The sequence below is a fragment of the Pipistrellus kuhlii genome, unplaced genomic scaffold, assembly GCF_014108245.1.
Source record: "Pipistrellus kuhlii isolate mPipKuh1 unplaced genomic scaffold, mPipKuh1.p scaffold_m20_p_15, whole genome shotgun sequence".
Taxonomy (NCBI): domain Eukaryota; kingdom Metazoa; phylum Chordata; class Mammalia; order Chiroptera; family Vespertilionidae; genus Pipistrellus; species Pipistrellus kuhlii.
The window spans coordinates 980,776-1,052,864 of record NW_023425460.1 but is presented as its reverse complement, the minus strand read 5'-3'; the positions used below and the strand labels follow the sequence as shown (position 1 = coordinate 1,052,864).

At 38.6% G+C, this 72,089-nt stretch overlaps 1 pseudogene; it reads left to right on the top strand.

Moving 5' to 3' along the window:
* The first annotated feature begins 33,765 nt into the window (after positions 1-33,765).
* LOC118718996 lies at positions 33,766-36,952 on the top strand (annotated as a pseudogene).
* The last annotated feature ends 35,137 nt before the right edge of the window (positions 36,953-72,089 follow it).

Here is a 72,089-nt window from a genome sequence, read left to right as displayed (position 1 = left end):
TCAAGGTAATTAACCTTATTAAGGTTTAAGGAAAATAAATATAATAATAAGAGAAGAGAATAGAATGCTAAGAATTGTTTTATAGATGCCCACATACTGGTACAGATCATCCTAGTACAAAAGATTAATTTGGTCCCCTGTCTCACATCTCACATAAAAATTCAAAGTCCATCATAAATGTAAATGTAAAGGTAAATCTGTAAAAGTTTTAGAAAAAAATATAGGAGTAAATCATTATCTTGCACTAGAGAATAATACCTTATTTATGACATCAAAAGCAAAAGTTACAAGATTGGTAAATTTGACTTAATAAAAATTGAAAACATTTTTGCTTCAAAGAATACTATCAAGAAAATAAAAAGACAACTCACAGAATGGTAAAATTATTTGCAAATTATATATCTGATAAGATAATTGTATTCAGAATATTCAAAATCTTATACTTCAATAATAAAAATAATTTAATTTTAAAATAGGAAAACTATTTGAATAAACATTTCTCAAAAAAAGATTAAATATGATAAACTAGAGGCCCATTGCACAGAGATTCATTCAATAAGCCTTCCTTCCCTTGGCTTCCAGCACTGGTTTTTCTCTGGCACCCGGGACCCAAGTCTTCGCTCTGGCCAGAGTCTGCCCTCTTTGTCTTTGCTGCAGACTCTGGAGTCTGTAGTCTTCTCTTCCTTGTGGCACTCCGCTCCTGTAGAACCCTTCACCCCTCGCTCTGCTCTCATGGCAGGCGTCCTGCCCCGCCTGGCCACTCCATGCCTGGAATAGCTGGGCAGCCGCCATCTTTGGCCTTCTAATTTGCATACTCACTCTGATTGGCTGTGGGCGTAGTGGAGATACAGTCAATTTACATGTTTATCTATTATTAGGTAAGATAAGCACATGAAAAGATGCTCAATCTCATCAGTCATTAGAGAAAAATAAAATGAGATGCCACTTCATAAGCACTAGGATGGTTATAATAAGGGTTTTGACCAGGATGGGGAGAAATTGGAACTTTCTCATACATTGCTGGTGGGAATGTAACACGATGCAGCCATTTAAGCATGGCGTTACCATATGGCCCACCAATTTCACTACTGTCTCCCTTCAAGATAAATGAAGATGCATGTGACATAAAAACTTATACACAAATGTTCATAGCAACCTGTACTACAATAGACAAAAGTGAAAATAATCCAAGTATCTATCAATGAAGAAATGAATATATAATGTGTAGAATGTATAATCATGAAATGTACTTGGTAATAGCAGAGGATGAAGTACTGATACATTCGACACCATGAGTGAATCTAACAAACATAAAATATTCTGCTTGGTGAAAGCAGTCAGCCACAAATATAGCATATTATGTGATCTTATTGATATGAAATGTCCAGAATAAACAAATCTATAGAAAGAAAAAGTATATTAGTGGTTGCTTAGGGCTAGCAGGAAATTTTATGGGTGGAAGAGAAAGTATTTGCTTAATTTTAACAAATTAAAGCATTAATGGGTACATGTTATTTTGGGGGTAATACAAATGATCTAACATAACTGTGGTGGTGGTTACACTACTCTGTAAATATATTAAAAAGCATCAAAACACTTTAAAGTGAGTAAAGCTTATACAATAGTATGTAATTAATATCCCTATAAAGGTGTTTATTATTTTTTAAAATAAGATCTATTTTTGGAAATTTGTTATAGAATCTAATATTTATTAAAGTTTTCTGCTATATGACACTGAAAATGATCAGTAATGGTATTTTTTTTAACTAACTGCTGGTTCTGTTGGTTGCATAAATTAAAGAAGCCCAAGGTTAAATATACATAATATCATTTAAGGGATAGTTATCATTCAAAAACATTCTCAGAAAACAAAGAAATAGAACAATTCTTTAACCTGATAATGTATATCTCATAAAACATATTTATAAATATCTTTCTAATTGACAAAAGAAACATCAATAAAGGAATAGATAAATGTGCTATATTCATAAAGTGAATAGACTTAATTTAAATAATTATAATATAACTGTTTTATGAATTTAAATTTATCTCAAAAATATGTTATGCCCGAGACCGGTTTGTCTCAGTGGATAGAGTGTCGGCCTGTGGACTGAAAGGTCCCAGGTTCTATTCCGGTCAAGGGCATGTACCTTGGTTGCAGGCACATTCCCAGTAGGGGGTGTGCAAGAGGCAGTTGATGCATGAATCTCTCTCATCGGTGTTTCTAACTCTCTAATCCTCTCTCTTCCTCTCTGTAAAAAATCAATAAAATATATTTAAAAAAAATGTTATGAGAAAGGGAAACTAAAAATTCCACACAGAAAAAAAATTCACAATTTTTTTTCACACACACACACAGAGGTATTATCTATGGGTTGAATATATATAGTAACAGTTTTAAAACATGGACCAAAATTATGCAAAACATGGACACATCAGTATTTGCTTTTGAGTTAAAAAAAAAAAAGGAAGGTAGAGTGGCTTCAGATCCATCTGTACAAATCTGTTTATTTAACTTAAAAGTTTAAGGTATAAAAATAAAAAAGCCAACATCTACCAATTTTTGCAGTTATACATGAGTATATGTCATCACCTGTAATTTACTGTGGTTTCAATTTTAGAAATTAATTCTGGATGGTTTTAATATTACCAAAATATTTTAGATTGGTAAATTGTATATTTAAATAATTGTGCTATTTAAAATTATTAAATTTCTACGTTAAAGGTTTATTAATGAGTATTATTAATCTAAATACCTGTGTGTATATATTTCCTCATATAAGCATAACATATATTTTATTTTGGCTCTATCACATTAAATCACAAAAATATTCAGATAGTATAGTATTTTACCACCAGGCACATTGATGACACAACTTTGATAAATCATGTGTAACTAAGTGCATCATGTTCAACCAAATGAGCCAAATCGGCCAAAAGCAATTTCATTCTTGGTATTTGCATTTAGTTATTAGACAGCAAAATTCAGACATTTAGTGTTTCCCCTTCCCTCCCCTCGCCCAGCTGCTGCATTCAAGAATTCAAGGCCTGCTTGTCTTTGTGTCTTATCCTTAAGTCAGGCATTGTGTTCTAATATTGTTCTTTTCTTCCCCCCCCATTTTTTAAATTTTATTTATTGATTAAGATATTACATATGTGTTCTTATTCCCCCATAACTCCTCAACTCCACTCATGCCCCCACCCCCCTGTTGTCTGTGTCCATTGATTAGGCTTATATGCATGCATGCATGTAAGTCCTTTGGTAGATCTCTCCCCCTTACCACCACCGTCCCCTAACCTTCCCTGAGATTTGATGTTCTGACAAAGGTTTCTGTCTCTCGATCTGTTTTTGTTCATCAGTTTATGTTGTTCATTATATTCTATAAATGAGTGAGATCATGTAATATTCTCTGCCTGGCTTATTTCACTTAGCATAATGCACTTCTAATATAGTTCTTTTAGGATGTTCTTCACCTACTCCCCCAATCTCTGCTGCTTCGTACGGAAGCAAATGTGCATGAGCCTGACTGTCCTATTAGATCACATTGCCTCAGAAGGACTACTTCAGGCAAAACATTTTGATGCTTGTGGCATAGGCAGGTTTTTTTAAAAAATAATATAATGCAAGAAAGTATTTTCATAGCACCTCGCATATATTAATCAACACAAGCATTTTGCTATTGCTTTACTAGTTGCTTGAAAGATCAGAGAGAGAGAAAGATATTCCATGTAATTTAGGCTCCTTACTTTCAAAATGTAGATAACGAAATATCTATTGTATGTACTTGATCGAAGATGAAATACATGCAGGAACAGATTCAACACAACTTTCCACAACACTGGGCGGGAAACCTATACCCTATTGTTATGTTTAATATGTGCAGGCTGGAACTGGTCCCTAAATGTCTTAGGATTTAGGAATAACATAAGTAGTTATATTTAAACAGAAATCTAGTGTTTTATTAATGCCTACATGTATTAGAGACTGCATATATACAATGTAGCTCAGCACCTTCCATTATATCTCATTGGATTCAAATACAGTTTTCTCTCTTTCATTCTCTAAAAGAACCTAAAAGGATCCTCTAGAGCACATGTGTCAAACACAAGGCCCGCGGGCCAAATCCGTCCCGCCAGGCCTTGCAATGTGGCCCGCACCGCGCTATCATCACTGCACTCCGCTGCGTTTCCATCACAATGACAGTTTATGACTGTTCAGTAAACCATTCGGCCCGCGATTTAGGCTGGATTTTAGATTTTGGCCCCTTCTCTGATTGAGTTCGACACCCCTACTCTAGAGATTCTGGAAAGACTCAAGCTCTATTGTGTCTACTGTTCTGTAGTGGCCTCCAAAAGTAGTGTATTGTGGATATCTTTTAAATAAAATAATGACAAAATAAAATTTTGCAAAGGTTGTTAAGTTTAAGATTTAAGTCCTTTTACAATTGCAACTCTGTGGAGAATAGCTTTGCTGAAAATTCAGCATTTCAGCCAGAACTTTCTAGGGAAGAAGTTTTATAAGTCACACTCAGATGTGTGCAACTACACCTAATTTAATTGCCACGCAACTGCTGTGTGTTGAATATCAAATTTCAGTATGTTATTAACATATCTTCAAAATAAAAATATTTTGCATGGGTTGGGTATACTGACTTCTAAACTCAAGTCATATAAAAGAAGTTTCAGTAATTGCTGAGTTTTGTTGTTGAGGCCCTTTGAAAATCCTTATGTAAAAGTATCTAAATGTCTGAAGTAAAGTTGCCTACAAATGGAATGAAATTAGATGTCAAGAAAGGAAAGAGGTTTGATTATTCTTACATCTCACCTACCAAATGCCTACCTAGCTTTTCTTACATTACTTCCCATGTTCCATTAAATCCAAGGTATATATTTAGAGAAGGTTTGTGATGCAGTACAAAGCAAAGATGATGGAAGTTAAAACCCTCTTCCTGCTTTCTCTTCATTAAATCCTAGTTCCTGCAGGAGGTTACAGAAAGGCGGTGGTGGGGGGGGAGAGAGCTATGAAGGGAGGCGAAATTCCTGGGTTCACTCACCTTTCTTCTCAATTACTTAAGCACAGCCTTTTCCTTATTTTAATTGTTGACGTTATTCTAGATGTCCCCATTTCCTCCCCCTGTGCTCCTTTCCCTCCGGCCATCACCGCACTATTGTCTGTGGCCATGGTTATGCATACATGTTCTTTGGCTAATCCTTTCATCTTCGTTCACCCAGGACCTGCCTCTCCCCTCCTCTCTGACAGCTGTCACTCTGTCCCAAGCATCCATGCACTGGTTCTATTTTGTTCATCAGTTCATTTGTTCACTAGATTCCACATACAAGTGAGAGCATATGGTACTTATCTTTCTCCGACTGATCTGTTTCACTTACTAGCAGCATAATACTCTCCAGGCCTGTTCACACTATCCCAAAAGGTAAACGTTTCTTTTTCGTTATGGCCATCTAGTATGCCGCTGTGTAAATGTACCACGGCTTTTTTATCCATGCATCTACCGATGGGCATTCTGGATGTTTCTAGACCATGGCTATGGTAAACTTTGCTGCATAGAATCTTTATGTGTCTCAAAGAGGGTAAAACAATCAATCAGTGTTATGCTAAACTTAACAACCATTGAGAATAATTACGTGAGAAGTGCATTAAGGATGGATTGTGTGTGGGAAAAGAGAAATGGAAAGCGGAAAAGGAATAGAGATCATGCATTGATCTGAAAAAGATGCAGAACTATGGCCCAAGGGCCAGCCAGACACTGGAGACGTGTGCTCAGGTGAGGGTCAGAGGACCGACTGAGCCAGGTCAGCATGTCTTGCTGAGGTCTAATGGGTCATGATGCAGTGTTCATGGCAGAACATGTTCATGGTGGAGTCCCTGTGTGTATGGAGAAGCTCCAGTTGTGGGCTGTGGGAATACGGCTAAATTAAGTTTCCCCAAACTAACCTCTTTTTTCATGTCAAGTATTCAATGTACTTTGTATTTTGAACTATAAAGTGCCTGGGTGGCAGGTCCAAAAAACAAAATTACTCTAACAAAATACTAAAACCTGAGGAAAAACAAACAAACAAACAAACAAAAAAACTCCTAAAGAATCATTTTACCCATACCCCTACCTAAACTTCCTTGTCAAATCATCTGACACTCTCAACTCTCAGGAAGTCTGGGTGGGTTGTTTTCTTCTCTTACCTCCTCCGGCCATATTTGATAAGGAAGGTGGTTGTGGAATCATTAAGAGAAGCATAAAAGAAGCTCTAAAGACATTTTTCTTTTGGATCTAAAAATACTCTCCTTTAAATCTGTACATTTCCCCAGATCATAATACTTCCCTCCCCTCTTCCCTGTCAAAGCCACCCTTTATCAACAGATCCACTTGCTTGGGAACTGGCAGCTGAAACTATCAATAGAAATGCATGAGATTCTAAGCCCCATTAGCTGGAGCAGCCAGACATTTAATAATATCTGTCGTTTTAACTTTGTTCTATGGCTAGCAGCATGTCTGACATAAGAAAAAAAAAAACAGTGGAATGGAATTTTAAAATAGACAAGCATGATGTATTGTACAGACATACTGTGTTATTGGACCTGGTTTGATATCTCCTGTAAAATTTCAGTTAACTTTGGAAAGTCCTACCTAAAATATATCTCAGGAATGTGCCATTTAGTATACAATTTGAAAGCAGAAAGACTTTAATTGATTTTTCAGTTTGGTTTGCAATACTTAATCATCTACACTAATAAAAGAGAAAAATGCTAATTGACAGTGCCTTCACTACACACACAGCCAACCAGGAGTGATATGCAAATTAACCCAGCAAAGATGGGGGTGGATTTGCATATGCAGGCGGTGGAGGCAGAGGCCCTATGTGGCGGATGGAGTTGGGGACATGGGCAGGCAGAGGGGGCAGTGCCTGAAGCCACCAGTGGATCCAAGCTGAGATGGGGACCTGGGCAGGCGGTGTCAGGCGGCTTGGACCAAGCTGCCTCGTGATCACAAAGTGAAAAGTCTGAGTCCAAGCCACCCTATGATCATGGGGCGAACAGGCCAAGTTGAGCTGCCCCACGATTACAGGGTGAAGAGCCTGATCCAAGCCCCCCCCCCCCAATCACAGGGCAAAGAACCAGGGTCCAAGCCACCCACAATCATGGGGAGAAGAGTCCAGGTGAAGCTGAACTGCAATCATGGGGTGAACAAGAGTCCAGGTGAAGCTGCTCTGCAATCCCAGGCGAAAAAGTCGCTCTGCTGACCAACCTGTGCTATGGGCCTGTTTCCCTCTAGCCTGTAGCCATGGGAAGTCTCCCTCACCCCAGAGTTAAGAGCACTATCCCAGGTCTACCCAGTAGCCTGGTCCTGACTGTGGGGGTGAGTTCCTGCAGGCTGGGGTTTGATCCCCACACATTAGCCGTAGGAGACCAGTGCCTTTGTTTTTGCTGTGTGTCCGAGTTTTAATTGGACAAATGCCTGGTGGTCCCAGTGGCCAGCTTAGAAAAATTTTTTACGAGGAGAATTCTGTCTGGGTTTCCTCAAATTCCCTCAGCCCCTACTCACCCCCCTGTAAAGGTGCAGAACAAGTGAGGCCCTTAAATAAAAATAAGCTGCTTCATGAGTATGTCATCCCTTCCTATTTTAAAGGAAACTGAGTTCCATGTGTACTATGATATGATATCTGAGGCACAGGACAAGCGAGGCCCTAAGTGTACTATTCTTTGATATTCTTTGTTGTTCTATGTAATTTATTTCTGTACTCCTCAATTTTGTAATAGTTAAGTAACTAGAATAATACATCTTGCTATAAAATATTACTAGAAGATCAAATGATCAATTTGTCTATTATCTAAGAAAGTAGTGTGAATATTTCAAATTCATGTTTTTAAAATCATGTAATATATGAATTATGAACACTTAAATTTTATGTAAGATTAGTATACAATGAATTGCAAAATATATCATTTTTTAATGTAAGTTGGTTTCACTATTCTTAAAAGCTATTTATGAATATTTAAAAAAAATGTTTGTACCCATATCCATTATTTTCACCACTAAAAATCATTTATAAGAAAATAGTCAAAGATGTTCAGAGATTTAATATTTAATAAAGCATTTATAATAGAAAATAATTTATAAATATTTTTAAAATCTCAAGTTAAAATAGCATGATTTTGTTTTATAAATATATAAGTAAAACATTTATATGCACCAACTTTAATGATAAACTTTTATAAATATTTTAAAAATCCCAAGGTAAAATAGTATGATTATATTTTGCAAACACATAAATATATGCACATATACTAAAACATTGGAAATGTACAAAAGGTTAAGAGTTCTCACGACTAGGTGGTAAGATTACAGGTTTCTCATATTCTTTTATATTTTTAGTATTTTAATAAGTATAAACAAAATCTATAATTAAAAAATGTAAAATAAAAAAGAACCACATAGGTGATGAGAAGGCATTTGAAATGGTTTTAAAGATAATATATTCTTTAATTAGATGGTTGATAGTTGAGTATTTGTTTTTATGATTACATGTATTACATAAAGTGCTTGAAGCAATTTATAATATTTTTGGAAAAAGTCATTTCATGAGGAACTTATCACTCTTCTTATTTAAAATTAAGCCATCTGCAAAATTAGTAGAAAATGTGTATGACCTTAAAATAATATTATAATTAATATACCAAGTGTTATTTTTGAAATATTAAGTATTGTTTAAAAATATCCTATATAATAAAGGCTAATACGCAAATCGACCAAAGGGCAGAACAACCAGTGTCTATGATGTTCACTGACCACCAGCGGGTAGACACTCAATGTAGAAGCTGCTCTCTGGTGTTCAGTATGCTACCATAGGGGGAGCACTGATTAGCCAGAAGCCAAGATCATGGCTCGCAGGGAACAGGCCTAAGCCAGCAGTCGGACATCCCCCAAGAGCTCCTGGATTGAAAGAGGACACAGGCTAGGCTGAGGGACACCCCCCTCCCCAGTGTACAAATTTCTTGCACTGGACCTCTCATAGTTAATAATACTGTATAGCATATTTGAAAGTTTCTAAGAGAGTAAACATTGAAAGTCCTCATCACATGAAAAATATTTGTTTTGTAACTATGTCTGATGTCTCAGATGTTAACTAGACTTATTGTGGTGATCATTTTGCAACATATACAAATATTGAATCATGTTGTACACATGAAACTAATATACTGTTATATCTCATTTATATCTCAATAAATGTTTTAAAATTATTTTTTAAATTATAAATGATATAGTCTCTGAAACCAAAATCTACGTAGTTATAAAGAACAAACAAAAATGGCTATTGTCTTCACTAATATTTATCAACACTTCAAGCAGACAAATGTAAAAATTAAAAAGTAAATATACATTATAAAAAGATGTTTTTAGTACTGCTGATGCTATTAATATGGACCTTAGAAATTCAAGAGAATTAGTTGAAATTTTTTATAAAAGAAAATCAGTAAAGTGCATGTTGATTGGCTCAGTTGGTTCCCTACATAAAAAATGTTGCCCTTGGGTTCCAGGTCAGGGCACATACCTAGGTCTTAGGTTCATCCCTAGGTGGGGCACATATGGGAGGCAACTGATCTACATGTCTTTCTCAAATCTCTCTCTCTTTCTCTTTCTCTCTCTTTAAAGTTAGTAAACATATCAGGTGAGGATAAAAATTTAAAAAAGAAAGAACATCAATAAGAAAATGTGTTGATTTGGTGGGCTAATATTTTAATTATATCTCTGGCCAGTGTGACTCAGTTGGTTGGGTGTCATCCCAGGCACAGAATGGACTAGGACTTGATCCCCTGGTAGGAAACACACAGGAGGCAATCAATCAATGCTTTGCTCTCAGATCAATGTTTCTCTCTTTCTCTCCCTCTCCCTCTCCCTTCATCTCTAAAAATCAATAAAATATTTTTTAAAAATTTTAATACCATAATATTGGTGGTCTTCCTAGTGTCAACACTAATTAGTTGCTAGAAATTATGGTGCAAGGCAGAAAACTATGATATTTGACATTGGTAATGATAAGTACTATAATAATTTTTCTGAATTTTTTGGTTTGCCTAGACTTTTGGTAGAGGAATTGCTCTATAACAAATGCCAGTGAAGTTTTGGCTGTTGAAAATTTAAGAGTCACAAAATTTTTATAAACATGTAGATTACAAAAAAGCAACTTTTGTGGACTTTGAGGAAAATCAGAGGTGTTTTTCATTAGTTTTCTTGCTCTACTTAATTACTATCTAAATTATATTCACTTTGTACACTTGTCATTCATTTGCTTTATGTTTTTATTATAGAAAATTTCCATTGTATACAAAATTAACCATACTAGTTTAATTAACCTCCAACTACCCAACATCCAGTTTTACAATTACCAACTTATGGCTAGTTTTGTCTTTCCAATACCCCCAACTACTTATCCTCTTATGAAATTATTTTAAAACAAATTACAGATATATTTTATCTGTACTTATTTCAATAAAAAATAAGAATTCTGTTTCTAGCATACCATTAAACCATTATTCAATTAAAAATAAAAGAGTATATTTTTATACCACCAGATATCTAGTCAATTTGTCCAATGGATTGATGTCTTATATTTTAATAGTTTGAATCAAAATCTAAATAATCTATATGTGCTTCTCCCCAGTACTTCTCATTCTCTTGCAATTTTAAAAACATTTCTGTAAAGATTGTAAAGTGATTGTATTATCAAAGTGTGAATTGATATGCTCCTCTGCCTTCTAAATAACATTTGGGTCAAAAGGTTTGACTGGAGGCAGTTTCAATATTTTTGATAGAGTAAAAATACTTAAAAGATGTATTTCTCCATCAAAGCATGCATAATGTCTTGTTCTCACTTACTTTGTGATACTAGCAGCCATTGAGAAACAACACTTCGATCCTCTAATAATTTATTAAGTGTGGCAAAATGGGGATAACCTAGTTTTATTACTTTTCTTCATGCATTGCCTGGTATGCTTCTATAAAGAACCTCCCCGCCAAAACTGGTTTGGCTCAGTGGATAGAGCATAGGTCTGCAGACTGAAAGGTCCCAAGTTTGATTCCAGTCAAGGGCATGTACATTGGTTGCAGGCACATCCCTGATGGTTGGGTGTCCAGGAGGCAGCTGGTTGATATTTCTCTCTCATCAATATTTCTAGCTCTCTATCTCTCTCCCTTCCTCTCTGTAAAAAATCAATAAAATATATTTAAAAAATAAAAAAATAAAGAACCTCCCCACTTCCATTTGGTTATTTACTGGTATATTTGAATTAAAAAGTGTAGACAAATTTTCATTCTTTCCCATTAATTTCCTATGTTTCAAAATAATAATTTGATTAATTAAAATTCTCTCAAAATGACCAGTTTATTTTTAGCTTACATTTTATAACATTACTTTTTAAACTCGAATGGATTTGGGTCCATAACTCTTAATATAAGTCAATATATAAATTTCTCATTTTATGACCTGCTTTTTAAAAATGTGTTGTAATTAATTCTTCACCATTATTTATTGGCCCAAGGTATAACTTTATAAAAGCTTCATCAAAATAGATTTAGTCAATCTATCAATATTAAATATTTCACAAAGATTTAATTATTAAACATATGATGGAATACAAATTATTTAATGCAAACCTCTTGTCATTTCTTATTTATTTATTTTTTAAAGGATAATCAGAGAACAGTTTGTTTCTAAATCAAATGTTATAAGCAATTTATGTCAAATGAGGTGAAAAATAGTCAAATTTCCCCTAAGAAACTTTGTACCACTTTAAATTCTCAGGTGTAGGGGTGAGAAATTTCTTGTTTTCCAATATATAATCAATATATTATTTTTAAATCAATGCAAAATGAAATATGTGAAAAATAAGGTCACATGATTAATACAAACTTTGGTTACTCAAATAGCTAATTTTTCTGAGCTTTAGCATTTCAGCTCTAATTGTGATTTCTTCCATAAATGTTTGTGAACACTCATGATGGTAAAGGTATATGTTCAAGTTAATATTAGATAAAATTTAGGTCTTCCAGATACAATTCTGCACCCAATTTCAAAGTGTTTTGTTGTTGTTTTTTCCCCACAACACCAAGCAGTTCAACATCAGTGAGGTATCTGCAATTCAACCTAGTGCTGAGATTATCTGCTTGGTGATAACATCAGATTTTAGGGTAAGGGCTCAATTCTATAAGACCGCCCTTCACTTCAGCTGCTAATTGCAAATCTAGGTGTTACCTGTGCTGACCAAGTGGCTATAAATCAGAAGTTTTCACACCCACTTCTTAGATGCAATTAGTTTGCTAGAGCAGATCAGAGAATTCAGGAAATAGGTTTACTCACCAGATTACCACTTCATTACCAAGGATATTAAAGGATACAAATCAACAGCCAGGTGAAAGGATACATAGGGTAAGGTGTGGAAAAAATGTGGAGTTTGACACACCCTTCAATGCCTCTCTCCCTGTATCTCCAAGTGTTCATCAACCTTGAAGCTTTCAGAACTCTTTGGGGTTTTAATGGATATTTTATAATCTATGCATGATTGATTACGTCATTGGTCATAAGTGACTGAACTCAATCTTCAGCCCCTTTCCTCTCCTAAGAGGTGAGTGTAGAAAGAGAATGGGACTGAAAGTCCTACTGACAACAAGATACTTTTATTGGTCTCATCACAGGACATTTCAAAGGACTTAGAAACCATGTGACTGTCATAGGCATGGAGACCAAACATATATTTCTTATTATAAGTCACAATATGAACCAGCCAAAAGTATGTTTATGCCATATCATGACATGGATTCTTGCAGAAATGTTCTTATAAGTCTTGCCAATGAGAGGTAGCTATGAAAGAATTGTCATGTAACCCCTGAACCGGGTATAAGTGGAGAAGCAAAAATGATAGAATGTTATTAATTAGAGTGACTATAACTAGCTAGTTTAAACCATTATGGACTTATTTCTCTAATGTGTATAAATGGTGTATGACTTTCCCTAGATCTCTGTCTACATACATTTCATAATGTGAGACTCTTACATGGTTCACTACAGGTATGTCCGTGATTAAGTCAGAAGCTGGATAAGTCCATTGGTGCTGACATAGGGCTCAAAGCCTTCAGGGAGATAAGAACTTGGGTAGGTTGACTCTTGCTACATATTCTAAAGCCATGGGAGGCAGTCACTCTACCACATTTTATTAGTTATTGACCCAGTGGAGGGGGAGAGGGCAAGATCCAATTGGATATTTAAAGAGTGTTTAATAAAAATCCTGTTAGCAAACCTGTCACAGAGTTGTAGGGAAGCCAATAAGAAATGATACAATATCCCAGGGTCAGTGACAGCAGGAATGTACCATCATTCCCTAAACCTGAGTAGGTTTCCTTTCTCAGTAATATTAGTTATTAATTCCGAAACTAATTTCTATATATTCTAGGACTGTGCAAATGATTATATACTAAGAATAATGGCAGTCAGGTGGTAGAAGGGAATTAAACATCTAGAAAGGGGAAAACTAAAATGAATGCTATGGTCTTAGGTTAGGTATGGAGTTGTCAGTATACTTTCCTTGAGTGTATTTGCTGATAGTGCCTAGATGCATCACTATAGTAATAAGCACCCTGAATCACTAAGAGGAACTAGATCTCCATAGAGAAATGACCAATTCTAGAACTAGGGCGCTAGTCACAGAAGAGGAATCTAGAATGTTGTATTGAGCTTCAAAGTAAGGAGGGACATGTCAAGAGGACATGAGAGCTTGAAGGACCCTCAAAAGCCAAGATTCTAAGAATACAACTAGAGAATAAATACGATGGTAGCAGATTATGACCCCATTGAATAAAATTAAAAGGCTTGACCAACACTGGTGTAAATGATGAAAAAGTAAATATATGAGGGGAAAGAAAAAGGAAGAAATGGCTGAGAAAGAAGGAAGCTGGAGGCCAAGCATAGCTCAGCAGCAAGCTCTTCACCCAGCCAGTCTCCTGCTGGGCCTCCTACTGATGTCATCTCACCAAAACCAAGCAGCCATGGCAATACAGTGGATGTAATCTATGCAGGACAGATTCCTGGGACCTGGGGAGCAGGATGACAAAATGGTCTGTGGACTTGCAGGACCAAAAGGACATAATCTAGCAAACTCTTTTTGATCTGGTTGCCACAGAGATTTTTTTCTAAAATAAATATTTAGCCTATTTAGTCATTTTGTTTTCTTTCATTAAACATGTGTTGCAAAAATAGAGTTTCATGAAAGTCAAAGCTTTTCACAACTTGGCCCCTTGGCCCCAACCTTTTTTTTTTTTTTTTTTTTTTTTTTTTTTTTTTTTTTTTTTTTAGCTTTTCTACTTTTTAAGCTATTCTGACTAATTTTCCCTCATAAATGAAGCTCCAATCCTTTCAGACTATGTGACACTTTTGAAGCCACTCACCCACTCACCACTGTGACTTTATCTACCTATGCTTCTCTTTGTATGGAACACTCTTTGTTTACTTATTTCTCATAAAATTTCCTACTATTTCTCTTGTTGCTTTTTTTAATCCTCACCTGATGACATGTATTTTTTAAAATTATTTTTTAGAGTGAAAGGAAGAGAGAGTAAGAAAGAGAGAAAAACATCAATGTGAGAGTGAAATTGATCAATTGCCTACTTCATGCACCCCTCCCAGGGATCAAACCCACAACCTGGACATGTGCCCTGACCAGGGATCAAACTGCCACCTTTCAGTGTATGGGACAATGCTCAAGCAGCTGAGCCACACTGCACAGGGCGCAATTTCCTACTATTTCTTAATAGTGTAGATCAATTATAACCTCACTTCTCTCTCCCCAACCATCATTAGACAGAGTGAAGTTCTCAGTGACTTTCATTAGGCAGAGCTAATTGATGAGGTATTTGTGCTTCAATAACACTAATTCAACAATCAATTAGCACATACCCTGCAGTGTTTTATATATACTGAGACTTTTCTATTTCTGCCCCGTTGCTGATATATAGTTCAGGCACACTACAAGCAGTTGTTGAGGTGAATATATGAAGTCTCAAGCTATACAGAAATCTGATTTTCACATTGTTCTTTATGCATTTAGTTATAGGGCTTAACATATAAATTCCTCAGATCATCCAGCAGGAAATCACCATACAGCTAATTCAAACAGACCAAACACTCTCTTATTTATTTAGAATGCAATATTTTCTTTCAACAAAAAATTTCACATCCAAAAAATATAGAAAAGTACTAAGACACCACAGGATATTTTAGGACTCTCTTGCATTTATATAACTAACATTGAAAAATTAGACATAAGTAATTATATATATTATATATGCATGTTATATACATACTAGTAGCATGCACAAAAATCTGTGTGCCAGTAGCTTTCTGTGGGACCTGGCTGCTCCATGCCCGCTGCCCAGAGGCCCATCCACAGCAACGAGGTGTGGAAGGCTTGCCTCATCACCATGGCAATGAAGCAAGCATTCTGCCAGGCCACTCATGCTGCCCACTCTCAGTGGCCACCCCCACAGGACTGGGGGACTCCAGAAGAGCTGAGAAGACAGGGTGCCGCCATCTTGTGGCAATGGGCACCAACATCTTTGTGACAGAATGATGATTGATTTGCATATTATCTTCTTATTAAATAGGATATACTGGCATATTATATATGTTATTGGATTTGATTATGGCATCCCATCATATAGGAGAGATGACAGGCTTTTATGTAAGTAAAGAAATAAAGAAGCAGAAAGACTAAACCACTAGCTTGAGGTCAGATATCATGCAATGAGGCAGGACATAGTGTCTATGGCAGATACTACTTTCTTTAGAGAACTTTATGGAAAAAGAGAGAGAGAGAGAGAGAGAGGGAGAGGGAGAGAGAGAGAGAGGGAGAGGGAGAGAGAGGGAGAGGGAGAGGGAGAGAGAGAGAGAGAGAGAGAGAGAGAGAGAGAGAGAGAGAGAGAGAGAGAGAGAATGTTAATAAAGAGACAGACTTTCCTAACAAGGGTCTTGGGAAAAAAGGCAAACTTCCAGAATTTAAAATAGGAATATCTCTACATTAAACCTCTTCTTATCCTCCCTAGAGAAGCATCAGCAAAGATTGCCAATTCTGCCTGTGAAAACGCAGGACCAACTTCTGTGGACGTGGCTTCTTCCCTTCATACAGGTCACGAGGCAATGACCCTTTTCTGTAGAGGAAGCGCCATACTGCTTGCCTGAGGAATCAATGCACAACCTAATGGGAGTCATCTGCTTTCCCTCGCTGACCAGCTCCGACTGGAGAAGAGAGTTGCTGACAATTTTATGCACAAAATACATGGTTCCTCTTAGAGATTGAATTGGAGATTTGTATTTGCTACTAAATACAAATGATTACTACTAAAAGTCTTTTATGTTGGCAACTTGAGTTGAATTGCAAGCTGGTTCAAAGGGTAGGAAAGTTCATTGTACATATCTACATGAAAGAGGTGACTTGCATGGAAATTTAAGAGCAGATACATTGCAGGAGGAATCTGAACCCCTGGAACTGGAAGGAGAGTCTGGACTTGGGGTAGCTACAGGCACCTCAGTTTCAGGAGTAGTCAGGAGTTTCTATAGAAATAATTGGTCATGAACATGAACATACTTATATTTTGTATGTGTCGGTTTCTTTCCAGTTATTAACTCGCATTTTTTCCACGTTTCTTAACTTAAATTCTCAAGATAGTCAAACCTGCTAAAATTTAATATAAATGTGAATCATCTGGGAGTCTTGGTAAAATGCAGATTGATTTAGGAAGTCTTGGATAGAGCCTAAGATCTTGCCTTTCTAACAAGCTACCAAGTGATACCAAAGATACTTCTCCATAGATTATGGTTTGGGTAGTAAGATAGCATTGCCTACCAAGTCACACGGTAGGTGTACTAGGCCATTTTAAAGGCTTGCCTTAGCCTGTGTGGCTCAATGGTTGAGCATCAACCTATGAACCAGGAGGTCACTGTTCAATCCCTGGTCAGAGCACATGCCCAAGTTTCAGGCTTGATCCTCAGTAGGGGGCATACAGGAAGCAACCAATAGAGGATTCTCTTATCATTGAACTAGAGGCCCGGTGCATGAAAATTTGTGTACTTGGTGGGAGAGGAGGAGTGTCTCTCAGCCCGGTCTGTGCCCTCTTGCAGTCTAGGAGCCCTTGGGATATGTCCAACTGATAGTTTAGGGGGAAGCGGGCCTAAGCTGCAGTCTGGCCTCCCTCTAAAAGAGGACCTGAGGGCCAATTGGGGGATGGTGCCAGTCAGCAAGTGGCAGACCTCTCCCCCCATTGTCCTGATGCCACTGGTTGCTGCTGCCTTCTGATCGCCATCTTCTCCCTCTGCCCACTGGCACCCACGTTGGCTGGCCTGGCTCAGCCAAATCACTGGCCCTGCTCCCCCCACTGACCAGTCGTTCTGCTGTTCAATTGATTTGCATATTAGGCTTTTATTATATAGGATATTTCTATCTCTTTCTCCCTCCATCTCTTTGAGATAAATAAAAACATGTTTAGAAAAACAATAAAGGATTTATTTTCCAGAAGTCATGCGCCTATCATTTGCCCATTACCTGGAGATAGAGTTTGGGGATAAGTTTTTTGTTTTCTTATTTTTGTTAATTCTCTCCAAAGGATATTTTTTTCCCCATTGATTTTTAGAGAGATTGGAAGGGGGGAGGAGAAACAGGGAGAGTGAAACATTGATGTGAAAGAGATATATAACATCACTTGTTCTCCTCCCCCACAGATGGGGCCAGGGATCTATTCTGGAACTGAGGCATGTGCCCTTGACTGGAATGGAACCTGAAACCTGTGGGCTAATGCTTTAACCACTGAGAAAAAACTGGCTGGGGCAGGAGATAGGCTTCTTATTGTGCCAAATATACAGCGGCTGTGAGAGGGGAAGTTTACCAAAGAAGGGGCTAGCATTGGGCTGACATTCTAAATATGCCTTCTTTAAGCAGTTCCTTTCATTAAGAACTGGTTTTCGTTTAGTATCTTTGTTTGATCATAAGTATCATCACTGAAGATCAAAAGAGAGTCAGACATTCATAGCACCCTACTTACCATATTACCTCTTGCTCTAATTTTAAGGTATAAAAAAACCCCTCATTTTCTTATAGCCAACTGTAGAATGGAGGAGTGTACTCATCAACTAAAACCTTGGTAATTAATGTGTTAGCAAAAACTATGGTCTCAAAAATTTTTTTCTATATCTTGTAAAAAAAAATCTAGAATCTTGGATTTCTAATAGAAATAATCTATCATCAACTGGAGTGATTATTCTGGAATACACCCTTCATTTGACTGCAGTCACTGGGGATTCACCTCCAGAATAAAGACCAAGCTCTTCCACTCCAGCTTCTTCAGCATCTGGTCTCTCCTTCTCTTTCTGTGTCATCTCCCACGGCTTCTGCCACATGTCATCCCTATGTCATAACCAATTATTTGTCATTATCTTTTTCAGATAACCTTCCAGGCTCTGCAGTTTTTCTCTAGCTCTTTCTATAATTGCTTTATTATATATTTACAGTTTATATTTCTCCTCATCCACTGATTATTTTACCCACAATTAATTATACCACATTCTGCTCCAATAGCTATCAAAAGATACCCTAAAAAACAGCACTTAACTCAGTACTACATTTATGTATTTGTCTAATATAAATTATTTTAACTATTATATCTCCACAGATGAGCAGAGTATTCACTAGCCACTCAGTGGATATTTATTAAATGAGTAAATGAGGAGAATGAAGGAATCACTTGGTCTGTAGGGGCAGAGTTGGAAGTGCAGTGGTTGGAGGATTCCTAGCAAAATTTGGGCAGGGAAGAAACAGGCAGCTAACAAGAGGCAAGCCACAAACCCACCACAGTGTGTACCCACCGTTTCTGCCATTCGCTTCTCGCTGCACTGCTGTGTCTGTTTGTTTTCAGCAAGTTAGCATGATATTTAAATCCCGAGTCCACAGCTGCTGGAATAAATATTTATTTCTAAACGAAACTATTCTTTTTTGTTCATAATTCAGGATTCTGGTGCTGCAACAGCAGTTGAATTGGAAATCAACACCAAAATGTGACTCATCAAAATGGCAAGGAAAGTAAATCAAATATCGGATAAAGCCAAGTCCTCATTCTCCTCTCCGATTACATTTCCTTGAAGACAAAACATTTAATCTCTGCTAGAGCTATGGGACCCAGAGGCTCTAACCACCGACCAGCCTATGGCAACACATTAGGTGTGTTCATCTTAGCACTCTGTGGTGTTTGCTGGAAAACAGTTGTGCTCAAAGGCCATTTGGCTGAACTTTGTTGACTGATATTCAAGAGAAAATAACTTTTTCCAGAAGTAGCTCAGTGCTCTTCTACTTATCCTGCCATCCTTGATTTTAAGTGATTATAGTTCTGGCCCGGAGATTCTTATCTCTATGTGCTTACCTTTCCCACTGGAGGGTGTGATGTGAACACATTTACTATGTAACATGTAGTACTATTATAAAGAATGATCTAATCTAGTCAGCTCGAGGAAGTGGTAATAGACATGAGTGAATTTCAGGACATGCGATAAAGAGGGGGAAGAGGAAGAGAGAGAAAAGGAGAGGAAGACAGAGAGTGAGGTGTGTATGTTTCCATTTGGGTGGTCTGTGTTTATTTCAATAGAACCATCTCCCCTCTCCAACAACAACAACAAAAATAAAAACAACAACAAACAAATAAAAAAGAAGAAAAGACAGCAAGTCAGGGGAGAGGGAGAGGAGGGGTGCCCAAGGGGACACACACCAAGTCAGCCTATGCAACCTCCCAGGTGGATGGAGTGGCTGGCCTGGCAGCCAAGGTCAGCTGCCTCTCCAGTGGCTCTTGGCAGCCTTCCACAGCGGAAACTCCATGGCTGGTACAGAGACAATGTTTGAAGGCCCTGGAAATGCTAGATACCACTTATGTGGACACACCGAGAGAGCTCTGTGTCTTATGTGGACACACGGAGAGGGCTCTGTGTCTTATGTGGACACACGGAGAGGTCTCTGTGTCATATGTGGACACACAGAGGGCTCTGTGTCAGGGCGTCCTTGGTCTCCATTCATGCAGCCTCCAGCCCTGGGAGCTGTGCACCGCAGCAGCATGTCTTTTTCCTTCAATTTCATTGGCAGCAGCTTGCATTGAGACCTTGCAGACACCCTGATAGACTCCAGGGAGCTTGTGATTGTCATACTCCATATGAAGTACAGTGAGCACCACTGGGCCTTCCAGATTCTTCCAGATTCTTCCAACGTTCCATCTACTGAGCCAAACTGATTTCTGCATGCCATAGATTTTTAAAAATGGGCCTGGGAATTGATGGGAACTTCCACATTTCCTCTCCTGTAGAAATAACTTACTTTGCAATGAAAGAAAAAAAATCAAGGTGAAAATCCACAATAATCTGAAATAAGAAGAGTGTACAGATTTTGGGTTCCAATTCTATTCTTCTGATCCTATAGTTGCTCATCCAATTCATCCTTAGAATATATGAACCAATAATTTCCCTTCTTACTGAAATAGGTAAAATTGAGTTTCTATATTGATGATATATTGGTAAGGTAAAAGTCAAGTTTCATAACAATTCAATACTTTAATATAATTTTTGTAAAATTTAAAAACTTACATTTATATAAATTATATAGAAGACTCCTCAAAGTGATTTATCCTTGGAGTAGTAGGAAACAGGAGGAGAAAATTCTTTTGCTGTAATATTATATACTTTATATATTGACTAAAATTGTAATACTACACTCTATTAATTTTATATTTGAAACATATTTTTATAAGCCCACAAACTAAACACTTCTGGAAAGACCATATAAAAAACAAGTGCTTTGCAACCACTCACTCTCCAATGTTCTATGCCAGTGCACCTGCATTGATTGGTCCCACGGTGAAGCCCGGAGAGAATTAGGAATGCTTCTGAGAGCAAGCCAACGATGCACAACGAAATCCCAACTCACAAATGTCTAATTTATGAACACCTGTCACATAAAGAGAAAGGCTACTGGCCCATGCTAACTTGCCAGGGGACCGCATAGCAGTGTGGGAAATGCTTGAACTTTGCAGTCAGACTGCTAAGTTTTGAAATTTGCCCCTCTACTTACTAGCTGTGGAGTACCCGGTGAGTCACTTAGCCTTCCTGCACCTCAGGTACTTGTCCATCAAATGTTCTGACAGCGGTTCTTCACTCAGAAGATTGCCATAAAATTTCACACAAGTAGTGCATCACCAAATCTGGCACACACTCTGCCTATACAAGTGTTGCCATTTGTGTTGTTAGAGGCAGACTGTCCTCCGGGTGCTCAGGATGGCATTGCATGGCTGTGCTCTTTCCCTAATGGCAAGCCTGGTGTCTGTCACTAGGTACCGACAGCAGATCCCTTAGAATAATGATTGTCCTGTCACGGTGACAAATTTGAACTTGTTAGAATCAATTTCCTTAGAATTAATTACTGTCCCACATATCCGCATACCATTTGATTGAAGTGGAGCTGCCCTTAAGTCTATTAAATTCATCACCATAAAGGCAGAAAGCATGTTCTATTTAATAATATGTGATATGTATTTTTTCATATGGAGCAAATTCCTGAAATCTGATATCTCTCAGAGCCCATGGAGTGTTTCAGTGCATATAGGCCATGCAGCTGACCAGGAGGTACCTGTGTTGTAGGTTGCTATTGCTTGGTATGGACCAAGTTTGCTGTAGCTATCTGTTAAATACAGCTTTGACTGTGTAATATTTGCATTGCTGGTTTGAGGTATGTTCAGTTTAGTTGTGATTTAAAAGTTCCTAAAAACAGGAACTTGAAGGCCCTGGAAATGCTAGATACCACTTATGTGGACACACTGAGAGGGCTCTGTGTCTTATGTGGACACACGGAGAGGGCTCTGTGTCTTATGCAGATACACGGAGAGGTCTCTGTGTCATATGTGGACACACAGTGAAACAGAATAGAATGTGTATTCAGAAAGTTATAGAATAAACCAGCATGATATACATCAAAGCACTAAGTCTAAAATAAAATTTTCATAAGAAAGCATTGTGTTGAAAGCTAACTATATTTCTTCCTTTGTATTCCATAAAATAGATAGTAACTTAAATTACAATAAATATGGTAATTGGCATCAAGAAATATATGGACCTCTTCATTTCTGGGGTTTCCCACTTGGCTCGCAGTCGACAAATGTAGTATCTACTGACCATAAACCATGTGCCAGGACTACTGGTGAGTAGTGAGCACAGAGGTCAGTCTATCCTACTGCACTTTATCCAAAATGAAGACATTCCTCTCACCAATATTTGCAGTGGCTGTAATTTTGCTTATAATTCCTAGACTTTTACTTATGAGTGAAAACATTTAGTGATCAGGCTGAAGTCTGATTCTGATTCAATGACCTTCACAAGTGGATCCTGCCCCTGAGATAGAGGAGTTGATTCCTGAGAAACAGTATTTTTATTGTTTCTATATAATACTTATTCTGCATTAAAAATGTGCAACTTGCTATGAGTTATAAGCATCATCTGGTCCTCAGACATCTATTAAACTCACAATGTAGACACAGTGCTAATATCATGTCTCTTGAATGGAGATGTGTACAACCTGGGTATAAAGGGTCAAGAAAAGCACAGACAGAAGACCAGACCAGTGCTGCCCCAGCTGCTGACTCAAGAGCAGAGAACACAGCAGGGCCACTCAGAGTGTTGCCATAGAGTTCTGGTTGTAATAAGAATCCAGACATGGAAATTAGGAAATGTCCCTCAAAGAGGGAAGTGACAGTTTTCAGGGGGAAGCAGAGAGATGTTCACACTGGAAAATCCATGCTGATTAGAGAAAAAGCCAACAGTTCCCAAGAGATTAATTATAAGTGAAAGCAGCTCCAAGAGATGGAACAGAGGCTCTGGCTTCCATCTGCAGAAGGACTGCCCCACAATCTTCTGTGCATCTGTCACTCAGAAATCCCCATCAGCAGTGGAGACAGGTAATGAAGGGTCGGTGCATGGAGACCAAACCCACTGAAGGCACTGGCCTCACGCCATCATCTCATTGATTCACTCCTGGACACAATCTCTTTGAATTTAGTGTCAGATAAGACTAGAAAAGAGCAGAATATAAGACCCAAAAACATTCCACTTTGGCATGTAGCTTGTTTCGAACTGAAGACCATTGAGACTCCCTGGGCTCAGAGAAACTTCCAACCCTGCCTTAACTACCTAGAAGATTCAGGGTCTTTTCCAGAATGGGAATTATTACCAGAGATATATTTCAGCCGAGTAATCCGTCTGTTTGATAGAACAAGCATCTAATTCCCAACATCTGCTCTTCTTCGGGTGAATTACCCTCCTCTGCTTAAAACCCCAGGCCTTTATCCTATTCCGTAGCTCAGGATGTCATGTATTTTACCTTTTTATCTCTGAATTTTTCATGTATGTGGGGTTTCTGACTTTCTCATGTATGTGGATTCCATACATATGAAATTGAATTTCTCCTGTTAATCTATCTCATGTTGGTTTTATTATCAAACCAGCTTTTGCTGAAACCGATTTGGTTCAGTGGATAGAGCATTGGTCTGCAAACTGAAAGGTCCCAGGTTCGATTCTGGTCAAGGGCATGTACATTGGTTGCGGGCACATCCCAAGTAGGGGGTGTGCAAAAGGCAGCTGGTCCACGTTTCTCTCTCATCGATGTTTCTAGCTCTCTATCCCTCTCCCTTCCTCTCTGTAAAAAATCAATAAAATATATATACTTAAAAAAGAAAAGAAAAAGCTTTTGTAGGATAGAGAAACATTCTTCATCTCCCGCGGGACCAATGGTTACTATTAAAGTTCCTCCTTATTTCTGCCCCATTCTAACTTCTCCCCTAGTGTTGTTTAGTTGAATTTAATCCAATTAATGCTGATTTTCTAAACCAGAGCCCTCTGGACATCACGGGAAGATTCATTGCATATTTGTAGTACCACTGGAAGTTTCATTCCCTGCTGCATTGGGGTTAATGAGGTATTTATGGACAAAACATTGAAACTTTTGAGCATGCAGAACATTATGTGTTGTAGGAAATGTGATTTGTTTTAAAGAATTTATAACCAAGCTTTGTAATTGCCCTTCTCTTAAAGTGAGTTCTACCTGTGTGGTGGTAGGCTTGCAGAAGCTAATGTGAGCCTGAGGATTTCACATTCAGGTAAGCGGAAAAACAGGTTCAAGTTCTTAAATTTCCTGACATTCCTGCCAGGAGCTTCCTTTCACACAAAAATGTTCTCTTTCCTCCTCTCTATTTTTTCTGTTTCCCCAACACTTAACAACAACAACAACAAAAGGTGGGAGTAGCGGAAACCGGTTTGGCTCAGTGGATAGAGTGTTGGCCTGAAGACTGAAGGGTTCCATGTTCCATTCAGGTCAAGGGCTTGAACCTTTGTTGTGGGCACATCCCCAGTGGGGGGTGTGCAGGAAGCAACTGATAGATGTCTTTCTCATTGATGTTTCTAACTCTCTATCCCTCTCTCTTCCTCTCTGTAAAAAATCAATAAAATATATTTTAAAAAAAGAAAAGAAAAGGTGGGAGTATCTTTGACCTTACATGTAATAAATTTTCAAATTTTAATGTTGATTAAATAAATAAATACTGTACATCAATGATTTACAAATGAAACAATGAATGAATGAAAATTAATTAAAAACTTGATTCTTTGGCTTAATTAGAACTTACTCTTTTATTTAAAGCATCAAGGAACATAGTCCCAGTGACACTGCTGTGGTCCACAGGTAGCATTTCTTCACTTCATTTCTTTAAGACAGGTAGTAACACTCCACCCCACGCTTCCAGGACCTCCTCCTTCTGAAAAGCTTTGCTTCCAGAAAATTGAAGAGTCAGCCTACCCTCCTGATTAGCCATTCCCCCTTACTTTACTGCCTTTTGGATATACATGACTTTGCAGCTTTCCCTAGAAAAAGAAGACTAAATCAATATTTCATTCATGACTAAATCAATATCTCTCCTTTCCTCCCCCCACTTTCTTTTCCTGCCTCTCCCACTCCTTGTCTTTCATCTTTCTCCTAATTCCTCAGTGTAGGACCTAATCCTGCTTCTGACTTTTCAACCATAGCCTCATTATTTCTTACTGATTCAATCACACACTTCTTCACAACTTGTTTCTGAATTCTATGAATGTCCTTTACAGCCTCTGAAATCTCTCCACTACATTAAAAAATGTATTTTCACAATATTCTGTGTTACAAGTGAACTTGCTTTTATGCCACTAAAGCATAGTGACTATTTGCCATTCATTTAGCTGCCTATTGTCATTTCTGTGTGTTCACTTTCCTGGTGAGATGCCCAATTCTAAAAGAAGGTCAATGCCAGGGGAGAGCTGCTGGATAGTTAATGTCCAACACACACCGACTCCACTTTAGGTTTAGTCACAGAGACCAGTAGTTGGAGTAAACTGACATGTATTAAATGTCCATTTTGTGATTTCAGACACACACAGTAAGATTTTTTTTTATCAAAACAAGTCTATACTTTTGACACTAATATGCCATTGATACTAGTCCCTGAAAGACATCTTCCACAGATCTTACTCTCGGAAGCACAGGATGAGATCTAAAGCCTCTCCACTTCCACTTTGTTTTGTTTTTGTTCAAGACAACCTCTGCCAAGCCCAGTGGACAGTGTAGCTCAGTTGGTTGAAGCATTGTCCCGTGTATTGAGGGGTCAAGGTTCAAGTCCTGGTCAAGCCTCATACTCAATTTGATCCCAAAATTGGGGCATAAGGGAGGCAACCCATAGATGTTTCCCTCTCTCTCTCTCCCTTCTTTTTCCTCTCTCTCTGAAATCAATGAAAATCATATCCTGGGTGAGGAGAAAAAAATGCCAAGTCTACATATACCATTATCTAGTTCTAGGATATTTTTTATGTCAAATGGAAATCCTGTCCCACTTAGCAGTGACTTCATGTAGTGGGATCCCTGTGAATATAATAAACTTTAAAATGATTAAAATGAAAATTTTATGATTTTTTATTTTACTATAAAAATCACACACACACACACACACACACACACACACACACACACATTTAAACAGTTCCACTCCCCACTTTTTCTCACAACTCTCCTTCCTTAAAAGTTATGTTAATAATTACAGAGTACAGGATTAAATACCCAAGCTGGTTTCATTAACTTAAAAGATTGCACACTATTTTCCTTTTATTTTCTCCATTATGACTTTACCTGGTTAAATATAGATTTTATGGCACAGGGACAGAGATAGTATTGTCACTAATCAAAAGCTGCACTTCACAGGGGGATTGCAATGAGTTTTAAAATACTAAAGTTTTCTAATATATGAATGCCATTCCTCGAAGAGAAATGTACCATTTGCACACAAAAAATTTCTGGTATTTATTTTCCCTGTTGTATATAAAATGAATCTTGGAGCTTTCACTTGAATTTCCATCTGACAAGCCTTTGGCATGATGTTGACGACTTTCCAGTCTCTTTTCCCAGTCCACACCTCCCTCCAGAGCACTGGACCATGTTTCTAACTGCCTGGTAGACATCAGCTTGATAGCCACCAGACACCTGAAACTTAACTTGTCCAAAGCTGACTCATTATTTTGCACTCCCAGACCCGCTGTTGTTTCTGTACATTTAATTTTGCTGAAGATCTATCTCTTCAGATGTCCAAACAAGACATCTAGTCATCTTTCTCAAATTATCCTTCCCCACCCACATCGTACTAATCATCACATTCTTTGGAGTCTATCACAGTGTTTCAGGACCTATTTAAGAGGATCAGCCTGCACACACTTACACATGCATGCACAAGCAAAGCCTTCCGTTTTGATTGCTTCCTATGGCACATTCAGCTATCCATTTGCTCCAGTAAATTGATCGCTGTAGCAACCGAATCGGCCTTGGGTCTCAGTCAAAAGAAAACTTGGAAAGTTAAATCACTTGAAAGATAAAGAAAACAGCACTATTTCCCTGAAGCCTTTAGTACAAGCTTTAACTCTCTGATGTTTTCAGTTCTTGTTATGACAATGAATATGTAAATGGCAGCAGCCAGTCCCAGGCTCTTTCTGCCTTATATAATATTAGGCCTTGATAGATACCTTCCCCCCAACTCTCTTGCTCAGGACCTCTTGGAAAAGCAATTGTAGACCATACAGAGAAATGATTGTAAAGTACAGATTTGTTTATCTAATATCTCATTAGCTTTTACCCATAGGCTGAAGAGCCATTTCTCTCCTTCTCTTAGCTTCAGCAGGATTTTCAGAAAATCCAGAATATTACACTATCAAAATTTTGCCTCTTACATTACAGAGCCTGTGATCTAGGTATATTTGTAAGAATACTAGTACGCAACAATTTTCCCAGATTTGTAAAACAGTTTTGAGAACTTCTCATTTAAAGTTGAGCATGTAAAAATAGCCTTTACTTCATCGTCTAATGGGAAAGCATGAAATAATAAGGTTAATGAGAAACAGCCACTCCACATTATCATCCAAAATTTTGACATTTGTGAAAAGGCTTTCCATAGCTTTGGATGAATTAAAAAGAGTCCATAATCAATCCTCAACATCCTGCCTATCTCCATTTACTAGTGAAAAATAAACCCAGATATAATATCTTTGTTTTCTTTATAATTTTTAACATTTCTTATTGTTTTTTATTTGTTTGTTTTTTAAGGAGAGGAAGGGAAAGGGAGATTTAGAAAACATTGTTGAGAGAGAAACAAATCAGCCGCCTCCTGCATACCCCCTACTGGGGATTGAGCCCAAAACTCAGGCATGTGCCCTGACCAGGAATCAAACCAAACTGGTGAGTGACCTTGTGGTGCATGGGATAACTCAACCACTCAGCCGCTCTGGCTCAGCTAATATTCTTATTCTTAAAGAACACTCCTTTTACCATGACACAGAGGCTTGACCTCTTCTTCAATGAAACTTGTGAAAATAATGGTTTCAGAAAATAAATTACTTATTCAAAAATATTTAATCAAAATGTAAGAGCCACAGAATCAAAGATGGTACAAGAAATAAATACTAAATAAATCAAAGGACATGAAAAGAATACTTACCATAATAACAACAGTAAAACAGAAAATTTTAAAGTATTCCACCATGAGTTTTAAAAATATCATAAAGCATTGAATAAAAACAAGATAATATCAGCAAAGATCCATGAATTTAGGACAAGGTGATAAATTAGGATATGATGAAATATGTGTATAAGAACTAGGAAAAGAAATGAGAGAACAATTAAAAAAACAAACACAGAAATAAAGGTAAATTGTCACTGATAACAGGAGAATACGTATTTCTAAGTAAGATCCTAAAAGACAGGATTTAAAAATGCAAGCAAAATAAAATGGATATAAACACGTGCTCCTAAAAGAATTTTGAGAAAAGAAAAGGTAAGGGAGAATGGAATTGTGTAAATTGTGTAACTAAAGAAAATATTTAGAATAAAATCTATCTTTAAAGGTACTATTCAAGAAAGCTTTCCAGAAACAAAGTCTTCAAATAGAGACTAACTTTATTCTGTGTGCCAGGAAAACTTGCCATGATGGTAACCGCAAATAAGTGCCCTGCAAAAACGGAGGTCTGGGCAGGCAGACAGATGAGAGCAGAAAGATGAATTTGGCTTCAGACTTCTCCATAACCACAATCAATGCCAGAGGACAAATGAACAATTAAAAAGTCTCAAGGAAAAAAAAAAAACAACAACAGCCCTAACTGGAGATTTATATACACAGTTCATTCACATATAAAGATAACAAAAAGCATGTTAGGAATGTGCAAACATTAGAAATATTATTACCTCACAAGCATCTCTAGTTCAAGAGTGAACTAAAACTGGACCAGTGTGGCTCACTGGTCAAGCTTGTACCTATGAACCAGGAAGTCACGGTTCAATTCTTAGTCAGGGCACATGCCTGGGTTGTAGGCTTGATCCCTAATAAGGGGTGTTCAAGTGGCAGTTGATCAATGATTCTCTCATCATTGATATTTCTATCTCTTCCTCTATGAAATCAATTTAAAAAATAAATGAACTACATTTTATATGTGTGTGTGTGGGCATGTTTATATTTATTCTATGCAATTTTTCTCATGTAGACTCAGAACAGTCAAGATAACGAATGGTTCTATCACTACAAGGATCTGTTACATTGATTTCTCATAACTTCACCCACAAGCCCCCCTACCCTCTTACTCTCAACCCTGGCAAACTTTAATATGTTTCATTTAAAAAATGTTTCCAATTCTCCATATTAGGAGTTTGAAAGTCAACACTCCACCCAAACAACAGGTAAAAAGCTAGCCGACTAAAAATTTATAACTTTTGTAGGATCTGTAAGAGAGGTAAGGACATAGGACAAAGTGCCATCCCCCAAAGTGGACAGACAGGGTGACAGAGGGAGCCATGACTGCTAGAGCAGAGATTTATCAGCAGAAATCACTGTGGGAACAGTGTCAGGTAGACAAACCTGAACTGTAATTGACAAATTGCTGCAGGCTCAGTGTGCACAACTCTGAAAGTTAAAAACTCTAGGGGGAACCATTCATAGCAGGGCCTCTATAATATTTTAAGATTTACCTCCAGGAGCTTGACCAGATCCCTGCAGTAAATGTCTGAGAAAAACCCTTACCTTGTTCTGAGAGAAGAGTAGAAATAAACTATTTTGAAATACAGTCATATGCCACATAAGAATGTTATAGTCCAGGACGAGCCACATATACAACTGTGATCCCATGAGGTTACATGAAGCTGAAAAATTCCTATAGTCTAGTGACATTGTAGCCATGGAAACGGCATAGTGTAATGCATCACTTGTGTTTGAAGTGAGGGTGGTGCTAACAAACCTACTGCATTACCAATTGTATAAAAGTACAGCACATATAGTTATGTACAGTGCATAAGTCTTGATTATGGTAATACATGACTATGTCTCTGGTTTATGTATGTACTATACTGTACTTTTTTCTTAATACTTGACAGTGTACTATCTCTATTTAAAATATTTTGCTGTAAAAGTTTGCTGTGTTAGGCTGGCAGCAGCCTCATGCATTTTCTGTTTACCATGTTTCCTGATTGCATCATTATATCTTGTACTTGATTTAATTTCATGTTGTTGTATAAATTTAGTCTAGCCTATGTGTATAGTGTGAATATAGTCTACATTAGTGACATTAGTATACAGTGATATCCTAGGTCTTCTCATTATTGACTCATTACCACTCACTACTGACTTACCCAGAGCGTCTTCCAGTTCTACAAGCTTCGTTCATAGTTAGTAGCCTGCACAGGTGTACATTTTTTTTTAATCTTTCATACTATATATGTACTGTACATTTCTTTTATCTATATAATAAAAGCTTAAGCGACTGTTACAGTGGAACAACCAGAACCACTAGTTGCTATGATGTGCACTGACCACCAGGGGGCAGATGCTCAATACAGGAGCTGCACCCTGGTGGTCAGTATGCTCCTACAGGGGGGGTGCTGCTCAGCCAGAAGCCAAGCTCATGGCTGGTGAACACAATGGTATAGTAGGAGCCTCTCCCACTTCTGCAGCAGCGCTAAAAAGCAGCGAGCCAGGCATTAAGGAGCAGTGATCAGGTGGGTGGTAAGAAGTGATGGGTCCCAGACTGCGAGAGGGTACAGGCCAGGTTGAGGAACATCCCCCCGCCCCAACCAAGTGCTTAAGTTTCATGCACTGGGCCTCTAGTATTTAGATATGTTTGGATACACAAATACTTACCATTGTGTTATAACTGCCTGCAGTATTCAGAACAGTAACATCTGTACAGGTTTATATCCTAAGAACAATAGGCTATACTATATAGCCTAGGTGTGTAGTAGGTTATACCACCTAGGTTAGTGAGCGCACTCCATGATGTTTGCACAATGAGAAATATTGCTTAGCAATGCATTTCTCTGCACATGTCCCTGCCATTAAGCAGCACATGTCTACACCAGAGCAGTCTTTTCTTCAGAAATAGTTCTGCTTTGAGAGAAAACTAGTTAATCAGAGCCCAAATGACCTGCAGAAGGGAAACACCCAACTTCAACCCACTCTTGCCCATCTTTCCCAAATAAAAGATGATTTAAAAAAAAACCCTAAGAAGCATTTATAAAAATTACTATCCAGGACATAAGCTTACTAAGAGACTGATATCTAATCATGGAACTATATACTTCCCCTGACACCTCACCACCACAAGACTAAATGCCTTCTTATAATATATATTTCCCCCATTACATCATACCTAGTTGTCAAGAAAAATCAGCAGGTATATCAAAGGCAAAAAACACAAATTGAGGAGACAGAGCAAACATTAAAACCAGACATGGCAGGGATGGTAGAATTATCAGAGTGAGAATTTAAAGCAACTATAATTAATATGCTAAGGGCACTAATGTATAATATAGAGAGCATGCAAAAACAGATGGACAATATAAGCAAAAAGTTGGAAACCTTAATAAAGAACCAAAATAATTCTTGAGATAAAATGCACTATAACATAAAACACAGGTGTCAAACACAAGGCCCGCGGGCCAAATCCGTCCCGCCAGGCCTTGCAATGTGGCCCGCACCATGCTGTCATCACTGCACTCCGCTGCGTTTCCATCACAATGACAGTTTATGACTGTTCAGTAAACCATTCGGCCTGCGATTTAGGCTGGATTTTAGATTTTGGCCCCTTCTCTGATTGAGTTTGACACCCCTAACATAAAAAAACGAATGCCCTTGATGAGCTTATTTGTAGACTGCACATGGCCCAAGAAGTTCTTTAGAGAAAATTAAAACAATAGCAATTTGAAACTGAGATTCACATAAAGAAGAGCATTGAAAACAGAATAAATAAAGGCAGAATAAAAACTTTAATTTTTTGTATGGTGTATTGATATAACAGATAACACTTTGTTTAAAATAATACTGAAAATTTATTTGATTATATATGTTATGTAAATATCTATCTATCTACTTATATATTTTTATACTAGAGGCCCAGTGCACGAAAATTCGTGCACTCGGGGGGTCCCTCAGCCCTGCCTGTGCCCTCTCGCAGTCTGGGAGCTCTCGGGGGCTGTCCAACTGGTAGTCAGACATTCTTAGTGCTACTGCGGTGGCAGGAGAGGCCACTGCTGCTGCACTCTCCAGCTGTGAGCCCAGCTTCTGGCTGAGGAGCGCTCCCCCTGTAGGAACACACTGACCACCAGAGGGCAGTTCCTGCAGTGAGCACCTGCCCCTGGTGGTCAGTGTGCATCATAGCGACCGATCATTCCACCATTCAGTCAACTTGCATATTAGTCTTTTCTTATTTTTATATATAAGTGAAATGAATGACCATACTAACACTACTCAAAAGAAAGCAGGATTAATTTCAGATAGAGCAGTAATCAAACCCAGGGAAGTAATCCAGAATAAAGAAAAGCATTAAATAATGAGGCAGGATCAATTCTCTAAGAAGGCATAACAGTCCTCAACATGTATGTAACTAACAATAAAGCATCAAACTGTGTGCAGCAAAAACCAATAGAACTGTAAAAGGAAAACGCTGTGTCTGATGTCATACTTGGGTAATTCAACACCCATCTATGAGAAATGGACAAACTCAGCAGGTAGAAAATCAATGAAGACATAGTTAAATTCAATGATGTCATCAAACAACAGATCTAAATTGGCATCTATAGATTACTTGATTTAACAACAGGAAAATACACATTTTTTCTCAAGTTCATATGAAACATTCAATAAGATAGACCACATTCTGGGCCATAAAACACACCTTAGAATTTTAAAATATAGAAATTCTAAAATGTCCTCTCTCAAACTAGAATGGAATTAAGCTAGAAATCAACAAAAAGAAGATAGCTGGAAAAATAAAAGTATGTAAAGACTAAAGAAGACACATCTAAATAACCCAGAGGTCAAAGAAGAAACCACAAGATAAATGTTTAAATATTGTGAACTAAATAAAAATGGAAACTCAACTTATTAATTGTTATGTGATAGAGTGAAAGCAGTACTTAGAGGGAACTGTATAGTAGAATGCATATATTAGAGAAGAAGAAAGACCTAAGAGCAATAGTCTAAGTTTCCACATAAGGAAACCAGAAAAAGAAGAGAAAATTAAACCCAAAGTAAGTAGAAGAGAAAAAATGGTAAGGATTAGAGAATAAATCAATAACATTAAAAAAGAATATGGCTATGAATATGGCTAATAATTATCAAATATTAAAATAATCTTGAAAAATAACAAAGTTAAGAGAACTCACACTACCTGACTTCAAGTTTTCCTTTAAATTGACACTAATCAAAAGAGTGTGACAGCTAAATAGGATAGACACATAGAAGAGTAATAATGAAACCCCAAAATAGACTTGGACTTATAAAATTACTCTTAAGAAAATAAATAATTAAACCAGAAACTAAAAAAATACATATATCTGAGAAAAGACTAGTGCCCAGTATTTATAAATAATCCATGTGACTACATATTGGATTGATAAAAACCTCAATTAAATAATGGGCAAAATATTTAAAGAAAGTTCACAAAGCAACATACATGAACAACCAATACTTATATGGAACATTTCCAATGTTTTGTTGGTCATGGAAATGCAAGTTAAAACTACAGTGAAATCCAGAGCACGGTCACCAGAACACTTTAAACCTAACAGGCTGACAATACCAAAGGACGGCGAGGATGTGGAGATACCACAACTCTCACACTTCTCTGGTAATAGTGTGACATGCTGGACAACCATAACTCACACACCAGAGAAGTAAAAAAGAACAAACCACAGGCTTTCGCAAATGTTAAGGAGCATGTGCTACAAACACAGCTTCCATCCATTGTTGGCGGGCTTGTCACTGAGTATAACCAGTTTAAAAAACTGAAGCATGTGCCTTATGACCTAGATATTTTCTCCAAGGAATAAGCTCATATAACTAGGAAAAGATGTGTTCCAAAATGCCCATAATGGTAAAATTGATAATAGTATACAAATGCACATACACAAATGACCATTAACAAGAGAAAGGGAAACGCTGACAAAAAAAAAAAAGTTTGAAAATAAAAATTAATGAATTACAGCTACACACAATTTCATGTATAAGTCTCAGAAACATAATGTTGAATAAAATAGGTTAGAAAATATCAGAAAATATACAATCTACATTGTTAGAAGTTAGAGAGTGATCACACTTGAGATTTGCTGAAAGTGGGCACAAGAGGTGCCACTGGAGAACAAGTGATATCCTATTTCTTTATTGGATTGCTTGTTAAACAGGTGTAATCAGATGAAAAATCATCAAGCTCTATACTTACACTTACTGCACTTTTCTGAATGCATGATTTTCCCCAATAAAATTTTACTTAGAAACAAAGCATGTCAGCACAATGGTTCAATAGGCAGCCTCAAGGTCTCATTCCCCTTTCTCCTTGAAACATCACTAAACAAGCAAAATTGTCAGGAACAACTTTGTCAGAACTCCAAGCAAATGGTAAATCACAAAAACGGCAACTCTAAATGGTAGAAAGCAGTGTGTGTGTGTGTGTGTGTGTGTGTGTGAACTTGCCTCACAGCCTCTCCCACATAGCAGGTTCTGAAGCAGCAGCAGCCCTAGATGGGACCCTGTTTTTGGATCTAGAGGTAGCAGAAAAGATATTTGAGTTAAATTATTATGTACTAGAGATCCGGTGCACAAATTCATGCATGGGTGGGGTTCCTCAAGATCAGGGCCATCTTATCCAGTCTCAATTGGGGCTGATTGGGGCTGATTGGGGCTGAATGGCCAGCCAGTTGGCAAGGGGGAGGAACCATGAGAGGTTTGCTGACCATGGGAGGTTGGTTGTGGAAGCGATCTGACCACCAGAAGAAAGCTTCTGATTTGAGCATCTGCCCCCTGGTGGTCATTGCATGTCAAAGCAACAGGTCAACTGGTCATTCAATCAACTAGAGGCCCAGTGCATGAAATCCGTGCACTGGTAGGGTCCCTAGCAGCTGCCAGCTGCCCACCAGGTATTTGCTCCCTTCCTCCAGCCAGCCCACCCCTCTGGTCAAACTGCCAGACAAACTCCTGGTCAAGGGGCCAATTTACATACCGTATTTTCCGGCGTATAAGACGACTTTGAAACAAAAAAAAAGTCAACAGAAAATCGGGGGCAAAAGACAAAGTTGCACAAAAATTACCTGCAGATCTTGATGGCAAAGTAAGTCTTTTCTTTGAAGTGGGGAGTAGTCTTATACAGCGAATATAGGCATAAACCTATGTTTTAACTGTAAAATTAGGGGGTCGTCTTATATGCCGGAAAATACGGTACTATGCCTTTATTATAGAGGATATCTGTCCAAACTTGTTGGGAAGCTACCTGAAATAGTGATGTGAGTTGCTCAGATTTTTAAATCTAACTTGGAACTCAGGGGAGAGAAGTGGTAAGAATTGCTCAAAAACACTGCAAAGTAAACTGCAACCTGCAGGTGCCTAGGGTGAAAGATTATGGCTTTAAACTCTATTTGGCTCTCTCAAGCCCTGGAGAAAAAGCTGGGGAATTTTTGGAAATTAGAATAGTAAAAAATACCCAGGTATAGATTTTTAAAATCCATATACATGCTCACAGCAAAACATACACTCATAAAAGACCTGAGAAGACCCCAAGTTTCACCCTGAGCTGATATCTGGGGTTAGTGCAAGCCTGCTGAGTGTTGGAGTCCCTAGCATAGAGACAATTCTCTATCAAAACATTAGCTTAACATAAGGTAAGCAGAAAACTCAGCAACTACACACAGAAGGCATACCATCTTCATAAAAATAGTTTGGAAAATTCACTAAACAAATGAACTCCTATAGTCTTCAACAATCAATGAAACAGACAAATCTGGAGTGGAGGGTGGGGGTGGAACTTGATTTCCAGAGATAGCACATTGTCATATTCAAAAGTCCAATTTTATGCACTTCAGTCCTCAGACAGAGGAGGTGGGAAGTTCTGAGGGCAATGCTGCCCTGCTGACCCAACAGGACCCAGATGTAGTCTTGGCCAGCGCCAGCTTCAGCTGCCGTAGAACTAGGTGATCTGCCAAGGTGTTGGTTCTAAACCTGGTGGTGCTGGAGAACCCAAGCCCTTACACATCCCCCTTCCAGTTCCAGATCAGCTGTGAGTGCAATGAGACTCTGGTGTTATCATTTATGTTGGCTCAGCTGAGAGTGAGGAGTTTGATCTAACCCTAGACTTGGTGCTGGTTGGTGGTGCAGGGAAACGCATGTTCATCTTTCAGGCTGATGTCCCCAACTCATCTCTCCTCCATGAGAGCGATGCCATTGGACCTCATCACCTGCACCTATCCATGGACAGGAGTTCATCTCCAGGGGCTATTAAGTCAATAATAAGTACCCCGACCCAGAGATACAGGAGCACCCAAAGCCAGACCTCTCTCAGTTCCAATGGAACATCTTGGCCTGGAATCCCTTGGTGACCCATTTCTATTATACATCCACTGGGACAACCACACAGACAGCCTGGAGGTCATAGAAAACTAAGACCCATCCCTAACCTCAGCCTCCCTATCAACTGCTCCTCCTGTCAAGAGCTTGGGGCACCCTGTGTCATCTCTGGCCTCCTCCCAGAGAATGCATGGACTGCATCTAACTGGGGAACTCCAGGCCCTACTCGGGCCCAGCTGGGACTAAGACCAGTCTCCAACCCACCTGGAGAAGGCAGTCAGGCCTCTTGGAGAGTCCTGTGGAGTCATCTGGAAGATTTTGGGGCCATCAACTATTGTACATTCAGGCCTGTCAAACTTGTCAGCAAAGAAAAAACAGGCCTCAGATCTCTCCCAGTCTTATCCCAAAAGGATTCTCTCACCTTTACTGCTCAGTCCTATAAAAAGTAGGTACCTGTACTTCAGTTCTTAATTCTCCCTAACTTATGTTCTTTCTCTCTCTTCCACATGCAGGTTATTGTGTCACCATCCTCCCTATATGAGTTCCATTGAACCAGAGCACTTCCCACAGACTTCCATGGCCTGCCTTGAGGATTTCTTGGTTAATGGCTGGGAAGGATCTGGTCCTGTTGGGCCAGAGGCTCTGTCATTTCTTTCTCTTCCCAAACATCTGAGTGGACCCACTCAGCTTTCTGGATTCACAAAGAATCTGGGGTAGAAGGTGGATTCAGACACAATTTCTATCCTCTTCCCAGGATGATCTTTAGTGTGTTTTCTTTTTCAATCCAACAGCCTCTGGACAACTCTTTTCCCCAAAGTGTGATCAGCGGGTTGCTGAGGAATAAATAAAATCAATTAAAGCCAAAGACCAATAGAAATCTTAAAAACAGAAAGAGAAAAAGAGATGTTCAGTAAGATTAACATCCAATTTCTCATCAGAAGCCATGAAAGCAGGAAGGCAGTATAATGAAATATTTAAAGTGCCGAAGGAAAAATAAAGTCAAATAATCCTATGTCTGGCAAATCTCCCCCCAAAGAATAAAAAACAAATTAAGACATTTTCTAGGGAAGTAAAAGCTGAAGGGGTTCATTATCAATAATCCTGTCTGATAAGACACCTTAAAGGAAATCTTTCAAATTGAAATGAAAAGATAGTGGACAGTAACTAGAAGGCATCTGAAGAAATATAAATGTATCTCGTAATGATAAAAACATGGGAAAATATAAAAGCCTATATCATGTATTATTTGTAACTCTAGTTTTTCTAACATGATTTAATATTTGTATTATTTGTAACTCTACCTTTTCCTCACACGATATAAAACACAAACATAAAAATAATTACAAATCTATAATTACTGGGCATATAATGTATAAATAGGCATTAGTCCAAAGATCTACAAATGGACAATAATTACAGGAAATTATACTAAACATCTTTAGGTAAATGCAAATCAAACCCACAACGAGATACTATTTTCCACCTACTAAGGTGGTTAGGATTTTTTAAAAATCAGGTGCTGGTGAAGATGTGGAGCAGTTGGGACCCTTGTGCCCTGTGGTCGGAGTGTGTAATGCTGCCTCAGCTCTAGAAAGCAGTTGGGCCCTCCCTCCTCTCGCTGCATCCGTCATTAATATTGGCCCGTAATATATAACATTTTCTAATACTTAAAATGTAATACATGCTTTTTCCTTATTAGTAATAGGTTTTTAATTTTATGTCTATCGTGTTTGGCAAATATACAAAGAAGAAAAGTCAAACCCCACTGAGTGAAAAGGAAGGAATAGGCGACTACTAGGAACCAGCTGTAGATGATCAAATGATGAAGCCAGAGCTGGAAAGTATATGAGCAGACACCCGCAGTTCTATTATTTCATCAGTCCTTCTCCTCTCCATCATAAAGATTGATTTAAGCCATTACCGCCTCATGCTGGAATGCAGCCCATCCTCCATTCTTCCTGCTGCCTTGGCAGCTTCCTCCATAGCATTGCATTTGGAAGAATCTCCGAAAAATAAGTCTTAAGTCATCGCTGCTTCATAGCTATTCATATCTCCCCTGAAACACGAGGAACACTCAGGGCCTTAGCACACTCTGGACCACCACAGAACTGTCCTCATGTCTGGTAATTAGTAAAAAAAAGACTTAATCAATGGATGGTCATTGTCTTCTGACAAAGTATAAAAAAAGAAAAATCAAGCATAATGATGGGAGGAAGTTTCCTTACTCTATACATATTTTCTAAGCATTATTTCTGTGTAGGAGACTGAGAGGAGAAAGGGATTTTTAACCGCAATTATATGCTTCTTCTACCATATCTCTTGCCCCAACCTTTAAGGATTTGAGGATCAAGCAGGGAGTGTAAGGCTTGCACAGAAACTGCTATGTGATTAGGATTTGATTAATATGCTGAGGGAATTCAGCGAGAGGAGATTTATTTATTCATGCTGGGGGACTCAGAGAAAGTTACAGACATTTGATCTGGGCCTTGCTGAAGGGAGCAGGGCAGGTGGGAAGAGACAGATCTCCAGCCCCTGGAGGAGGGCCCCCTGGTGTGTGAAGGTCAGAGAAGGACATGCCATCCTGCTTGTCAATTATAGCATGTGCAACTCAGCAATCAACATTAAGGTCAGAACACCAGAGTGGCTGGCTCTGGGAGCTCTTGATTGCGAGTAAGAGGAATTGTAAGTTGAGCCTTCTCCGTGGAGATTCTTGAGGCCCCAGCTAATTCTCTGCAGAGCCTGATCCCTGCTGCTTTCTCTCGCAGCCTGCCCTCCCCACCTGTAATTTATTCAGACTCATTCTGCTCTTCTGTATGCTCCTGCCTCCAACGCTGTGACAACAGGCTTCCATCAGCTTTATAGGACAGGGACCCCTCAAATCATCCTTTGCATCCCTCTGTACTTCCTTAAGCCTGTGTATTTCTCCCCAGCAGGCTAAGGAACAGGAAAAAAACAAAACAAACAAACAAAAAAAAAAACACAGCTTGCCTATAGACAGATCTGCATTCTAATAATGGCTCTTCTACTCGTAGATATGTGACCCAGGGCAAATTATTTAACCTCTCTGCGCCCTATGTGAAAAGGTGATAATTATTCTTATCTTAAAGAGATGTCATGAGGGTAAAACAAAATGCTTAAGCTTCTAATGCTTAGATGCTTCAGGAAATAGTAGTTGGCTTTCCACTCTACTTTCTAGGCTCAATCAGGTCAAGCTGTGGGCTCCAACCTCTTTTCCTCAGTCCTCAATTAAGGCAGTTAATAAATTCTCTGCTGTCATCATTACTAGCTCTGCCAGTTTCCCGCTCAGAGACCAAGAGACTGCATTGCACATCAAGGCTTAAAGGCTCCTCTTCCTATTTCCACTAGGCCCCTTGGGAACCTGGAGGTTAAAGATTTGACCTGCTCTGGCATTTGAGCTGATTCACATTGGAACTGGAGGGACAAGAAGAAGGCTCTAATCAGTCTGAGCCTGGAGGGAATTGCAAATTTATGGAGACAAAAACTGGAGTGGGGATGGGGTATGCTGGAGCTTACACTGTCTCCCAGGATAAGACAGGCTTAGGAGTATCTTGGCAAGTTTGTATCACAGGAAGTACAGTATTTATTCAGCACACAGCTAGTCAGTGGGTGCCCTGGCAATTGCAATGCAGGCTCTCTGACTTGATTTGGGTTGGAGTGTTATTTAGAGACTTAATCACATAATGTCCAGGGGTCCCAAGTCCTGGTGTGAATCTGATTGACTCCTGCTAGTTTCAGGGTGCAGATAACTGAGGGGGGCTAGTAGAACATCTGCTGACTTGAATTGAATCAAAACAAGGTGTCAGCTCCTGGCTGAAGAGATGTATTACAATGAGGACATCCCTGCACCCCGGCATAGAAACAGGCTTCAGTCAGCGTTATAGGACAGGGGCCCTGCAGATCTTACCACTCTGTGGCAACTGTTTATGGGTCAGCCTGGGCCGATGGTACCTGCCAAGGTGTTCACGGAATATTAGAGTGGAGGGAATACGTTTATCTCATTTGGGAGATGGAAAAAAATGTGTAGCTCATTAAGATCACAGAGATGGTTATTTAAAAAGCCAGTGTGAGAACATAGGTCTCCTAATTCCCAGAGTTACTCTTTTATAATCATCACCAACATACATTAGTAGGCAGTTATTAAGTTAATTAGTTGCTCTGCTATTGACACAGACAGTAGGACTACTTTTTCCAAAGTTCTCATCTATGGGTACATACAGCCAGATCGTAATTTCCTACATTTTTCCTGAGCTTCTAATAATAAAAGGTAAATCCTTCAAGGCTCAGTTCTCATATTCTTTATAGCTTACCTTTATAGCGTTAAGAAATAAAGAACATGGGAGGGCTTTGATACACACTGAGGGAATAAGCAGAGGACTGTCATGGACACAGCTTCATTCATAAAATGATTAAGAGGAGGCTCAGGAATATGACTAAAGTCTTAGCACAATAAAATATATAAGAAATCAATTTCAATTATTTTTTCAAGCAATTGGAATTCAAAGTCTTTGGTTACATCCCTAATATTCTCTCATGTGATACTCAAGCTTCAGATATTGAGGAGCTCTATGGGTCTATTTTGATGAATAGACAGTTGTTCCTAATAATTCTTTGGCCGGATAACCCTGAAATCCTTCTTTTTACATTTATCAAAATTTTTCTGGCTTGCCCAAGTTTACTCTACTTAAAATACCATTTAGTATAGCAAGAGAAACACCCAATAGCTTTTAGTACACGTAAGTATGAAGAACTTTAGGTGTTAAAATTCCTGGATAGCTTCAGAGATGAGTAGAAGATTGGGAGCAATGTGAGGAGATAAAGGGCAGCAGCATTATTTCAATCCTCCTTGATTTCTTATCTTGCACACTAAGTATATGAGGGATCTCAGAGAGAGGGGGGGAGGTGGGAAAAAGAGATTAACTAAAGAATGTATATGCATACTAGAGGCCAGGTGCATGAATTCATGCATGGATGGGGTCTGGCTGGCTCGCCTACCCAATGGAGGTTGATCGGGGCCAGCCTAGCCAGGGAAAGGGCTGTGGGTGGTTGGAATGATTGTTCAGGTCATTCTACTGTTCCAGTCCCTTGGCTTTTGTAATATAGTATGCATAACCTATGGACACTGACAAAAATGCTGTGAAGGCCTGGGGGGCGGGGGAGGGGGAGAGGGCAGGTAGAGAGGGCAAGGGAGTAAATGGAGGGAAAAGGGGACATCTGTAATATTTTCAACAATAAAGATAATTTTTTTTAAAGTATATGTCTGCAATATCTGTCTGTTTAGGTGTCTACCTATAATCTCTATTTACTTTGCTATTATATCTCAATCTAACAAGGAAATGTGGGCAGAGAAGGAAGTAGCCAACTTTCTGTGGTCATGTCCATTCACTGTAAGAAGTATATCCCCAAATACCCGGCAACAGTCCCTGGTGTGAGTACAATGCATGTCATTACTATTTATATACCACTACAGGCTCAGTGATCCACATTGAGCACTTGGGGTGGCAGGGAGGTGGGGGGATGGGGGGAGAGAGGATATACCCTCAGTCCAGCCTGTGCCCTTTTGCAGTCTAGGAGCCCTTGGGGGATGGATGTCTGTCTGTTGGATATCCTTAGTGCTGCCACAGAGGGGGGCCACTGCACTGGCCAGCCATCAGTCTGGCTTGTGGCTGAACCACCATAAGCATCTGCCCCCTGGTGGTCAGTGCATATTTTGTCTCCTGCCTTTTGGTCAATTTGCATATTAATCTTTTATTACATAGGATTAGTTGCTTTCTGCTGTGCTCCTGGCTCAATTGCTTTCATGAGACAAACTTTCATATACTAATATATCTTTCAAACTAGCTGGATACATAACAGAATTCTGTCCATAAGCAGTCTCATTCTTACAATGTTCTCACCCTTCTACCCTTCCCCCACCTATTTTTAGAAGAAAAGAGCTGCTTCATACTGGTTCAGCTTTCCCAAGGAGGTAAGACCATTCCTGCTTAAGTACCCTCTGTTAATGTTGCTACACCAGAACTAGAGCTTATTTCTCCTGGATTTTAGCACCCAACAACTAGAAATCAATACAGTGTGTACTTCTATGAGGCTTAATTTTGGTTAAAAAACAACTTCAGAACTTTTGTATAACTATGCCATGTTTTTCTAGTGAAATGGTTGAATGAAAGCCTGTTATGTGCTCACATTTTCCCATTTGCTAAGGTGAGACCATTGTAGCAGAATTCAATAACTTTGTTCTATGGAAATTATAACCTTTCTTAAATTCTGATTAAATAACATCACTTTGTCTTTCCACTCTAAATGTTATTCTTTCACAGCCTCATCCAGCATTATGGCTTTCACTCCCATTTGTATAACTTTTAAGTCATTATCTCTAGCCAAACAGCAATCTTTGTTTCCATGACTCTGTGTCAAGTTGCCTGCTGTATGTCTCCACTTAAAAGGATCCACAATACCTCAACACTAGCATGCCCAAGGATGAACTCACCATCTTATACCTTTTCCCTCTCCATTACATGCATACACACATTCTCTCTCTCTCTCTCTCTCTCTCTCTCTCTCTCTCTCTCTCTCTCTCTCTCTCTCTCTCTCTCTCTCTCTCTCTTTCAGATGATCTGCCTCTGGTGCTTCCCATCTCAACGTATGTCACCATAACCCAGGTTAGAAATCAGAAAGCTGCCTAGATTCTCTCAGAAATGATTGTAGCCTTTTCTCTCAGTGTGGCCCATTTCTATTGCTTCAGAACAGAGTTTCAACTTATAGATATGAATTCTCCTTAAGTTCATGCTTATCTCTCTTTTCAGGCAACCCTCCCTCCCCCCATAAATGAATTCCATTCTCTTAGGCGTGCTATGTTCTAGCACAATTCTCTATGATAAATAGTTTTGGTTTTTTCCCACCTCTCAAGTGTTGCCCTGTGAGCACTTATGTCTTAACTCAAATATCCATTATTCCTCTATGATATTTTCTTTCTGCAATTATATTTTGTTTCTTGCACATCTCTCTTGTAGCACTTCACACATTATATAGTGACCATTCAATTTTACCTCCCTCTGGCATGGATTGTAAGATGTGTAATCATGTTTTTCTCTTTCCCATTTCTCCATTACTTAGCATGTTTGTACTAGGTTTCCAGTAAATAAATGGATAATCAAATAATAAATGGTAGTAACAAAACCCTGAAAAAACATGTCTAATGGGTGGTCATTGGTGCGAAGAATAGGAAACCATTTTCCTGGATGACAGCTCAGATAGATTGAGGGGAGTAGTTAATTGGAAGCAATATGCCCTACAAGATCACTCAGTCCTGTAGACATCTGGTCAATGGTAGGTCTTCCCTACTTGAATAAAAATTGATGCCATGGTCCACCTGGTGTTGCTCAGTGGTTAAGCATCCCCCAGGGATACTGAAACAGGAGGTGGTTCCATTCCTAGTCAGGGCACATGTCAGGGTTGCAGGTTCAATTCCCAGTGTGGGGTGTGCAGGAGGCAGCTGATCAATGATTATCTCTCAACATTGATGTTTCTATCTCCCTTTCTTCCTCTCCTTTCCTCTCTGAAATCAATAAAAATACATATTTTAAATTAATGCCATGATTCTAGTAAAATAAGAAAAAGTTTTAACACCAAAATGTAGACTAAAATACCTTGCATCAAATATATGTTTAATCTAAGAAATGAGCATGGTCTGAAGACAAGTAAAAAGCTAAGTGATAGATCCTCAATTGTCTGTTCCCCTGAAGATATCATTATACTAATATCCATGAATTCATATACATTTTCTAAAATGTATCTCTATTTTAAAATTTGCTACTTATTTCTTTAGTGAATTGCAGGGTGCCTACCAGTTCTATTACTCTAAGATTGGGTGAACTAGTCACCATTCACCTCATCCATGTAATTATAATTTTATGACTTATATCATATGGCCTTTGCAATTAAATGAGGGGCCCAGTAATTTCTCAATTTCATCCTTGAGTACCTTTCTAATTCTTCAGTAGAAGCTAGTTCGCTTCCCCCAGTAATTTTTATATAATTTCTTTATTAGTTACATGCAGAACCAATGGAATACTAATATCAGGAGGCTAGTATTATTTAAAACAACAAAACAAAATGAGAGTAAAAAACTTACATAATAAATATAGGAGTGATTATTTCAATTCCCACTTATTCTTTTATTATCCTTGAATATTTTTTATTTGTTTGTTGTTTATTTTTACTTGTTTGAATTATGGTTTCACATGCTCTATAATTTTTCTTTTGGTCCAAGAAATAGTTTGCTTAAATGTCTTGCCTTTTTTGAGGAACAAATTGAGGAGAAACAAATGAGAATGTTCAATAAGGATGAAAAAGTTGAGTCCTTGACTTTGCTATATACAGTTTTTTCTACTCTCTGCAAGGAATTGTAAAATGTTGGCTGCATCACAGTAATCAAACCCTTACCTAATAAAAAAAACACACCACAATAATAAACATGCACAATAGGGTATAAGGCATTGAGTTAAGCATAATAAATAAAATTTATTTGAGCCAAACAATTGCATGTGTCCCAGGTGAGACTCGGTAATCCAGGAAAGCCTCTCTGAAGAAAGGATACGTGAGAGGTAAGCACTGAATAACACAGGGGAGAACAGGAAGGACTGCACACCAGGCAGGAACCGCCTCCAGGGGCAAGACCTGCCCCAGGAAGAATCTTGCCAAGCGACACAGAGAACTTCAGTGAAGCCTCAGGACTGAAGAAAGGAAAGGAGAGGAGAAGAGACCAGATGAGAGGAGGAGATGAGATGAGGTTAGATGAGATGACATTACAAAGTTATGTCATGGGCAGAAATGCTTTTTAGAAATATAAATTGCATAAAGGATTTAAACCTGTTAATGGCATGATTAGATTTACACTTTAAAAGACCAGTCTGGATGCTTTGGAGACCGTTGGTAAATAGTGTAGTGAAGGGAGGGCTGGTAAGAGAGGGCTGTGAATATTATAAGTTCATAAGATGAAAAAGATTATGTGAGATTATGCCTCTACAGCACAAAGAACAGTCTGGCACATAGAAAGCTTATACATGTTTATTATTAATACTGCCACTTTTATGACTACTACAGTCATTTGGTTTGGGTTAGAAAAAAAATTGATAGAATTATATTATGGTGTCCTGTCTTAGGGGATGGTATTGAGAATGATGGTATGTGATATTTAATGAGTATTAAAAGGAGGGAATGAAACAGTTGACTTTTAAAAAATCTAATGATTCACTGACTGGGCACCAATAGAGCCTCGCTATCTTGCTCATTACTTCTCTTCCCTCCAAGAAGTTTCTTTAGTATTTTTAAACCTTAGAGACTCATTCTCTGAGAATTATACAAATGTCATGGTAATTCACTACTGAGGTTAGAACAATTTTTTTTTTCATGGAAATTGTTTTAGGACCTCTTTTAATGTCAGAGCAAAAAGGAAACCTGGTGGTACTTTGACTAGTTTTCTCTTGGTTACACTGCAGAGAGAGACTGAGAGGGGAATCACTGTGACTCTCAGAGGTACCGGATTGTGTGTTGCAAATGCCCAGGACTGGGTGTCAGGATGAACTGAGTTTGAGTTCTGTATCTATCATCACCACATGATATTGAGCAAATTGCTTAGTCCTGAGGCTCCATTTCCTCCATGTAAAAGGAAAATCCTCTTTCCTGCTTAGCTGCAGAGTTGCCATAAGGAATGAATATCGATGTACATAAAAGCATTTCATGAACTATAAATTTATTATCATTCCTTTGCCATATTTACAATCACCAAAGCAACAGATGAGCATATTGACTCTGTTACAGGATTTACCAGGTGACCAGAAAATACACACAGGAGTATTCTGAGATTCAGGAAAAAACCATTTATTTCCAGATGCTCTAGGACTGTGACTTAGGGAAGCCTGTTCCAAATCCTGAGCAAGCCAATATGGAGGAAGCTTTCTTTATATTCTTTTGTTTCTTTGTCCCCCAAAGATGGATGGGACTTCCAGACCTTTCTCGGACTTTGCAAAAAGCCCCCGGTGTTGGGATGGAGGCCATCAGACCACAGCTAAAGGCCTGGCCTGGAGCCAAAACTGATAACCCCCTCCGGGGGGTTGTATATGGTTCATGGTTTATGGCCTCTGTAAATGGGAGTATTTAGGTAGACAGATCTTGCAAGACCAGATAATTAAGGAAGGGCAGTGACTAGACTATAGGCTAACAGGAATGTGCATTGGGGACACTGATTAACGAGGGACAGTTAGGCTGCTAGTCACCTACATTCTTTCACAAATGGAGTTAGTTATCAGCTAGCAAGAGTGTGTGGTGGAAGGCAGGTTAGTGGCGCAGAATCAGATTGCTAGCCCCCCCAAAATGTCTTATGTTCCCCATCAACTCAACTGTTTTCCTAGAGGTAGATAGTATAGCTAAAAAATTCCTCAGGTAAATTTGTTGGGAGGCAGTGTTCTGAGTACATGTATAACTTCTTATGTAGGTCAGCTGAAATTTTTCAAGCGTGCATTTTATGAATTCTTAAAATGCTTAAACCTCAAAACAACCTTTGGCTACTATTGTTATTTAAATTGTACTATGAGAAAGTAAGTCCAGCCTCAGAAACTAGATTAATTAACAAAACCTATATAAGGTCATACAGCCATTAGGCAGCAGACCCTGGTTTCAAGTCTAGAACTGACTCCTTTAAAAAGCCATAAAATGTTAACTATTAACAGGGAGGTTATAAGATACACTGATATTATTTCTGGGGGGGGGGGAAATCCTTAAATTGACCAAAGTTGATTAGGAAATTAGATGCACATTTTTGTTCTCCAGCATGTGTTGAAATGCAGCTCCTATGCTATTGCAATTGAGCAATTGGGTGTGAAAATCACTGGTAGAAACACAATGCAGATGGCAATTAATTACCGCACCACCCTGCTCTTTTACTCAGTGAATGATTGACAAAGATGCTGAGACTGAACCAGGAAACGAGCACATGCTTGAACAACTGCCCTCTGCTGGTCAAGCCAGCTCCCCGTCCTTGTTAAACAGGGACGTAATTCAAAGTTGCAAATGAGGTATTTTGAGCACTTTTATATTTATGACTTTATTACGCTGAGACGGTTGGGAGCTTTAATTGTGTGGTTAGCCCACCTGCTGTTTCTTTATTAAAATCTTTGTTCTGATTAATCAAAAGTGCTCTTTGCAGTCAGGTCACATAGATCCCATAAAAAGGGATGCAGTAGTTTGCCCAGGATTTGTGTGAGGTTTATCTTTGAAAGATGCACCTGTGATTTATACGTGTGCTCACAAATGTGGCAGTGAATTAAAATATGATGGCAAGTGGGAAAGGTTCATGGCTTTCTGAATGTGATCATAAATATGGGGTTTCATGACCATGGTGCTCTGTGTAATAGCCTTGTCTCTCTTCACCTATGGGCATATTGGGGTCACTCTATTGGTGGCATCCATGGTAAACTAGCATTGGTTTTGCATAGCTCTATAAAATTGGCATAAAAATCCACAGTCTATCTGCTGCCATATTTTTTATACACACAGCATTACAGCATGGGAATTCTTCTCAACAACATCCATACTATTTTTCCATCATCACACAGATTTTTGTTCACTGGATGCGGTAAGAGAGCTGCTTTGAGCTTTCTTCTATGAATCTTGAAAAGCAGCAGGGATGGAGCCTGGACATGAGAGTCAGAGAGAGCGTAGCCCAGCATGGAAGCTGTTCAGCAGATTGAGTAGAGAGACTCTAAAGAGGATGGAAGAGGACTATGTATTTTCAAAGCACACTTTAGATCCTATTTTACCCCACAGATTACTTATTAAATGCCCATGTGAAAATGATTTTCCTAGAGATTTGATATGCCAATTTAATTACAAAAGTCTTTGTGATAACTTCCATTATCCACCCATAAAAACAAAACAAAACACACACACACACACACACACACACACACACACACACACAAATATTGCTTCAGACTAACACATAATGAAATGTAATTTAAAGTCTAGAACTATGAGACAAATGAGATAGCCAAGATTGAAAAAGCGCTGCTGTTTATGTGGAATAAGAGACTTTCCTCATGACTGCCAGATGCCAGGAGACTCTCTGAGGGAAGAAATGTCTGTAACGACAGAAAGCAGCAAAGGAGAGGTGCCTCCCATTGCTCAGAAACCATAGCTCTGTCTACCATGTGTCCTTGCACGTGTTTCTCAACCTGTCTGAGCCTCGGGGTGTTACGGGCATAACACCTTCCCCACCAGAGTCTTTTGAGAATTAAACTTCATGTGTGAAATGCCTAACACAGTAGACATAAAATAATGTTAATGCATCTCTTCTTTCCTGAGCAAACTTAGCTGGCACTATTCCTCAGTGCACTAATTCCTCTAGGCCAGTGGTCGGCAAAACATGGCTCGCGAGACACATGCAGCTTTGTCCCCTTGAGTGTGGCTCTTCCACAAAATACCATGGCCTGGGCGAGTCTATTTTGAAGAAGTGGCATTAGAAGAAGTTTAAGTTTAAAAAATTTGGCTCTCAAAAGAAAATTCAATCGTTGTGCTGTTGATATTTGGCATTGTTGACTAATGAGTTTGCCGACCACGGCTCTAGGCAAATGACTTCATTTCTTCATTACCCCATTTCCTAAGTGGGGATCCTGGGTTCTGTGAGGTGAAATGGTCAGGCCTAGAGCCTCTCCACTGCACCCTGGAAGCTAGCAGGTGACTGAGTGTTCCCTGGCTTCTGGTCTCCTGCATAGCCTGCTGTGTAGGTGTCTAAACCGCTGCACAAACTCACTCTGCCCCAAAATAGTGCAGAGCGGCCCTGGGATTGTTTCCCACATGCTGTGACAACATTTCTCTTGAGGAAGTTGCCATTGCTGCTCTCTGGGAAATAGCATTGGTCTGCTGCTCACTGCAGTCTGTCTCCGCAGGCCTCACTGCCACACTGTTTTTTTTTTGTCTCTGGATATTTCCATGCACACAGTGGAGTCCTCACCAGCCAAAGATGCATGGAGCTGTGTGGTAGGAGAAGCTGAAGAGGTCTGACAAGAAATGGCCCTCGCCAAAGCTGGTTTGGCTCAGTGTATAGAGCATCAGCCTGCGGACTGAAAGGTCCCACTTTCGATTCCAGTCAAGGGCATGTACCTTGGTTGTGGGCACATCCCCAGAAGGGGATGTGCAGGAGGCAGCTGGTCGATGTATCTCTTCTCTCTCATCGATGTTTCTAACTATCTCTCTCCTTTCCTCTCTGTAAAAAAAAAAAAAAAAAAAAAAAAAAAAAAAAAAAAAAAAATCAATAAAAATATATTTTAAAATATTGTTAAAAAAAAAAAAAAGAAAGAAAGAAATGGTCTTCTTTGGTTCATATTATATATGGACCAAAATATAGATTCTGTGTCCCCATCTTCTGCAGAGGCTCCTGAGAATTGCAGGCCAGGCTTACTAGTGACATATCCCTTCCCTGAATGTGCACTGGATCTGTGTGTCAGCACCCTACTCTGCTGCTATAGTACACTGTATTGACAACCTGTAATCTTTTACTGACAGAGACTTTCTTACTGGCTCAACTTATTGCATCTGTTTGATGAGTTACATTCTCAGAGGTTGTGCAAGGCTTCACTGTCTTTATATCCTGACAAAAAGGCCCTGCTTTACCCTCAACCTAAGATAATTTGAATTTGAAACTAAGAACACAATAACACTTATATTAATATAAACAATCAAGCACTTAGGCATAACAAAATATGCACAGGATCTATCTGAAAAACAAAAGCAAAAAAAAAAAAAACACACAGCATACAATATGTTAAATAAAGAAATAAAATGAGATCTAAATAAATGGAGAGCTATTACATGTTTGTGAAAGGAATATTTAATATTTTAAGTGTAAGTTCTTCTCAACTTGGTCTACAAATGTAACATAATCACAATTAAAATCTCAGCAAATTACTTTGTGGATATTTACAACTGATTTTAAAGTTTATACAGAAAGGCAAAAGACCAAGAATAACCAGCACAGTACTGAAGAAGAGCAAAGTCAGGGGACTGTCCCTATTCAACTGCAAGATTTACTCTAAAGTTATAGTAATCAAGGCAGTGCAGTAATGGTGAAATAATAGACCAAAATCAATGGAATAAAATACAGTGCTCAGAAATAGGCTCACAGAAACAGAGTAAATTCATCTGTGACAAAGGAGTGAAGGCAATTTGGTGGAGAAAAAAGCAGTCTTCTCAACAAATGGTGCTATAACAACTGAACATACACCCATCCCCGGTGAGTCTAAACATAAACCTTCCTTACACCATTCACACAAATTAACTCCAAAGAGATCATAGGCCTAAATATAAAACACTTATAGAAGATAACAAAGGAGGATAACTAGGTGAACTTGAATTTGGCAAGGAGTTTTTATTTTATTTCTTAATCTTCTAAATCATTTTTTAAAAATTTTTTAATTGCAGTTGACATACATTATTGTTTTAGAGTCCCGGTGCATGAATTGATGCACAGGTGGGGTCTGGCCAGCCTGCCCTGTTGGAGGCCGATTTGAGGCTCGGCCAGCCAGGGGATGGGGGCACCAATTGGGACCCAGATCAGGCTGGTTGGTCATTCTGGTAGTCTGGTGTATTGGTCACTGGGCTTTTATATATAGATTCGTTTCAGATGTACATTCCAGTGATAGCACATTATGTAAGTTACTAATGATAAATCACATACCCATTTGCCACCATATGTAGTTAATGAGTTTTTAAATGCAACACCAAAAACATGACACATACAAGAAATTAAAATTAAAACATTTCCCACTCTATGAAAGACACAACTAAGGGGAGAAAAAAGCCATAGAGTAGGAGAAAATATTTATAATATGCATATCTAATAAAAGACTTACCAAAATTCAATAATAAAAAAACAAGCAACCCAATAGAAAAAATGGGCAGAAGATCTGGACACCTCAACAAAGAAGATTTACACAGGGAAAATTAACCATATGAAAATATATTCAAAACCGTATGTCATAAAGGGAATTGCAAATTAAAACTAAATGAAATACCACTATATATATCTATTAGAGTGGCTAAAATTCAAAGCATTAACATCACCAAATGTTGACAAGGATGTGGAGCAATAGGACTAGCATTTATAGAACTTTTGGAAGACACTTTTTACATAGCCAAACACGGGCTTATATGCAATGTCACAATCATGTACTTATGAGTTGAAAACTTATATCCACACAAAAGCCTGCACATAAATATTTATAACAGTTTTATTCAGAATTGCCCCAAACAGGAAGCCACCCTTCGCTTACCTATCTGACTTTATAAACAAACTTAGGTGCATCCATTCAATGAAACATTATTTAACAACAAAAATAAGTAGGCTATAAAGCCATATAAAGACATGGAAAATCTTAAATTTATATTACCAAATGAAAGAAGCCAGCCTGAAAAGGTTCCATTCTGTATAATTCTAATAATATGAGATTATGAAAAAGGTAAAACTATGGAAAGAGTGAAAACTTCTATGGTGTCCAGGATTGGGGGGAAAAGGGATGAGGAGGCAGAGCATGGGGGATTTTTAGGGCAACTATGAAAATAGAAACTATTCTGTATAATACTGAGCTATTGGATACATGGCATTAGGTATTTGTCAAAAGTCATGCAAATGAATGGCATGAAACATGGGTTTTGTATAAAGTACAAATTTTAGTTAATAATAATATATCATTATTGGTTCATCAATTGTAACAAATATAACACACTGATGAAAGATTCTAATAATAGAGAAAACTGGCGAAGGGGTGATTGGAGAGGGAGTATCCGGGAACTCTCTGTACTGCCTACTCAATTTCTCTGTAACCTAAAACTGCTATGAAACTGAAGTCTACTTAAAAATAGAAACTGTCACCTCGAATGATCTTCCATTAATCTCTGGCAAATAAGGTCTATGATATCACACTCCATATGACAGCACTGACCTAAGCTCAAATATTAGCAATAGAAGGAAAAAAGTGAACATTTGACTTGTATTGAAGTACCCATTTGCCTATAATGTCTCAGAGAGGACATCCAGTAAAGGATTAAAGCCTAGTGGTATATGGACAAGCATATTCCAAGACTCTAGAGCAGTTTAATCTAATGTGGTTGTTACTAGCCATTTCTTTTTTTTAAATATATATTTATTGATTTTTATTTTTTTTTTTACAGAGAGGAAGGGGGAGGGATAGAGAGTTAGAAACACCAATGAGAGAAACATTGATCAGCTGCCTCTGCCTCTTGTACACTCCCCCCCACACACACACATACACTGAGAATGTGCCCACAATCAAGGTACATGCCCCTGACTGGAATCGAACCTGGGACCCTTCATTCTGCAGACCGGCGCTCTATCCACTGAGCCAACCGGCTAGGGCACTAGCTGTATCTTTAATGGCCTGTCGCAAGGTGTTATCAGACCACAGAGGTTAGAGAGCTCTTTTGGGGAGGAAGAAACTTATAAAGCCACCAAGAACCATAGATGAAGAACACTACTGAATTTTGAAAGATTAAAGCCATTGGTAACTTCCTCATTTTGCTCTTTTTGTTAGTCCCCTACTTGCAGTGTTTCTCAGTTTGGAAAATAACGTGAATCAAATTCTTGTAAGGCACTCGTAAACAATGAGTACTTCTGAGTCCCAGAGGAAGACCAACATTTTCATTCTCTAGGAGCTGTTCTGGGACTCTGTGCTAAACTAGTTCCTCAAGTGAGCCTTGCATACAGTTTAAAATCCCTTCTTTAGCTGGAGAGAAGAAAATCTAAAAGTAAAAAGTATACATTTATTTGTTTTAAAGGTCTTTTTGCTGATGGGAGAGGGGGATGTCCACACACCAAAATGTAGAGTGGAGGATAGGGGCATTAATGTGATGAAAAAATACCTGAGTCCCTGGACTTGTACTGAGGAAGAATATTTCATTTTGTGGTTGTGAGGACAAATGTGGTTTTATTAGAAATGAAGAAAAAGAACAAAAGCCTTTGGAAGTGCATGATAATATTGGGTTATCTAACAGTTCTTTATAATGCATTATTTTTCACATTGACGTGGACACTCATCACAATGAAGAGGAAGAAAAAGGAAAGAATTGTTTTAATTGATGCTTTATCTCTTAAAATTCAGGTACTAATGGCCCAATCATTTAAACCCACTAAATGTTTATTTCAAATGTAAAATCGGTTAGTGATGAGCTTCACTGTATCACAGGGTTATACTAGTGAATTCAGTTAGGTAATTGCTGGAATACAACATTAAGAAGTAAAAAGTGAGCCCTAACTAGTTTGGCTTAGGGATTGAGCATCAGCTTACAGACTGAAGAGTCCCAAGTTTGATTCTGGTCAAGGGCATGTACTTTGGTTGCAGGCGCATCCCTAGTATGTACAGGAGGCAACTGATAAATGTTTCTCTCTCATCAATGTTCCTAACTCTCTATCCTTCTCCCTTCCTTTCTGTAAAAAAAAATCAATAAAATATGATTTAAAAAAAGAAGTATAAAGTGATACTTAATATTGTAAGTTCTAAAATGATTACTTCGGTTGAGAAATAGCAACAGGATTTGAAAGAATATGGAAGTAAGAGTTCAGGGTTCATCCTTCCATGCCAGCATCTTTGGCTTTGTTGATGCCCTTCTTAATAGCCATAGTACAGGGAATCACATTATGTCTCTAATTACCTCAGATTTAATAATGCAATCAAATCATTTTCCTCCATTCCTAATTACCATTTGTTTCTAAGGGATTGGCTGTACTGTGGCACAATGCCTCAGTACAGTGGGGAAAATGAAGCCTGGGTGAGGCATCCTACAAAGTTCCTTTTTCCCCACACTTTTCGTGGGTCTGGAGCTTTCTAACAATTTAATAGAAAGCATCTATTCAGCACTTCTCACTTTCAAAACTGTGGATTTCCTCTCAATGACCCCATAAAGCCATTTTACATTAAATGCTCTCTTGTGTGGAATCTGTAGAGATCACATTATGGGACATTCACAGAGCAATTATTTCCAGTCCGGCTTAAATAGTGACCTCTTGTCTACTTTAGGGAACCATTGTGAACTTCATTTAATTCTACTTCTCCAACCACCTTCAGCTGTCACCCTGCCCCTCAACATGCATGTGGCCTGAAAGACAAGTTAGTGCCTCAGCACCTGGATACCTTGTATTAATAAGACCTTGGAGAACTGCTACTGCTTTTGAGGAAGAAAACACTGATATTCCAAGCTAGGAACCTGCTAGAATTTGCTTGCTCATTGTGGGTCAGGTGGCATTCTCAAATATTCTTCATATGCACTCGCATTTATGCTCCTTGCGGTTCATGAGAAACAGCATTTTCTAAGGCACTCTTTCTCACAGGGATGGGTTAGGTCCTCAGAATTCTCCTCATAACTGTACTGTATTCAGCCACAGTTGGCATGAGACTTGAAACATTTTTACCATTTTGGGTTAAATAAGTTTTATAGGCTTTAAAATCAGGCAGGTTTATTATAACTAGTAGTTCTGAATACCTACTCTTATTCCTCAGATGGGATAATACCGGTAATCTACACTTATAAGGAGGTAATATGCAAATTGTCTGGAATGCTATAATGTCACGAAAACTCAGCAGGAGGCTGCATACACAGGTAGGCAGGAGGGGACCGTGTGCATGGTGAGGCAAGCCACAGATGGTGCAGGCCCACAGAGAACAGGGCCTGCCAGCTGCAGAGAAAACACCTTTTCTAACAGCTCATTGGCTAAGCTCCCTGTATGTCACTTGCTGTTCTTGGTAACTTGGGTAATAAGGATCCAAGTAGGTGATCTGGGGGTTTTCCACCTCACTCCTGGAGGAAAAAATGAAGGGCCGCTGCTGGAGGGGCAAATAAATGTCATATCTTGCCCTAGGCATTTCAGCTCAGTGGATATACCCTCAGCCTGCCGACTGCAGGGTCTGGATGGATTCTTTTCAAGGGCATGTACCGAGGTTGTAGGCTTCTCCCTGGCCAGGGCCCACATCAGGGTTCATGCAGGAGGCAACCAATCAAAGTGACCCTCTCACATTGATGTTTCTCTCTGTCTTTCCCTCTGTCTTCCATGCTCTGTAAAAATCAATGGAAAAATATCCTCAGGTCAGCGATGGGAGTGTCACCTTCCTCTGATCAGCCCGGTCGCCTCCTTCAGAGGGAGGCCAGGCTGCAGCTTAGGCCCTCTCTCTATGGGGAGTGGGCCTAAGCCATCAGTAGAACATCCTCTGAGGGCTCCTGTATTAGAGAGAGTGCAGGTTGGGCTGAGGGACCTCTCGACCACATCCACAAATTTTGTGCACTGGACCTCTAGTATTATCTATAATATAATGTTTTTGTGAGGAGTTGATGACTGTGTCATACACACACACACACACACACACACACACACACACACACACCAGGACTCACAATGAAGCAAGTGTAGTGGAGTGACTCAGATATTATTTCATCTTAACTGTACATTTCAGCAGAACATTGCTGCCAATATGGTCATTGTGGAAGAAGAGGCCAAGCCAACAGCCTAGCTTGCCCTCTCAGAGTTCCTAACATTCTCAATGAAACTGGGCCCTGATGTCAGGTACAGTGACAGTTACCAAATGCAATCTTCCTTTTAAGGTATTGCCCATTCTAGTGATGGATAAAGCAGCAGCACCATTTTTTTTAAATGAATCTTGCCTTGTTAAATGACTCAATTCCCAGGACCCACAGAAGAAGAAAAGTAAGATAGCAGATAAAAGCCAGGCTCTATAGAAGAGTTATTTACACACCACCAGGAGGAAAAGAGATAAGTCCAAAATGTGAGAGATTCATCCAAGCAGCTGGCCTGAGTCTTTCAAAAAGTCAATATTGGGGAGAAAATAAAAGAGATGGGAAAAGAGTTCTATTTCAAAAGACACGAAGGAGACATCCAGACCTAATGTAACAACATTTATTGAATCTTGATTAAAAACAAAAAAAGCTCTAAAAATAGGTCTGACAGCAATCAGGAAAATCTAGACATGAACTGAATATTAGCTGATGTGATGTAGTCTTAACTTTCTTAGGTATATTACTGGTGCCATCATTGTATGTAGACTATACCTGTATCTAGAGTTGAAATTTCATTATGCCTAAAACTTATTTTCAAATTAGTCAACAGAAATGTACAAAGCAATTTGCAGTGGGTATATAGATGTTCATTGTACTATTTTTTTTATGTTATCCTTCCATGTACTTAAAAATTCTAATAATAACTAATTTAAAAACATTGGAGTTATACTCTCCGGTTTTAATGCTGGATTGGTATCTTATGTGCAGGGCTTTAGGCAAATGACTTGGCCATGTTGTGCCTCTGATTCATCATCTATGGATGTAGAATTGAGAATGCAGTTTATTAACATGGGTAGAAATACAAGAGTCCATGCCTATTCTTTCCTATAATCCAGAAACATGTATACAAATCTTACTGTATATCACCTTTGGATTGCACAAACACAGAAATCAATATATCACAAATCAAAATCACTCTGTCTCGGCCTATCTCCCCTTGTCCCCCACCGAGTTTCTCTCCTCTACTATTCCATATCTTAGTGAATATTACTATTGTATATTCAGTTTCTTGTGTAAAAATTCTCAATTAAAGATGGGAGTAGACCCCCAGCCCATGTGGCTCAGTTGGCTGGGCATCACCTCGTGTGCTGAAAGGTTGTCATTCAATTCCCAGTCAGGGCACAGGCCAGGGCGGCAGGCGTGTTCCCTGATACAGGGCATGCAGAAGGAAGCCAATCGATGTTTCTCTTTCATCAATGTTTCTCTCTTGCTCCAGAAAATTTTTAAAAAATGGGAGTAGATGATGAGGTTTGAGTTTCTAAAGGACTCATTCATGCAAGAGGGAGAGCAGTTCCATTTTCTAGCTCCCACAGCATTCAGTTTATGGAGATGAAACAGCACGTGTCTGAGAGGAGGAAGGGAGTTATTTTGTTATATTTGTTTAAACCAGCATTTTCACTACAAAGGCTCTCCCGAGGCATTAGCGGCAATCCCCATGTCAGTCTCACAGCTTATAGAGGAAGTACTTTTTTCCCAGCTACAGACAGCAGTTGGGTCTTACTCTTGGGGCTGTCTTATTTTTACCTTTCTCTGATGGTCCATAAATATTGAAGTAGAAAGTACATCCACAGACAGCTAATTAAATGTCCATTCAAACCAGAAGCCATCTCTAAGCTATTTCTTTAACCTAAATAGAACTTATCTGCTTGGTAAGTTTCCAAATAAATTGATTAGGATATCAGTTGGAATTACACTATGTCATAGTAAATTTTGAAATATATGGTTATCAAAATGGACTGATAATGTCACTGAAGAAAATTCAACAATCCAGGTACAGTGTAATTTTTAAAATAATAATAGAATAAAAAAGGATATGAAATCATTTGCATAAAGTGGAAGAAAGCACAAAGCAGTCTAAAAAAGGGTACAGTTTCTAAGATCCCAGGCTATCCTGTGGGTGTATACAGCTCCTTCAGGGTGGCAATCCTGGCTCCCTCCCTCCCAGCCTCTCTGCTGTCTCAGTACTGCCTCCTGCTCAGCAGGTGTGAGAAATAGGGTCACAGCAACCCCAGGGAGTCGCCCTCAGTGTTCCTGGGAGATGAGGGAAGGAACTATCTTTCTCAGGAGTCTCTTCAGCAGTCAAAGCTTGAAGAAGTTAAAATATGTATTTAGTTTTCCTCTTCAGAACAGATCTCCACATGGTTCACATCTGTCAATTCTCTTCTTGAAGTGGTTGTTTCTGCCTTCTCATAGGCTCTGTATTTCTCACTTTAGTTGTAATCGGGGAATGTGTGACTTTGCACCAATTTCAAAGTGATTCATCCTTCCTAAATATCTTGCAATGGAATATTGATTTTCCTCACACATGCTTATGAAATGTAAATACCCCTTTTCAATTATTATATGACATATAAAAGTATTTAACAACCCACTGTCCCCTCAATCAAAAATCTTCACTATAATTGTTTTTACTATTTCTCCTCCTAACACTGGAGGTAAGGCAGGAAGAGAATAAGCAGTAAAAGTGGAAAATGTTTTGTTTGTTTTGTTATTTATTTATTTATTTATTTAAAAGGGATTTGTCAGATACAAAAAAAAAAGGATACAATTTTCTTATACAAAAGGTGATGGTGTTCATTACCACTAGACCTGCCTTACAAAAATGCTAAACGGAGTTTTTTGAATGGAAGTAAAAGAATGTTTATCATCATAAAAACACAAAAAGTAATATAATCTCACTGGTACTGGTAAATATAGAGCCATACTTAGATTCTGCAATATGGTAACAGTGATGTATAACTCACAAACCTAGTATAAAAGTTTTTAAAAAGCAGCATAAATAATGTATTATGTTGCAATTGCAATAGCAATCACTTAAAATGTGAGGGGGATAAGTAGGATAATGTAAAGTATACATATTCTATTGAAGGTATCAGTTTAAAATAGGGTGTGACAAGTTTAAGATACTTTAGGTAAGATATATTTTTAAATATATTTTATTGATTTTCCATAGAGAGGAAGGGAGAGAGATAGAGAGCTAGAAACGTCGATGAGAGAGAAACATGGACCAGCTGCCTCCTGCACACCCCCTACCGGGGTTGTGCCCGCAGCCAAGGTACGTGCCCTTGACAGGAATCGAACTTGGGTCCTTTCAGTCAACAGACCGACGCTCTATCCACTGAGCCAAACCAGTTTCGGCTAGGTAAGATATTTTATCATGGTAACTACAAAGGAAACATTTGCAGCAATGGCATTGAAGAACATGATAAAGAAGTGAAAGCCCAAACTAGTCCCGACGGAGAGACCACAGCGAAGGAGAGACCACCCCTCAGCCATCGGTCTCTGCTCCAGCCCCACCCGCCCAGCTGCTGCAGCTCCATGCACCATGTGGCTTGCACCGCCTTGAAAGGCTGTAAGCCCAAACTACATGACAACACCTCCCCTAATTCCAGATTCAGAGTAAGCATGAAAGATCTTAAAATCCCCGTTCTTGCTTTAAGCCACTACGTTTTAAGGTGATAGGTTAGTAGCAACACATAACTGGAATACAGTCAGCCCTCCATATTGAGAGGTTCCTTATCTGCAAATTCAACCATCTACAGATTAAACATATTTTTTTAAAGTTACATTATTGATGACATGTGCTACATAGTTAGGCCTACAATGGTTGCGCCTGTATTGAACACGTACAGACTTAGGTTTCTTGTCATTATTTCCCAAACCATATAGTATAATAACTATTTACCTACTATTTACATTCCCTAGGTATTATAAGTAATCTAGAGATGATTTAATGTATATGGGAGGATGTATAGGTTACATGCAAATACTATGACATTTACATAAGAGATGTGAGCATCTAAAGATTTTGGTATCAGGGGTAGGCCCTGGAACCAATCCCCTGTGAATACCGAGGGACATCTCTACACATAAGATAATATTTACCTTGTGATTATATATTTCATATAGAAATAATATATAAGTATATGCATATTTCAAAACCACGATTCACCAATCTATGTATTGTTAATCAAACAAAGTGTGAACAGAAATCCTTCTAAAGAGAAACCAATCACAGAAAAGGATTTCCTCACAACGGAGAACTTTCCTAGCTCTACTTCAAGGATACAGGTTGCCTCTCTGCTCAGCTAGTGCTTAAAGATCGAGATTTTGCCCACACAGCTTCAAATAATAGATCTCTATAACCAATTCTCTATGGACTTTAATTCTTTAGCCAAAGAAATATGTGTGAATATTAATAAAGACCTGAATCTATATACACAGATTAGATGGTAAATTCATTGATATGTTAAACAATCCTATAATAACGATAAAACAATTCGGAAAGCCCACTTCTGGTACGTTTCCATCCACTATTCTACATCAAAGCCCATAAAAAGAATGCAAAGTGGTTCCGTGGACCTTATCTTCATCCTTACCTCTGTAAAGTCCAGAATCAAGAATACGCTCAGTCACTATTATTCACTTAAATTAATTCTTCAGATTTCTATACTCTCTGGAAGTTTTGATGGGTATTGTAATGGAAATTAGGAATGATATTCCCCCACAGATTCCCAGGCAAGCAAGTAGAACTGCATTCCAGTCCTTTTCCTTTCAGTAGCTTTGCTCTCTCTTCTCCCACAATAGTCATCTCCCTAGGAACATTTTCTATCATCATACACACACACAGGTATGCAACACAGGTAAAACGCTTTCTTGGCCTGGGTCCTTTTTTCTGTTTGTACTTTTTTTGGATGTTGTGGTTGTTGCTATTTTCTTTGTTTGTTTGTTTGTTTGTTTGTTCATTCTCCAAAATACTGTTTGGCCTGTTTGTCTTTATAACTTCTCACTTGCAGAAAATACATAAAATTATGGCTTTACAAGTTTGATGGGCAAGTGTAACACTATTTTTTAAATGTCTTTATTGATTATGGTATCAAATAATTGTCCTCATCCCCCCATTCCCATCCCAAATCACTCTCCACATATGTCCCCAAACCCCTGCTGTCCATGACCACTGCTTAGGCTTATATGCATGCATACAAGTCCTTTGATTGATCTCTCCCTCTTACTCACACCCTCTCCTACCTTCCCTCTGAGGTCTGACAGTCTGATTGATGCTTCCTTGTCTCCGTGTTTGCTTTTGTTCATCAGTTTATGTTGTTCATTATTTCCCCTAGATGTGTGAGATCATGTGATACAAGAAATACACTTATAAGAACCAAAAATGAGACAAGCTATAATGGTTATGCTGAGAGGCAAATAAATCATTCTGTAGTGAGTTTCTTTCTGGGCCAACAGTTCTTTTGAGTCCCAATTTCAACATCAAACAATTCCTTATGTGTACATGTCAGCAATGACATTTCAGTTTTGGATGGTGAACAAATGGCGGTGATGCAGGTCTGACCTTCTCTGGTTTGGTCCTGGGCATCCCTCAGAGACACACAGCTGCTGTCTGCTAGTATGGCAAGGTGCTGTCAGCATCTTCAATCTCTGGACTGTTTCTCTTCTGTCTTCATGGCTGGATAATACTATTTTATAAAACAAAATTGTGCTTTTCTGACTGGTAAGAGGTAACCAGAGAAGCTAGTAGGGGAATAAAAGTAGGCAACTCCATAAAATAAAGCACAGATGAATCCTAAGAAGTTTCCAAATAAGTTCCCACATAGAGAGCCCAGGGGAAATCAAATAGCTATGGACTCAAGAAACTCTAGAGGAGCAGTAGGTTCAGGAGAGAGGCTTTCTCCGGGGCATAGAACAGGTGTGCAGAGTTCCAGGAAGTTAATATCTGAAGTGTCAATAACTTATCCCCAAATAAAAAGGAGAAAGAAAAGGGAAAACCAAAATTCTTTCACAATATTAACTTACATCACAAGTCACTGTTCAAAAGAGCAGAACACTTCCTACACCTTGGATAGGGGCTGGAAAACAATATAATGAATTTCCGTTGCTATTTGTGCTGTAGGCCCCATGTGATGGGTCATGTGGCTCAGGTAGTAAAGTTTGAGCACAGAGACTGTTTAGTACTAAAAGGTGCTCAAAATCAACTGAACTTTCACACAAAATGTCTAAATACAAAGTGATTAACAAAGTGGCCACCCATGAAGATACTGATTTATTTGGGTAACTAATGATGAAGATACTAATTTTCTGAACCTCAGGGTCAGATTTAGAAATATGGATATGTCACTTACCAACTAAACCTGAGAAAGTACTATGTGAGAATGCCAAACTCATTATCTTACCTTGTGTTAACTTTAATTTCAAAATTATTTTAGATTTATAGTAAAAAGCATTTTAATATTAGAGAATGCACAATAAAAGTGATCCACTAATTTCCTCCATTTCCAATTTTCAAGAGCTAAACTTTCACCTTTTCACTGAGTTTCTGTGTAGTATGTTCCTCTGTGTGTATGTGAGACAGACAGACAGACAGGTAGATAGGTAGACAGAGAGAAGAAATCTAAGAGTATGTTATTAGTTTTTGATGGAAATATATATCAAATTTGATACTTACAAAAATAAATATGCCGTTATATTAAAGTCATCAATGTAGGATTTATAGATTTGCTGCATTCATTTTAATAATTGTCATTATGCATTACATTAGGATATTTTTAAATTAACCTTTGTCATTGGTGTTTATTTCCAATATTAATACAGTGATCATCCCTGTGCATTAAATATGAAATTGCACTTTTAAGTTCTGAGAAATGCTGGGAGATTACTTTCTAAACCATTTCCACATTCATCTATATGCGTCAGGTTGTACTTTTTAACCTATATCCTCACCCACAGTGAATATTTTAGCTTGAGAAAAAGCCTTAAAAGCCCCATTATTAGATTTTTTTTGATATCAGGAATATGAAGAGGATGCTTGTTCAATGTGCTTGTTTTAGCTTGCACTGGAGATCTTGGCTACTGAAGCAAGAAATCTATCATTCTCAGCAGACAACAATTTTATCATAATAAATCCACAAAATCTACAGGAACATTAATAAAATTAATACAATAATATACCAAAATCACTGAATACAAGGTCAGCATAAAGCAAAACAAAGTGTAACCTATTTAGCAGGACAAATAACCCCTGAACTATAAAGAAGCATCCTAGAAGAAATTAAAAGCTAAGATTAAATCTAATAAAGTTATGCTGTTTTCAACAATAAAAATATGACATAATTCAGAAAAGCTTAAGAAGACATAAATAAACAAAAAATTCATCATTTTTATTGTTGGAAAACTGAATATCTTAAAGTTATCAATTCTCCTCCCTTGATCTATAAATTCAACATAATTAAAATAAAAATCTCAGCAGACTTTTTAAAGTCAAAATTAACAGTTAAATTTAAAATTTATATTAAAAAGCAAGGCCCTAGAATAGCCTAAATAATATCTTGAGTTAAAGGAACAAATTTGGATAACTTATATTACACTACTACTATCAGGATATTTATAAATCTATAGTGACAAAGGCTGTATGGAAATGGACAAGAATAGAAAAACAGACCTCATTGAAGTACAATGCAGAAAGCCTGGACTTTTCAGTAGCTGGTGCTTGGTCACTTGCCCGTGCTTATCAGAAAGATAAAGTGCTCTTTATCCCAACCTCACAACATACACACAACTCAATTGCAAGGGGATTAGAGAATAAAATGTAATACAATAATGGTTTTAGAAGAAAACATAGGAATTACTTTGGAATTGGTATATTTTTCTTTGTCAGGATACAAAAAGTATAAACTTCTAAGAAAAATGATAAATTATACCATCAAACTTAAGAACATGTGTTCATAAAAGACACAAGTAATAGATCCACACAGTGGATCTAGTCATTTAAAGTTCAAAGGGATTGCATTCATGATTTATTTTAAGTCCTGATATTAATAGAAAAAATGACAGATCAGATAGTAGAAAAAACTAAAAATAAAAATAAAAATTTTTTTTAAAAATTGGCGAGACTACTGACTGAAGGATAGATACACAGTACTGCTTCTTGAATGGGGTACTGGTTACCTGTATGTGTCCACTTTGTCAAAATTAAAAGCTGCAAACTTCTGATCTGTGCACTTTTTCTACGTATACTTTAATATGATGGTTATATAAAACATTAAAATAAATAAATTTTTCTTCTTCTAAAAAAGAACAAGAGGTACCAAAACTTTCATTTAGTTTTCATTTGACAAGCTGAAATATAATATATTTTTATCAATGTGTATTTCCTCTAGAAATAACATAACCATGTCTTTTATTTATTGTATTAATTATTGTTTTATTATATTATACATTATTAAAGTTATGAATAAATATACATAATAACTATGTATTCATATTATAAATACAATAAGATTATTACTTTCCTTTAAGAGTTGCTGTGAAGCTAAATCTTAAAAAAATGTTAAGCAGTTAACACTTGTATTATATACTTTATAATATTACAAATTCTAGCTATTACTATCAATATTATTGTTCCTTTTAAAAATATATGTATATACATATACAGATTAGACTAAAATATTGTACACATTTAAGTGATAAAAGTGAAAGTCTCTGAGAGCTATGATACATAAGATGAGGTTATTGTTGTTGTTCTTTATCTACATTTTCCAGCTTTAAAATGTATCCCACAAAGCTCTAGGCAGTTTTATTCAGTGGATAGAGCATCAGGCTGCATACTTCAGGGTCCCAGTTTTGGTTCCTGTCAAGGGCACATGCCCAGGTTGTGGGCTCAGTTCTCACTCAGTAGGGGTGGGCAGGAGGCAGCCAATGAACAATTCTCTCATTGTTGTTGTTTCTATCTCTCCCTCTCTGAAATCAATAAATATAAATATTTAAAAATAAATAAATAAACATATTCTACATAAATATGTAAAGTTGTAAACATCCTAAAAAAATGAAACTCAAAGAATATAGAGCAAATGTTAACAAAGTTAATATTTAAATGAGAATTTTATGATGATTTTGTTTATACTTTTATATTTATCATTTTGCATTTTAGTGCATGAAATGGATTTGCATTTATAATACATAAAATGAATTTATGTGCTTATTTCAAAAGTATGCATGATACAATATTGTATAATTAAAAGTGTTATATTTACATATAGAAAAAAGACTGTAATCCATTCTCTTTAAGTTTATTATTTCATTAACTGTGATTCCCCCCCCCCAAAAGACTATTTTATGAAACTAGACAAAGTAATTATAAACTCTATCTAAAAAAAAATATGTTTAATTTGGTTAAGAAAAAAATGGAGACATATGCAATGAGAAAGAAATGTCCATATATATTAAAATTTACTATGCAACCATGGAAATAAAAACAAATTTTACTATGCAACCATTATCAATACAAGTAATTGATGAATGGAATAGACGCAGAGTATAAAAATAGATTTTTTATATATGTAGATTCAGTATATAACACAGAAGAATTTTCAATGCAGAAATGAAAAGATTTCTTAATAAATGGTTGGTGACAATTGGTTAAACACTTGGAAAAATTAAATGAAATAATTAAAAAATAAAAACAAATTTTCAGAAATATTAAAAATATCTATGTAAAAAAAAAAAAAAAAGCAACCCAGATGGCATTGCTTAGTGCTCTACCATTGACCTCTGAACCAGAAGGTCACAGTTTAATTTTTGGATATGGCACATGCCTGGGTTTCAGGCTCAATCCTCAGTGTGGGGTGTGCAGGAAGCGCAGCTGACCAATGAATCTCTCTCATCACTGATGTTTTTATCTCTTTTTCTCTCTTTCTCTCCTTCTCCTTTCCTCTGAAATCAGTAAGAATATATATTTTTTTTTAATTAAGCAAAATTATTTGGGTAGAAAGGACTCCCGGAATTGAGAAATACAGAAGCCAGTAAAGACTGAAAAATTGTGTTAAAATTTCAAATTTTTTTTCAGAACAAACGAAAAAAAAAAAAAAACAAAACATAAAATTAAGCAACCAGCTTAGAGAAAATATGTGCAACATGTAATTGTCAATTCAGAACTTACAAATCATCAAGAAGAAACAATGCACAAAAAATTGAAAATTGAGTGAATGTTCAATTCAGGGAGCAATATCAATAGCTAATGAACATAATAAATGTTCAATCTACAAGCAATCAAGTAAATGAAAATTAAAATACATTAGCAGTTGGGGAAAAATAAAATTCTACCTTATAAAAGAGTGAAATGCAAATTAACCATCACTCCATTCAAGCCATGTCCACCAGCCACACCCACCAGTGAATCAGAACAAGTATGCAAATTAACCCCAACCAAGATGGCTGCAACCACAGAGAGCAGTTGAGAGGCTTGGGTTTTCCCAGCAATAGAGGAAGCCAAGCTTTCCACACATCCTGGCTGGCCTAGGACTCCACTCAAGGATATAAAGTTTCAGTTATAGAATGTAAACAAATTTGCCGAAACCTGTTTGGCTCAGTGGTAGAGCATCGGTCTGTGGACTGAAAGATTCCAGGTTCGGTTCTGGTCAGGGGCATGTACATTGGTTGCAGGCACATCCCTGGTCAGGGGTGTGCAAGAGGCAGCTGGTCGATGTTTCTCTCTCATCGACGTTTCTAGCTCTCTATCTCTCTCCCTTCCTCTCTGTAAAAAATCAATAAAATATATTTTTTAAAAATGTAAACAAATTCAAACAGAAATGGCAGCAGCCATCGAACAAGCAGGAAGCTTGGCTCTGCTCCAGGCTACAATGTTTCAATTGTAGAAGGTAAATAAATTTCAGTTACCAGGGCCTCTGCTTGGATTGCCAGGGAGCGTAGCTGGCCTGTGAACCACCACAGGGCCCTTGCTCAGGCCACCCCACACCACAAGGGAGACTCCACCCTGATCCAGGACACCCTTCAGGGCAAACCAACTGGCCTCCACCTATGTACCAGGCCTCTATCCTATCTAATAAAAGAGTAATATATAGGTTGACAATCACTCCAACACACAAGATGACTGTCCCATGTGGTCAAAGATCCTGCCTCCATGTGGACACAAGATGGCCAGCAGGGGAGGGCAGTTGGGAGGGACTAGGCCTGGCAAGGGAGGGCAGTTGAGAAAGACCAGGTCTGCAAGGGAGGGCAGTTGGAGGTGATCAACCCTGTAGGGGAGTGCAGTTAGGGATCGCCAGGCCGGCAGAGGAGAGAAGTTGGGGGTAAAATGGCTGGCAGGGGAGCAGTCAGACATCAGTCTTGCATGGAAGTGGTTAGAGGGTGATCAGGCTGGCAGGCAGAAGTGGTTAGGGGCAATCAGGAAGGCAGGCAGGTGAGCAGTTGGGAGCAGCAGTCCTGGATTTTGAGAGGGATGTCCGACTGCTTGTTTAGACCAGATCCCACCTAAATGGGCAGGTTAAGATCCCTTAAGGGATCCCAGATTGGAGAGGGTGCAGGCTGGGCTGAGGGACACCCCACCACACCCAGTGCACAAATTTAGTGCACCCAGCCTCTAGTGTAATTAATAATTTTCATGTCAGGAATACCTATTTTATTGAAGTTATATACTTGATTCTTTAGGACAAATGCTATTCACACTTTGTTACAAAATTACTGTATTTCTTTTTAAAGTGCAGATTCTGAAACAGCAGAGTCTAAGGAAGCTTTGGGACAACATTGGCATTATAGGGATACCAGAAGGAGCAGAATCTGAGAAAGAAATAGAGAACATTTTTTTTTTTTGCATTTATTTATTTATTTATTTATTTATTTTTATTAAATTATTATCTTTGTACATATACCATCGCCCCCTCCTTCCCCAGAGTTTTGTGTCCATTGGTTGTACTTATATGCATGTATACAAGTCCTTCGGTTGATCTCTTATCTACCCCAGATCTCCCTCTGCTCCCCACTGTAATTTGACAGTCTGTTTGTTGCTTTACTGTCTCTATATCTATCTTTTGGTTCTTCAGTTTATAATGTTCTTTATCATCCATAAATGAGTGAGGCCATGTGGTGTTTCTCTTTCATTGACTGGCTTATTTCACTGAGCATGATGTTCTCCAGTTCCATCCAGGTTGCTGCAAATGATGAGAATTTTTTCTTTTTTATGGCAGCATAATATTCCATTGTGTAGATGTACCAAAGTTTTTTTATTCAATCATCTGCTGATGGGCATCTAAGCTGTTTCCAAATCCTAGCTATTGTAAATTGTGCTGCTATGAACATAGGAGTGCATATATCCTTTCTGATTGGTGTTTCTAGCTTCTTGGGATATATTCCTAGGAGTGGGATTACTGGGTCAAATGGGAGTTCCATTTTCAGTTTTTTGAGGAAGCTCCATACTGTTCTCCACAGTGGCTGCACCAGTCTACATTTCCATCAGCAGTGCACGAGGGTTCCTTTTTCTCCGCAACCTCGCCAACACTTGTCGTTTGTTGATCTGTTGATGTTGGCCATTCTGACAGGTGTGAGATGGTACCGCATTCTTGTTTTGATTTGCATCTCTCAGATAATTAGTGACTTTGAGCATGTTTTCATGTGCCTCTTGGCCTTCCTTCTGTCTTCTTTTGAGAAGATTCTATTTAGATCCATTGCCCATTTTTTAATTGGGTCATTTATCTTCCTTTTATTAAGTTGTATCAGCTGTCTGTAGATGTTGGAGATTAAACCTTTATCAGTGATAACATTTGCAAATATGTTCTCCCATACAGTGGGCTTTCTTCTTGTTTTGTTGATGGTTTCTTTTGCTATAAAAAAGCTTTTTATTTTTAAATATATTTTATTATTTTACAGAGAGGAAGGGAGAGGGATAGAGCGTCATAAACAACGATGGGAGAGAAACATCAATCAGCTGCTTTCTGCACACCTCCTATTGGAGATGTGCCCACAACCAAGGTACACGTCCTTGACCAGAATCAAACCTGGGGCCTTTCAGTCTGAAGGCTGACTCTCTATCCACTGAGCAAAATCGGTTAGGGCTATAGAACATATTTGAAGAAATAATGGCAGAAAATCTTCCTAACCTGGTAAAGGAAAAAGTCACTAAAGTTCAGAAAACACAGAGTGCCAATCAAGATTAACCCCAATGATCCACACCTAGGCACAAATTAATTAAAACAGCAAACTTTAAAGACAAAGAACTCAACTTCCCTCTTCTGCCAACCTGGTCATCCTTACCTGCCCTCCCCTGCAGGATTGATCACCTCCAACTGCCCTCCCTTGTAGGCCTGGTCCCTCCCAACTGCCCTCCCCTGCTGGCCATCTTATGGTGGCCATCTTGTGTCCACATGGAGGCAGCTTTCTTTGACTACATGGGGACAGTTATTATGTTTTGGAGTGATGGCCAATCTGCATATTACTCTTTTATTAGATAGGATAGAGGCCTGGTACATGGGTGAGGGCCAGCTGGTTTGCCCTGAAGGGTGTCCCAGATCAGGGTGGGGGTTCCCTTGGGATCCCCCATTTATCATCCATAAATGAGTGAGGCCATGTGGTGTTTCTCTTGGGCGAGGGGCCTGTGGTGGTTTGCAGGCCAGCCACATTCCCTAGTGACCCAAGCAGAGGTCCTGGTATCTGGAATTTATTTACTTTCTACAATTGAAACTTTGTAGCCTGGAGCAGAGTCAAGCCTCTTGTTTGCTCCATGGGTGGCAGCCATTTCTATCTGGATTTGTTTACCTTCTATAATTAAAACTTTGTAGCCTTGAGTGGAGACTTAGGCCGGCAAGGACAGGTGGAAAGCTTGGCTTCCTCTGTTGCCTGAGAAACCCAAGCCTCCCTCCTGCTCTCTGTGGCTGTAGCCATCTTGGTTGGGTTTATGTGCATACTTGCTCTAATTGGCTGGTGGGCATGGTTGGTGGGTGTGGCTGGTGGGTGTAGCGGAGTGAGGGTTAATTTGCATATTACTCTTTTATTAGGTAGGAGATATATATGAGGCCAAATGCATAAAATTTGTGCAAGAGTAGGCCTTTGAAGCCACTGCAGCTGCCTTGATCCCTCCCTCACAGCTTTGGTGGCTGCCTCCATCACACTGCTGCAGCCACATCCTGAAGGAAGTCCGTCTAATTAGCATATTATGCCTTTACACACACACACACACACACACACACACACACACACACACACCAGTATGGTGATAACAAGAGGAAGTAGAAATAAGTAGAAGAAATGGGCAAAGGGTGGGGGGGCGGGAGGGAGGAGGGGATGAATGGGAAAGAGACTTTGCTTTGGGCAATGGGTGCACAATGCAGTGTGAAGATGATATTTATTTGAGTTGTACACTTGAAACCTATATGATTTTGTAAACCAATGTCACCCAATAAATTTAATAAAAAACACGCTATAATGCATTTTCCCTTCTGACTGAAGCATATGTGCTCTTGCCATAAGTTCCCCATTATTCTGAATGTTTGTAGGAATGGTAGTGTCTCCAGGCACATGTACAATGTGAGTCTCTCCCATTGTACCTCTGTGCTCTGATGACCCCAGATGCTCTGATGGAGGGCAGGAACACAGGGGCCTCCAATCATAGATGTGACGCTGTGACTCTGCGTTACACCATGAGTAATCTGAATGGGGAAGCTCCAGGTGCTCTGTCTTTGAGCAGGAGTAGAATAGACTCCAAGCACAGGTATAGCACCAGGCGCTCTGAGTACAGCAAATATACAGTGGCCAGAGATTCCCCAAGTGTTCTGACAAAAGGCAGGAAGAGAAGAATCTCCAAACACCAATAGGGACAGGTCCCTCTGTCTACAGATGTGCTCAGAACAGAAAAGCCCCAGGTGACCTGACCACAGGGAGAAATGTAACTATCCCCTGGCACATGTTGCTTCTCAGCAGTGCTGTTTCCTCCAATAGTAGGTGGCTCTGGATGAGCATAGGGGGATGAGAAGGAGCTCTAAGTGTCTGACCAGAGAAGGAAGAAAAGTGCCTCCTGAGACAAATTTGCTTTTTATAGACCTGGCCTTTCCAGTTGCCCTGAAGGCTCAGGTTAAGCCTCCCCAACCTTAGCAGTGTCCCTCTCAGCTCTGAGTGTTCCAGAGGTAAAGCTGGGATCAGAGGCAGCCACATTGACTCCAAAGCTCCTGTTACCCACAGGGGCTACAGATTCCCAAATGCAAATGTAGTTGAAAGTTGGATGCAGGTTGGCTGGGGATATCCGCTCCACACTTCAATGGGCTGGAGCAAAGGGAAGGGAGCTCACCTCAGACCTGGGAGACCTGGGGATTAAAGCCTGGGATGGGGATGGAGAAATTATGGCCACATCGAATACAAAGTAGATGGGCTGGCTGAGTCAGTGGGCTGAAATTGACTGGGAAAGTAGAGCTGGCTTCCATGGTGAAGACAATGGAATACTGGGTAAGAGGTCTGTAACAGCAAGGGAGAAGAATCCATACAGGTGCTTCTATTCTGCAGGAGGAAGGCTTGAAATGTTAGGAGGTCAGAATTAGAAGTTGCTACAGCTATGACTGAAGGACTAGAATGCAATGGACCTCCATGCTTGTTTCTCAGTAGAACCACAAATATTGGCTTAAACCTGAAGAGGAGATTCCATAGGAAGAGCAAAAGAAGGGGAGTTAGGAAATGTGCATCATCTCATTACACAATTAATATCTGGTGTGGGGGAAGGTACAGGAGCAGACAGGACTAGGAGTCTGACAGGCAGGTCAGCCAAGTCAGTGACTGGTAATGTGGTTGTGTGGTCTGCAAAGAAAGTGGCCAAGAGCAGGGTGTCTGCCATCCCAGGTGCAGGCAGGTAGGAAGATCAGGTAGGTTGAGTGGCACTGCAGTTTGAAGGGATCTCCAAGATTCCTTTGGCCCTCAGCTTTCTTCTCCAAGCCTAGGTCTCCAGCAATGACAATACAATTAAGTTTGGGGGTAGGAAAGGGAGGAGGTTAGCTCACCTTGGCCTCATAAAGTGGCCAACCAAGACTGTATCAGCAACACTGAAATTTCCATTTACAGGGCCTTCCATTTACAACTGGAAGATGTGAGTGAACAATTCCAGCTCAACAGCCTCTGAAAGCCCTCCTTCCTGTGTCTTCCTCCCCAACATCA